Source organism: Wyeomyia smithii, chromosome 2 (assembly GCF_029784165.1).
Source record: "Wyeomyia smithii strain HCP4-BCI-WySm-NY-G18 chromosome 2, ASM2978416v1, whole genome shotgun sequence".
Taxonomy (NCBI): Eukaryota; Metazoa; Arthropoda; class Insecta; order Diptera; family Culicidae; genus Wyeomyia; species Wyeomyia smithii.
Window position 1 is genome coordinate 266,947,843 of NC_073695.1, and position 72,089 is coordinate 267,019,931.

General features: G+C 40.4%; 2 protein-coding genes across 2 annotated transcripts; one reads left to right on the forward strand and one right to left on the reverse strand.

Moving 5' to 3' along the window:
• Positions 1-2,835: 2,835 nt before the first annotated feature.
• LOC129725069 (mediator of RNA polymerase II transcription subunit 1) lies at positions 2,836-9,388 on the forward strand. Its single transcript, XM_055680470.1, has 6 exons — positions 2,836-3,004; positions 3,352-3,684; positions 3,745-3,878; positions 3,941-4,784; positions 4,860-7,218; positions 7,353-9,388. The coding sequence occupies exons 2-6, from the start codon at positions 3,388-3,390 to the stop codon at positions 8,894-8,896; spliced, it is 5,178 nt and encodes a 1,725-aa protein (XP_055536445.1). The 5' UTR covers positions 2,836-3,004; positions 3,352-3,387; the 3' UTR covers positions 8,897-9,388.
• On the reverse strand, positions 9,352-41,342 carry LOC129720583 (orcokinin peptides type B-like). The gene is made up of 5 exons (XM_055672071.1): positions 41,089-41,342; positions 20,461-20,637; positions 19,951-20,005; positions 9,940-10,169; positions 9,352-9,862 (listed from the first exon to the last, which is right to left on the reverse strand). The coding sequence occupies exons 1-5, from the start codon at positions 41,222-41,224 to the stop codon at positions 9,675-9,677; spliced, it is 786 nt and encodes a 261-aa protein (XP_055528046.1). The 5' UTR covers positions 41,225-41,342; the 3' UTR covers positions 9,352-9,674.
• Positions 41,343-72,089: the final 30,747 nt, after the last annotated feature.

Consider the following 72,089-nt stretch of genomic DNA (forward strand, 5'->3'; position numbering starts at 1 on the left):
GTCGAATTCTTATGGTTTTTCTAAATTTCACTCATTGGCAAGCAATCGATAAAATCAATTTTATGTTCAGAGACCGAATTACATAACAGCCTCGCCATTTTGATTCTTGTATTTTTGCACGAAGAGTTCATTCTGTTTGACGTTGCCAAGTTCACGTAGATATCGTTGTAAAATACCGTGTTTTTTGGAAAACATCGTTAAAAACGCGTTATTCGAAAGCCCGTAGTAAGGGCATCCTTAACGGTGCGCTTCTTTACCCCGTTTGGCAGCGCTCTATCATCACTTCACACCGTACCGGTCGCTGCTAAACGCGCTAGAGAAATAGTAGCCGAGCATCCGGGAAGCATCGCGCTCTCAAATTTAGCAGCCCGATAACAGCGCTGCTAAAGGTATATGCTGGATGAAACGTCAAACTGAAACGATAGCAACGACTCATGTGAAAACGGGCGAGTGAGCAAAATAGCCGCGCTGTACACAGCCGCTATAACAACTCAAATGGTACCGCACTGTTAAGGATGCCCTAAAAGCCGCGTTATTGAAAACCTGAAAAATCAGGAAATTTTTTTTATCAATTAGAGAAAGCTGAAAAAATGATAAGGGACAAATTTTTAACCGCGATACTTTTTTTAGTGGCTCATTGGGATTTTTGTTCGGCGTAGGAGGCCAATACGGGGCATCTTTAAGGAGAGTTGTGGGTAAAATAAACTGGGGTGGTAAAATGAACTTCTGTTTAAATCTCGACTGTTAAGCCTAGTTTACTGTTCCGAGCGAAGTGAAAAATTTTACAAGTGAAAAAGTGTGAATTTTCGCTTGCGAAATCTGTCGTGAAACCCCTTTTGTGGAACATGCAGGTATTTCACCAGCCTGCAGTTTACAGTTTAAGTGAAGCGAAATTCACGAGTTTACACTCCGAGCGAAGTGAAAATTGGCTGCAACTGACAGAATATAAACGCACGCAAGTTTTCGCTTGCTGCTGCTTTTTTCACTACCGTTTGCATGCGTAAAAAAAGTAAACCCCAGTGAAAAAGATGAGATCCACAACCTTCGATTTCGCTGGATCGAATTTGTTTACAGTTCCAAGCGAAGTGAATTTTTTGCAGATTGCATTTTTCACGAGCGTGAAAAATTAACATTTTGTATGAGATTTTCACTTCGCCTGGACCTCTACATAGGCCTTTACGTTGAAAAATGGTACAAACTTCTTTGGCACCCTATCCTAAGGCTCGAATACACACACGGCATAAAGACGCCTTCTCCATACAAATCAAAACTATAGCCTTCCAACTATAACCTTCAAGCTTCGCCTTCTAGCGAAGGAGGTGGTTGCCCGCCACCTTCTACTGCGCACTTGATTGTCTTCCATGTAGAAGCATCGTGCTTTCAACACGGCATTGTATCGCCTTCTCTTGGCGAAGGCACTGGCAACGCCGTGTTGTATCTTTTTCCGCCTGCTGGTGATTCGAGAAGTGTCTTGTTTAGTTTTTTTCTCCAACAAACATAAATTAACATAAACTGTGGACTGGTCTATATAGGCACTGATGATGACTGTATGTCGCAGTCAAAATACGTATTTGCACGGACTGAATTCAATATTTACTGCCCAAATTTCTAGTAGGGTCTAACGTTATACTTATGATTCTTTTTTCTGATTTCTCAAATCACTCTACTAAGTCGCTCAATATAGATTTTTCCAATTATTTTATAACAGTTTCTCTGCAAATATCTGTACTCAGACTACTAACCAGCAGAAATCATCAAAGATTAGTAATTGGGTTGTTTAGCTCTTCACGGATTTCTGATTTTTATATATCAGCTAAAAGAGTGTAATTGGGTTGTTTAGTTCTATCAGTTTTTTATATCATTTGAAAGATCCGCATTTTCTGAGCAAAACGTGATTTTTAAAAAGTTTTCATAATTGTCCTTTGATTTTTTTAATGAAGATTAAAAATCACTCTAAATCGCTACAATGACAGTTCGCCATTATACCAACTGTCATTGTAGCGATTTCGAGCAGTTTTAATTCGTGATTTAAAAATTGAGTGACAACGATAGAAAATTTTTGAAAATCACGTTTTGCTTAGAAAATGCAGCTCTTTCAGATGATATAAAAACTGGTATAGCTAAACAACCCAATTTTTCGATTGATTTATATGAATCGTGTTTATATCACAAAAACGCAGAAGTAAACTTGGACCGATGAACAAATAGCCGCGTGCGCGTACACGCACTGAGTATATTAGTCAGTCTGAGTATCACATATTGCTTCATGTTAATCAACTGCGAAATTTGAATTTAAAATTCACACATCAATTTCGGCACAGCTGAAGTAAGTGATTTGGTTGAGGCTAGAAATATTGGCAAGAACCCTAAAAATGAATTTCATTCTATGCATATATACCGAAAAATAGAGAAAACGCTCTTATTTCTGCGGCCTAATATGTACGAGTATTTTTAGTATTCATTCGGGTTATTCGCGTTAAAAGAGATTTTGAACGCTGTTCGCAGCTACGTGAACACTCATATGTAATTGTCAAAATGTGCGTGATGACAAAAGCAAAAATATTTCCTTCCTTCTTTTTCGCATGCAAAAACCAAACAAATATCAGCAACATCGTCAACGCGAATAGCCTTCTTTACATTCATTTAACCTGTTTAACAATAACTACAGCTTAAGCGTGTACAATTTTTCCTCCTCTGCGTTGCCAACTGTACCAACCAAATTTTTGTTCGCCAATTTTCAACCCTGAGCCTAGACGGGAAAACGAGCGAGACAAAAACTCACTCGTTTGCTCTTCGTCTGCCATATGCCGATTATATACCATCATTCATGTCATCCTTGAGTGTTGGATGGTTAAGTGCTGCACGTCAGATTAGTGCTCGGAATTAGAAGTGAAAAATTCCTCTTTCAAGTGGAAAAAATGTGCTCCTAAATGTCGCAAATCTTAACCCGAGCGTCTCTGGTTAGTGTTTTACGTATTGGATCGGCCCGTGCTGCCGTGGATCGGTAAGTAAATCGATCGAATTGATGGCCGTTGAAGGGCCGAACCTCTCAGCAGCGACGGAAATTTTTCCCAAGTTTCCGTGAGAATGAGAGAGGTTGATCGGTGGGAACGTGTGAGCAAAACGACACGCTGCTGTTGCTGCTGATGGTGGTTGTGGCTGAAACGACAGTTTCACTTTTTTCTCTATACTCAGCCTTCTCATTCGATCTCGATACGCTTTCCCAGCTTTCTCACCTCGTTCTCTTCTAGTGCATGGAATTGGTTGTCAGTTTCGAAAACTGCTCTGAAAAAAATACCTCGGGATTGATTTTTTGGAATGACGGTTTTTTTTGCTTTGCTCTTTTGCTAGGTAAGGTGAGGAGCTGTAGAAGAAGTGGTGGGCAAGATGTCCTCGACAACAGCTGGCAGCTTAAGTTCGATTCCCCCGTCGATAATTCTGTCCAACGGAGGTAAGCAACCGAAGTTCGAAGCAAAACCGGGGGGGTTGGGTAGCAAAGTTATGACGGCGAGTGCCGGACCTGCAGCTGGGCAGACAAAAAACCCAAAAAACATGCCCAGCTCCGGTGACAAGCATGAATCGTGGCAGATGGAACTGCTGATGGAGCGCCTCCGGAGTAAAGCCAAGTCGTCACAGTACAAATCCTTCCAGGAGATGTCCAAATCGGTGCGGATGTCTTTATTGGTAAGTGGGGTGTTTTTTCTTGAAATTGTGAAATATTAGCTCTGATGTGTGTTTCCATAGGAAAAACGGTATGCCTTAGATGCAGTGGAAAAATCGAATTTGCAGAAAACGCTAGATAGTATGCAGTACTGTATTAAAGTGACATCCCGGCAGGGATTAGTAGAACGTTTAGATTGTCTGACTAGGCAACTTGGGTGAGTTTACATCTCTGATATAGGCAATATGTTTTACATAATCAAAAAAAAATTAATTTTAGCCTAAAACTAAGCGAAGACACATCGGGATTGTTCATCTCTTCTGACATGTTTTATCTGGAGATAATACTCGATAGCAATGGAACAGTTCAGGACGTTAAGGTGCATCACGAGTGCAAGATGCGACAGCAAAGCTGTAGCGAACTCGTGTCCTGTCTGCAGCGCGGTGATTTCGCGGATTTTACAACGCAGCTCGAGGGTTTGGCGTCTATCTACCAGCTAAATGCGGAGAAAAAGATTAAAGTAAACGCTTTCGTTGCGCTGCAAGCGCTCGAGACCGATCTGTACTACTTGTACTCGTTGTCTATGCAACATTTTACCGATATTCATACGTTGCTGTTGAAGTCACCGCTTGGAATAGTGCAGAAACGACGTGGCGGTCATGCGATGAAGCTGATTTATTTCGTTGCGCCGTACGATTTGCTTGACCTGGAGGGACGGACGATGAAACCGCTGAACACGGAAACCATTTCCGCGGAGAAAGTCGGCCATAGTGTGGCGGTCAATTTGGAAGCTTCGACTGCCAATAAATTGCAGATTCAGCCGTTGCTCGTACAGCAGGGTAACTCGCCTGTTTATAGTCCAATAGAGAAGCACAACTCGACTTCGCTACCGGCTACCTTTGTACTGAGGCTAAACAAACCGATGGCACTGAACGCTGCAGTGTTGAAGCAGATCAGGTTAATAACCGGGGATGGGGCGACGGTTCCGACTTTGACCTGTCTGATGAGCTTGATTGTCGAGCATGCATCGAACGGCGTGGTGACGGACATTGCTAAAGGGCTGTTCGTGACACTGCCCGATCAGTATCATTGTTATTACATGACGGTCAACAGGAATCTTCAGGTGTGTATAGCTGCTTCTGGTTTTTAGGAGTGTCTCAAACAACATCTTCTAATTTTTCCTTTCAATTTTTCACAGGGATCGATTGTAAGCAGTATTCCGTTCACTGAACCGCAGCACGTGTCCAAAATTCTGGTTCTGTTGCGACAGCAAGCGCTCTTCAATCAGCTACTGACCAGCTGCATTAGAAACAACGGAGCCAGCAATACACGCATCAGCGATTACGAGAGTTTGCTGGTGTTCGAGGTGTCCGCGCTATCGTGCCAATATATAACCGTTTCTCTGGAGCATCCATATGAGGAGTCGTTAGCCATGGTCGAATTTGATTTGCGGGACATTCTTGCCATTCAAGTGCGGGTGTTTTGCAATGGATACGAAAGTGACGAGCAGATTGCCGGAAGGGTGGCGCTGATTGTACAGCGTACGATGTCGATTCCGGTCACATTACGAGCGCTGATACGTATCTGGGGAGAAGAGTACGAGTCCAAGTTCAAGGGCAAGCTGGGTTTGGTGGCTGCTATTTGTGGTGGCGGTGGTGGTAGTGGCGGTAGTGGTGGTGCAGGCAGTGCGAACGGAAATGGTAGCACTAGTATGGATGAAGGAAATTTTAGTTTATCCCTGGGTCCTGATGAAGGTGGTGGGAGTGGTCCCGGTGGAACCGGTGGGGGAAACAGCGGACCAGGCATGAATGGCAGCCTGAACGGGGGAGGAAGTGGAATGCTGATGCATCAGGAGTTCTGCGATGCCGGAAGGGTTAAACTGGAACCGGTTGATCAACCGAAACGACCACGTGGAGAGGAGGATTTTTGTAGAAGCCCAAAGAGTAACAAGGTACCTGGAGAGGAAGACCTCGATGAGCAAGACGATGATGATGATGAATATGACGAGTCCACTAATTTAAGCAGTGGCGACTCGAACAACTCTTTGGGTGGAATTCAGATAAACTTGGCACATCATCAAAAATCATCATCATCGCCAAACATTGGACACTCCGATGAGATCACAGGTGGGGTGCCCTCAATGTTGGGACGTTTGGATTTTTCCCACCTGGATCCCGATTTGATGCGATCATCGAACAGTTCCGACCTGGACGATAATGAGGAAGTGGGTGAAAATAGTATTAAGCTGATGAGTTCCACTGTTACGGATGACAAACACTCATTCTCATCGACTTCGACGGTTAGCATTACTCCAATTGCTATTGGCAAACAGCTGCAAAACAGCGCCGCAAATTCCGTCCTAAACAATATAGGTCTAGATAAACGACCGGGCATCGAGATCATTCCGTTAGCGAATGCGGGAGGAGTGGCTGGCACGTCTTCGGTTACCATTACTCCACTACCGGTGAAAAGTAGTAATAGCGAGAGGAAATTTAACGAGGCCAGCTTGCTTCGAAAGAGTAGCAGCAGCAGTGGCAGCGAATCCGATCGAGTTAAGCTAGAAAAGAAAAAAAAGCGCAAACATGAAGAGCAATATCTGGCACAGCTGCAGCAGATGGGACCGCCTCATAAAATACCCTCGAAAGGCTCAGATGCACCAGCATCCCCATCTGGCACCGGAAGCAGCCGAAAATTTTCAATTTCGCCCATCCCTTCCAAGAGCATGGGAGGCTCGGGGCAGATACTTCTGGCGGGTGGAAGTCCTAGCCAAACAGCCAAGTCTAGCCCGAAGCATTCACCAGTGCACCATAGCAGTCCGAAGCATCAGGGAAGTTTTGGTACGTCCTCACCGAAACACATCTCGGGCGGTGGCTCAGGGGGTGGCAAGCCAAGTATGTCTGCACTGAAATCCGCTGCCAGTGGGGGATCACCAAGTTCTAAGTCATCTTCCGGTTTCACCGGTGCTAAAGAAGACATTACTATCAGCGCTTCATTAGTAGCTGGCTCGAGTGGGATTAAACTGGCTGGAAGTGGAGGAGGATCATCAACCCATCGAGAGCGCGATCGTGACCGCGATAGGATTGATAAGAAAAGTGGACTATCTGCGATGTCAGCATCCAGTCCAAAGTTAAAAACACCAGCAATTAAGCTGAAACAGTTGGATTTATCCAACTGCAACGCCCCTCTGAGCGCCGGTGTCCAGTTGGAACTGATGAATAGCAATAGCAGCGGTGGAAGCAGTGCCGGAAGTGGAAGTATAGACTTTGCGGACAGTGGACTGTTTGGCGCAGGAGCAACGGATTTATCAAAAAACGCCTCATCGGCGGTTACCTCTTCGGCTGCAGGGATGTTTCTGCTGCAACAGGCGATGAAAAATCGCAAAAGCTCTCTCAGTGCTGTGATCGACAAACTTAAATCGGCCCAAGGTGGTGATGAAAGCTCTCTGCTGTTGCTGCCGGAGTTGGTTCAAGCGGCAAACTTTTCGCTTAAAGAAGCTTCCGGCAAAAGTGGTTCTCCCTCAACGTCAACGGCCAGCACCACTGGTACTTCGGTTTCAAGTGAGTTTTAAACAAACCAAATCAAAAAAAAAAATCATTTCCTTCATTTACTAGCATCGTTCATCTTTCAATTAGAAAACACACAAAAACAGATCGTTAAAAGTATAATATGCTCCCTTGTGTTACCCTCACAGGCCTCCCGAACTCTATGTCATCGGCTCCATCGTCGGCATCAGCAGCAGCAGCAGCATCGGCGGCGGCCACAGCAGCCTTGGCAGCTCATTTATCCGCCATGCAAGGCAAAAGTTCGGAATACATGGTAAAACCAAGCTCCGATGGCATGAAGTTGACGATTCAGAACAAAAAAGGCTCTAAAAGTCACAGCGGCTCGTACTCCTCTGGCTCTAGCAAAAGCAGTTCGAAATCAGGCCTCAAACCGGGTGTTACGAGTGGTCCCGTGTCCAAAAAGGTGCACAGCGCTCAATCGTTCAGCGGAAACTTTCCTTCGGCATCGTCGGGTTCAGCTAGTGGTCTTAGCAGTGGTCCTGGAAAATCGTCCAAAGCGCAATTTCAAAAGTCCAGTTCGTCCGGTTCATTGTCGAATCCTGGTGGAAGTGCAATGAAAACGTCCTATAGTAGTAAATCCAGTTCCGGCGGTGGCAGCAGCAGCGGTAGCAAAGATAAAGGTCGAGGCAGTTCCAAATCGTCTTCTTCGCTGATGGCTACGAATGCTGCAATGGCTGTTGCCGCAGCGCAAGCTGCCGCCGCTAATGCCAACGCGTTGAACGTAATGAAAATGCTCGGTTTCACGTCTTCTATCCCGAACATGGAAGGATTTGTTAAAACCTTAGATAAAAAGTTTCAAATTCCGAAACTATCAGCGCGATCAGCTAGTGGTGGTGGGAGCGACCTGGACAAACTAAAAGACTCCCGCCCGGCATCGTCATCAGCTCCGAACACGCCCCTGCCAAGTGTATCGCAATCTCCAACAGGAAGTCAAGATTTTTCCCTTCCGTTCAATAAGCTTCCCGGTGACGTCTCACCCCTCCACTCATCGATGCTTCCAAACGTGATGCAGAAAATGTTTTCCGCACATGATATGCTGCGCAGATCACCCAGTCTCGATCACCAAACTTCGAGCAACAGTCGGGATGGCTTTTCTTCTTACGGACCAAAAGGATCTGCGGGAGGGGGTCGAACAACGCCAACCGCTACAATTCCACCGCCATTTCCCTCACCGGTCGGAATCCAAAATCATGCAATGGATTTTTCCAGTAGCAATGACTCTGTGGACGCTGGAATCGGCAGTAATTTGATGCGGCCACCATCTCGGCCTAGCAGCACGATGTCCAATCACAGCTCGTCGCAAGATAGGCTGATCGATGCCACCGTTAACAGCAACTCCATGGACGGGTTGGCGGCTTCCAATGCAGGATCGTCTTCACAGGCGCAAGCTCTGGCCGCGGCTGCCGTTGCCGCGCAGTTTATGAACAAATTCGACAATACTCACCAGCTGGTGGCGGCGCTTAAAAATCACCACTTAGCTGTAGCGGCAGCTGCCGCCGCTGCGTCCGGTTCCGCCGGTCCGGGACCGGTCACCTCACCTGCCTCGGTTTCAGTACACATTGTCAAATCACCGGCGCCGAGTCCCTTGCCATTACACGGAGCCTCCAGCACTGGTAGCGTCGTCGACGATGAACTTATGGACGATGCACTGGTCGGGATTGGCGGCAAATGACCGCCATTGATTGCGGGTTTGTAAATAGTGAGATTATGAGCGATCGCGTTAGCATGAGCATATCGAAAACGGTAGAAAATGCGCACGGAAAACGTTCGCCATCAGATGAACCATTAATTCTTTTTCATCGTCAGCATATTAATCGATAAGAAACTACACGAACCGTTTTTTTAGTTCACTCTAAGGGATAGCAAAAATAAAGTTTTCTATTTTTAAATTGATTTAAACGTTACGTTAGTCTAGTTGGAGGTCTCTCCGGAATGAGGAGTGTAAGTTTCGATAACCGAAAAAGCGGAGAAAGAAATGAAGTGATTATGATAGGAATTATTTAGCGGGTTATTAACTATGGATAAACAAAACTATTGTGTCACACGTCCGAAACAATTAATTGGGTAGGTCCCTTGGCTAGACCTATCCAAAGTTTGGAGCTTTTCTCGAACTAACTTTATTATGAATAAATTCCTTAATTGAACTTTATTTGTTATGTGCAAATGTTTGAATTTTGATTTTCTGTTTTAATCACTCATTAACCATGCAAAAGACTTTTTAACATCATCGGTAGGCTTAGCCTCATATAAAGTATACATCAGTTGAGTAACAATTTTCGTCGGTCCTATCTGAGCTTCTTTCTAACTAACTTTCTAATCACCATTCCTATCGAATCATCTAACGAGAATTCCATCCACCAAACTTTAAACGATTTCTCCAGATAGGCTAGTTGGTTTTGCTACTTTCAAAAAAGTTTGCCTCTGTTTTTGTTTTGCTTACTAAAGTCTACTTATTGAGCATACTCGTTGATAACACCCATTTCGTCCGCCAGCTGGCTGGTGTCTTGATTGAAACCGTTGGAGTCCAGATTCTCTACCTCTCGGAAGGGGCGCTTGTTGAATTTGCCGTACCGATCGATTTCATCGAAATTGCGCTTCACATAGTCGGCCATGCTGCGTCCCAGGCGGTTGTTGAAGTCTGAGCACGAAAAAAAAAAACGAAATAAGACATAAAATAGTAGGCTACTATTTGGTGAAAACATATTCTACACTTACTAGCGTATCGATCAATTTCGTCAAACTGGCGCTTGCTGGGAGCGTGGAGCCGATCGCTCATATCGGCCAACTCGATGTTTCGTTTGGCGTTGAACTTGGAGAAGCGGTCGATTTCGTCAAAGTTGCGTTTGTCGTACATTGGGGCCAATCCACGTGCGTAGTACTGGTACAGCAGCGTACGCCGGTCCGAGTTGTTGAGGGATCGCTTTGTCTTCATTGTTGCTAAGTGGCTGCGGTGGAGAAGGACGAGAGAAAGAGGTAAGTGATTCTTTTTGGATTATTTTTTCTCTGATGAGCAGGTCGAAATTCCAAGTGATTAAACACTTGGCTTGATAAAAAAAAAACTTAGAACGTTTAAATTTGTTTCTAAAAATCTTAATATTCAGATGAGGAGACTATTTGTAGTAAAATGCACGATAAAAGGGTGATAATAAAACACATTTATTTTATTACCCAGGGCCTTAGCTCAATTGGCCGAAAAAGGATGTAAAAGAAGTACCGGAGTTGTTTGATCATAAATCTCTGAAGATCCCGATTCTCTGAAGCTCAGATTTCAAAAGTTCTAAAATATTTCTCAAGTGAATTATTGGAAAAAGTGTTTGATAATAGTTTGAAACTTTTTCTATATTAATGAATGTTTAACCTCCTGACATCCAGTCAACTTTTGATGCTTGGAAAAATTCACTAAATTTTGACTGAATGATGAATTTTGTTTTATTATCAGTGTAGTGTAAGTAGTAGTATGGAAGTGCTTGATAGCACCCTTAGCACTGATAGCAGAGTAAAAGTCGACTGATCAGGTTGAAGGACAAACGTAGAGTGAAGTTTTTATTTAATCTAACATTGTTCATGGCATACTAAGCACTAAGTAAGCAACGCTTACTTCTATCATCCCTCTTAAGTGAAAAGCTATACTATGCCAAGTTTCTTTCTATCTTCGTTTTGCTTTGGACCAGGTATAGACTTGGTAAGAATGTCCGCCGCTAGCCCTCCCCAGCTGGTCTCGAGGTACGATGCTGGCCTAACAAGCCAGTCGTCGTAGGTTCGAGTCTTGTCTCGGGAGAGACTGTTAGTGTCAGTAGGATCGTAGCGCTAGCCCCGCAATTGTCCTGTACACTTAACGGTTGGCTGCGAAGCCTGTGTATAGTAAACAGAAGGTCAAGTTCCGAATCGGAATGTAGCACCAAGGCTTTGCTTTGCTTTGTCCGCCGCTTGAAGATCGGATGGAACGTATTCAAGTTTAATAAATTTCCGTTCAACTTGCTCACGGATGTAATGATGCCTGATGTCAATATGCTTGCTTCGTGCCGAGTAGCCAATTTCACGCTCCGCCAGGTTGATAGCGCTTTTGTTGTCACATTTGAGCATCAGTGCTTGATTCGTTTCGTGTAGCTCAAACAAGAATCCTTTCCACCACATAGCCTCATGGGTTGCTGTTGATAAGGCCATGTACTCCGCTTCGGTGGTTGAAAGTGCAACAGTAGATTGCCTTTTGGAGTTCTAGCCTACTGCTCCGCCGTTCTGCAGGAAAACGTAACCACTGACGGACCGGCGAGTGTCTGGATCATCCCCCAATTTGCATCACTGTAGGCGTAAAAATCCGCATCTTCATTTCGTCTGTATGTGAGTTTCTCGTGCTTCGTACCTTTCAAGTATCGAAGAATTCTCTTGGCCGCAGTCCAATGAACAAATCCAGGGTTGCTACAGAAGCTGCTAACAATACTGACCGCATGACTGATGTCTAGTCTAGTACACTGCGCGACGAATTGAAGTCCTCCAACTAGCTCTCTGTACGGAATATTTTTTATTTTCTCCGCCTCTTCATTCGTAGGACACATTTCCTTGGTAAGACGCTGGTTTATATCCAGAGGAGTCGGAGCAGCATTAGAATTAATCAAATTAAATATTGCCCTTCATCTTGAAGTCTGCACATAACTGCTGCTTGATCCGGGTCACCAGCTGCTTATTGTCCGAAAGAATTAGGAAATCGTCGACGTAAATTGCAACGATGATTAGTTTCCCTTCGACAACTTGATGGTAGACGCAAGTGTCATATTTCGATCGCTCGAAGTCCATTTGTTTGGCCGTGCATCCAGCTTTTGGTTCCATACTGTGCTAGCCTGTTTTAGGCCGTACAGAGCTTTCTGCAGCCTGCACACCTTCGTTGATGCTACATCGTCACGGAATCCTTCTGGCTGTTCCATAAAGATTTCTTCTTCCTCCAGATCGCCCTGCAGGAACGCAGTAACAGCGTCCATCTGGTGCCCGACAAGGTTTAGCTTCGCCGCCAACGCCAGAAGATAACGCACGGTTGCGTATCGCACAACAGTAGAATAGGTTTCTTGAAAATCCACGCCTTTTATTTGCAAATAGCCCTTGATTACGAGCCGTGCCTTATACTGATCGGTAGTACCGTCCGTTTTTGTCTTTACCTTGAAGACCCATTTATTTTTCAATGCCTTTCGTCCAGGAGGTAGGTCGACCAAACGCCACGTCTTATTGTCGGTTAGCGCACGAAACTCGTCCTTCATTGCTTCGATCCACTCGTTGCGATCAGGTCTCTCCAATGCTTCTCGGATAGTCTCCGGTGGCTCGTTTTGACTCTGTGAAGAATACACCTGCAGCAGGTTGCTATCTATTACAGATGCTGTTTCAAACTTGCCTGTGACTGAGCGCCCCTCACTGTGCTCAGAAATCTGTTGTAGTTCAACGTCTTCTTGTTTAATTTGTGACGAGAACGCAATATTTGCTGTGACACGCTAGCCTTGTCCCGTCAGGTTGCCTGGATTATACGAAGAGACAAGTTTCTGAGGAAGGTATGGTATGGTTTCTGAGGTATGTGACCAAATAATCAGAATACTTGCCTGGGGGATGGCACTCTCTCTCGCTGCGCCTCGTTGTAGGATGTACATTTGTTCGAGCTGGATGCGGAGAGAGCGCAGACGGTTGTGGTGTCCCCAAATCGTCCTCAGGATGTTTAACAAAATGCAGTTCCGCCTCTTTCTCTCGAGTCTCATTTCCTTGAACCGGTTCAACTTCATCGTCAAGATCCTAACCGTCGTTGTAGTATGTTTCATTTTCTTCGCATACTAGTACACTGTCATTGGCCATATTCTGTATATCATTGGTTTTCGAACGATCTTGGTTGTCTTCGGTTAGTACGATGACGTCTCTAGTAACGAAAACTTCTTGTTTCGCTGCATTAAATACTCTATATCCTTTGGAGCATTCCGCATACTCAACCAAAACATAAGGAACGGATTTTGCGTCCCACTTCTTCCTTTCAGCCTTGGGAACATACGCCATCACCTTGGATCCAAACACTCGAAGATGGGGTAGGTTCGGCTTCTTTCCGTAAAACATCTCCAAGGGTGTTGCAGGTTTTCCCTTGGTTGGTGTTCGAATAATTAGATACACCGCTGTGGATGCCGCTTCCGCCCAAAAACGTTTATCGTGTCCTGCATCATACAACAAATATCGCGCCTTCTCTTCAATTGTACGATTCATTCTTTCCGAGGACCCATTTTGCCGTGGATTGTACAGTACTGTCCTTTCGTGCCGTATTCCACTCTTGTCCAGGAAAGATTGAAACTTCTCGGAAACCTACTCCGTTCCGTTGTCAGTTCTCAGGCACTTGATTCTTCTTTCTGTTTGATTTTCCACGTAGGCCTTGAATTCTTCGAACACACTGAATGCATTCGCCTTAGACTTTAAGAAATACGCAAACGTCATATTTGTCGCGTCATCGATGAAGGTGATCCAATACCTGCTGCCACCCAACGACGTCTTTTCCGTTGGGCCATTCCATTGGGCGGGCCGCACAGGTCCGAATGGATCAATTCTAGAACTTCTTCAGCTCGTACTCCGCTCGGCCTGAACGGAAGTTTTCGATGTTTGCCTTTTGCACATGGAACACAATTTGACATAAAGGATCCACGAACTTCAATACCGGTCGCCATCGTAGTCAATCGCTTGATGCTGTCGTTGTTGAGATGCCCCAATCGCCGATGCCATAATTGGATGTCACTACATGACTTCGAAACCCTCCCAGCTGGTCTCGAGGTACGATGCTGGCCTAACAAGCCAGTCGTGGTAGGTTCGAGTCTCGGCTCGGGAGAGACTGTTTGTGTCAGTAGGATCGTAGCGCTAGCCCCGCGATTGTCCTGTACACTTAACGGTTGGCTGCGAAGCCTGTGTATAGTAAACAGAAGGTCAAGTTCCGAATCGGAATGTAGCACCAAGGCTTTGCTTTTTTACATGACTTCGCCACACATGCCACGTTCCGTGAGCTGAGGTCCAATTTGTACAGTCCATCCTTCACTTGTCCTGTGACAATTATGTCCCCCGTGAAACTGTTCACCACCTGACACGATTTGTCAGTGAATGTGACTTGGTATCCTCTTCTGCATATTTAGCTCACAGGCGTCATCCATTAATTATGTCTTTTTTCAAAATTTTTGACCCCACCTCCCCCCATAATAAGGCTTAGTAAGATTTTGCATTACCCCTCTCCCCCCCACGAATCTTACGTAAGATTGTCTTTTTAGGGAAAATAATATTTTCGAGTGTTAAACCTTTTATTTTACACATGGCATATTCGTAGAGGATATAACAAAACAAGTTAATACTATGTGAAAGTAAACAAAATTCAAAATTAAGTAGAAATGAAGTAAAGCACGCAATCACCCAGCGACGGCGAATTCACTGCTTTCCCAAGGTTCAACTGTTAAGATCGCAGCGATAAATAATTCAACTAACTTTTTTTTTAGTTTTGTAAATGTTTTTTCAGTTTTTTTTTAAATTTTTCAATCTTACGTAAGATTCTCTTGATTCCCCCTCTCCCCGAAGGAGGAGTTACCTTTTAACCTGGAATTAAAACCGAGTAGTTTAATTTGGCTTCACATTCCAACAGACGAATAAACCACCCCATCAGTTGCAGGGGGAACCGAGTTGAAACCCTTTATAGCCCATACGGCTGAAATCGGAAGGCTACGGTAGACTAGGCATATCTTAAGGATGCCAGATGAAAACCCAGTATGAATGGTTATGAATAATGACTCAATAGGAACCCGGCGTCGTGGTGCGCAAAGTGCGCGATTGATGGCCCACCAGTGAACGTGCCAGTATCGAGAATGGCCTGACGCTGGCAAATTTTGCCGCAGCCAGAGGTCTGGTAGTCTGTAGCACATATTTTGGATGAAGTAGTATCTGCAAACATGCATAGCAACACCCCAATGGCAAAGCTAGCTCTCTAAGCGACCATATTCTGGACGACGGACGGCATTTCTCAGACGTATCCGACGTGCTGTCTTTCCGAGACCCAAACGTCGCAGGGAACCTAATAACCTATAATACACTGGTATCCATGCGTTAGAAACAACATTTCGAAGTTGAACGGTAAAAAAGAAAAAGTTATCCACAGAAACAGGAGAGATATTGAGGAAGAAAGCTTGTAAAGAATGAGAAATCCACAAAAAAGCTGAAAAGAACGGTGGTTGGGAGGAAGCAGCGGCTTCGTTGCCGCAAATAGAGCCTTTTACAAGAGGTTTATTGATTTGAAAATGTGGGTGCTCCGCCAAAAATTCGATCTCAAAAAAGTGGAGTGAAAGATGTGAAAAACTGACAGAAAAACAATGGCAGTTGATTTTCATTTGTATCCCCTGATCTGGGAATTCAAAATGGTGCCTTGATTTCAAATTTCTGGGTATAATCCTATTTTAAAGTACCGTAAACTGCGGTGACTTTGATCACTTTTTTGAATATATCATAAATATTTTGAGAACCTTACTTAACTTACTTTTAAGGCGACAGACCGATTATCGATCCAGTGCCGAATCCAGAATACGTCGCCATGTTCCTCGGTCTTGGGCTGCTATCCTCCAATCGCCCCTAACACCTATTTCGCGTGCATCCTCGTCGACAGCACACATCCAACGAGTGCGGGGTCTACCCCGAAGTCGACGACCTCTATCGGGATTCCTGCTAAATATAGCCTTCGCTTGACGCTCATCCGGCATTCTCGCTACATGCCCAGCCCACTGAAGCCTGCCGTGTTTTATCCGCTTGACTATATCCGCCGATTTGTATGCCTGGTACACTTCATGGTTCATGCGTCTGCGCCAAACACCATTTTCGAGTTTGCCGCCAAGGATTGAACGCAAAATCCTACGCTCAAAAACACCAAGAGCTCGCCGATCAGCCTCTTTCAGCGTCCATGATTCATGGCCGTAGAGAGCCACCGGAAGAATCAGTGTTTTATAGAGTGCAAGTTTAGTACGGATTTGCAGACTGCGGGACCTTAGCTGGTTGCGTAGTCCGTAAAAGGCCCTGTTTGCGGCTGCTATCCGCCTCTTTATCTCACGGCTAACCTCGTTGTCACATGTCACTAATGTTCCCAGGTAAATAAATTCGTCGACTACTTCAAATGTTTCCCCATCTAGCACCACTGCAGCACCAACCTCCGACGGACTACAACGCATTCTGCCAGCCACCATGTTTTTCGTTTTGGCAGAGTTTATGACAAGCCCTAATCTCGCAGTTTCCCTACTGAGAGGTCCGAAGGCCTCTTCCACAGCTCTACGGTTGAAACCAATGATGTCCGCAAAACCGAGAAGCATGTGCGACTTCGTAATGATGGTGCCGCTTCTCTGCACACCAGCCCTCCGTATAGCACCTTCCAATGCGATGTTGAACAATAAGTTCGACAGCCCGTCACCCTGCTTCAAACCATCTAACGTCACGAACGAGACCGATATCTCACCGGCTATCCTGACGCTTGATGTAGAACATTCAAGGGTGGCACGAATCAGCCTAATCAGCTTTGTTGGGTAGCCATGTTTAATCATAATCTGCCATAACTCATTTCTCTTGACTGAATCGTACGCTGCCCTGAAGTCTATGAACAGATGGTGCGTCTGCAAGTTGTATTCTCGAAATTTATCGAGGATTTGTCGCAAGGTAAACATTTGGTCCGTCGTGGAGCGTCCCCCTCGAAAACCGCATTGGTACTGGCCAACAAAGGTCTCCTGCCACGGCCTCAGTCTGTGGAACAGGATGCGGGAGAGAATTTTGTACACGGTATTGAGAAGAGTTATGCCCCGATAATTGCTACAGTCCAGGCGATGGCCTTTTTTGTAGATCGGGCATATGAGACCCTCCAACCAGTCCGAGGGCAATTCTTCATCAGACCACACTCTCAGCATGATCCGATGGATGGCACGGTACAGCTGTTCGCTCCCGACTTTGAAGAGTTCGGCGGGAATGCCGTCCTTCCCGGCTGCCTTGCAGTTTCTCAGCTCTTTCACTGCTTTCTTCACCTCGTCCATGGATGGTGGATCCACAGCTTGACCATCATTCTCAATAGTCATCCTGCTCCTTTCGACTCCACTGTGTCCCTCACCGTTCAACAGCACACTGAAGTGTTCCTTCCAACGCCTGGCCACTTCTGTTTTATCGGTTATCAGGTTCCCCTCCCTATCGTTGCACATGACAGGTGCTGACACGTTTCGATTCCTGATTCCGTTGACCTTTTGTAGAAGCTCCTCGCATCGTGCCTGGAGAAGCAACCTTCCGCCTCCGCAAGAATACGCTCCCAATGCTGTCGTTTCTTCCGGCGATGGAGTCTCTTTTCAGCGGCTCTCGCATCTCGATATCTACCCATGCTCTGACGAGTCACAGCCGTGGCCAACATGTGACCCCTGGCGCGGTTCTTCTCCTCCATTACTCGCTGGCACTCAGCGTCAAACCACTCATTGGGCGCAGCTGCCGCAGTTGTACCCAACACTTCTCGCGCTGTAGTGCTGATCGAACTGTGGATGTGCCTCCACTGTTCATTCAGGTTCCCTTCAACTCTTTCCTCAATCCGTTCATCAACTTTCTGCGAGTACTCTGCAGCCACTCCTTTAGTTGATAGCCGCTGGATGTTCAACTGCATCCTCCTCGTTGCCTTGGATTTCAGCACGTTGGACAGCCGGGCGCGGCTTTTGGCTACTACGAGATAGTGATCCGAGTCAACGTTCGGTCCTCTGAACGACCTCACGTCTGTAACGTCTGAAAAGTGCCGTCCATCAATCAGAACATGGTCAATTTGAGAGCAAAGCTCTCCATTCGGGTGCATCCAGGTGTGCTTACGTATGTTCCGGCGTGCAAAATAAGTTTAGATTTTAAGAACCTACTGAATACAATATTGTTTGATATTTTCAAAATGAGCACTGGCATGCATTGAGCCAGATCTAGTTACTACTTCAATAGTTTAGCGATAATCCTGCTGTTTTTAGATATGCTCTAAAAGTTTTCATCAACCAGCATTCCGGGGTGACTTTGATCACCTTATCGTTTTGATAAATTTGGAGTGAAACTTCGCTGCTTTCACAAATTTGAACAGTCTAAAACGATTTGAATGGGTTTATTAATATGTGAAGCAATTTGGGAGCTGTTCACATTCAACGTGAACAGTTTATGTTGACGAATGTGAATGTCCAAAATTCATACAAAGTTTTTTGAATATATATAAACGATTGTCCACAGAGAGGGAAGGGGGTCTCAAATCACCAAAAACTAGTTCACGTAGAATATGACTTATTCAATAGTCCAAAGTTTCATGTTACGTGATGGTTTGTCATTGGGTTGTCATTAAGAAGAAAAAATGTAATACGCTGTTGAGATTATCAAGACTCAATTTTGCCTTTGATGAAAAATTTGCCAGAACAGTAATAAAAATCGCTGTGATAATATTTTTTTTTTGTATTGAGAACTAATCTGGGAACAAAATTTGAAAACTTTACTTTTCGTAGCTTGTTGTTTTGTATCTGCTTGAACCGATTGATCGTAGGCAATAAAAATCGCTCAAAATTCAGTTAATTTTCAATTCATATTCTGGCATGAAAAACACTTTTTAAATAGCAGGAAATGCATGAATAAAATCAATGTACACATATCTAAACACAATCAGTGAAGATTACGTCGAATACCAAATTCAAAAAGGGGTAGAGTGATCAATATCACCCCGCTGATCAAAGCCTAGAATCATCCCGATTCCGAATTACTCATATTGGACAATACTTGACCATTTAAGACTGCTTTCCAAAACTGAAAGCCACCATCTTGGATTCTTAAATGACCACTGGAGTTTATTTCCGGCTCCGGAAACACCTGTATTTGATAGTGTTTATGGAAGTTGAAAGTCGTCATTTTAAATTTAACCCTCTAGTGTCCAAGGTAATTTCTAGGCGGACTTCGGTAAAATCACTATATATCATTATAAACACTTTTTAAGTATCTATTGAAGCTTTTTAGAGGTTTGACTGAGGCCCGCCAAAAGGCGGCATTGGGCACTAGAGGGTTAAAGTTGGAGTTGAGTATCATCCCAATTTATGAATTTCAAAATATCGTTCAGAGATTTTTGTGTTCTGGGTATCATTCCAGTTAAAAAAAAAAAAATGTTGGATGATGTTTTTGACCATACTCCAGTCGAATACACCTCAAAAACGTGGACAGATTCTTGACGATTTTGACCCCCTGAGACAACCGAGTTCAAAATTTTCCCACATCCAAAGTTTTTCTCAAATTCATCGTGCTTGTAATTGTTATAACTTCCGTTCTATTTCTACCATTTTATCAATCGAACCTCTTTTGGAAATATCTCCATTAGTAATCAGTGTATTTTGAATAATGTCATGATAAACTTTGTTTTTTTTTAACTGGTACGAAACACCCCCGCTTTGTGACGCATTGCATACTTTTCGCGTAGTTTGCTGTAGTTGCGATTACTATAGTCTTGTGCAACTAATTCATAACATTTGAACAGAACAATATTTGTGTTATAATCACCAAGAAATTTCTAATCAATAATGAGTAGGTAAAAGTTTAATGATGGATTATTCCTCGTCATGAAAGCATAAATTGCTGTATAATTTACACATATTTAGCTATATATGTTTCGGTTATTCAAAGAATCATTTAAGTTACACCAACGAAACTAAAACCTAATTGATTTTTTTAGATTAAACTTACCTTCTTTCCTTCTCCCCGGATGCTTTATTCTTGACAGCCACCGCCGCGTTGGGTGCTATAAAGGAATCAATGTGGTTAATAAATGGCTTTCTACTGAAAGTGTAATAAAACTGTAAGACGCAAAATCGCAGTATCATCATATTTATTATTATAAATAAGTTACAATTCTCATGTATATTCACGGCTGCATCAATCATTTCAGGTTGCACAGTTTTTTTTTTGTTATTTGTTCACATTTTTCTACTTGTATGCACACAGTAGTTGAAACCGCACTACAATCAAAATGCGATAGGGAATCGATCAGGAAAAAGAGGAAAATAGTTTCTACTAGAATTTGACTATCAGTAGTGTTTTGTTCCCATGTTTAATTATTGGTTTCGTCAGTTTTTTATCCAGCGGCAAACCGTTTCACAACCTTCAACATCATATGAAAATAAATTAGAAAGCTTCCCCTGCCTCCAATAGTTTTATTCTAACACGAAAAAAACCAGCTGCGAGAGGGGGGAATTTATTTCTTCAACAGATTTCCACCCCCGATCGAATCGAGCGATCGCTTGAGCAGGTTTCCACCGCCGATGGAATCCAGCGAGCGTTGATTTCGGCCGAAAACGGCCGAACGGCTAGGTGCCACAGCCATTTCCATCGGAGTTCCTCCGTTCAGCAGAATGCGGTTGAAGTACAGGTACTCTACAATGGCCGAATGGAAGAGCGAATGAGAACATCCGTGTTAGAAAAAGCCAATCACTCGAGGCGATGGAATTGAAAAATGTGCAGATACCTGTGGGTTAACGATGAATGACGGACAGGCACACCGGTGGGACGGACGAGTACACAGAAACACAGGGGAAAGCACATTGAACACACCAGTGGGACAAACGGTTGGACATAACACGAAATCCGTTGGTTCTTTAATAAAACATCACTTTTACTGCTTGATTGCTCCGAAGGAAGTTACGAATGATTGATTTTGAGGTGAAGATTTGATTAGGGATAAAGTAGGGATTTGGTGAGTGTTGAAATATTTATCGGTACAAAACAGATTGAACAGACCGTCGTCTCCATCGCATTTTGATTGCGAAGGGGGCGCATGATCTTCGGTGTGGTCCCTTCGGGAAGCAAAGTTGCCACTGCTTTAACAGACCAGCAGTTGGATTGATTTTTTTTTTCTGCCTCGGTACTTTCGAAATGCACTTAGCAATGGAAGTGCATAGGCAAATACATGGAAACAACATCAATTCACACAGCTTGATGTTCCCATTGCCATCACTATTTCAAGACAGGCTGAGAAAAAAAAAGTGCGGGGGAAATCAAATTAAAACACCAACAAAAACTAAACAAGCAGTTCATACGGTATTTTGTGACAATCAATCATAGGCGACTGGGTCAACGCTTGTTCGCTTGAAAGGCGTTCACAACAGGATTGCTTGGATTGCTTGTGATGGCATATTAAAAGTTTAAACTGTTAAGCGGAGACTAGAAAAAAAGAAAATTCTAGTTTACTTGTAATGTTACAATTTCTGTGCAATCAGAACTCCATCGCGCAAATAACGTTCGGTTCTAAACATTATTCGAAGACTCTTTTTCGTTCGGTTGGTTAATAAATTAGCATTTAAATAGAGCTGATCGAAAGCGTCTTTTTTTTGCCTTCGGACTTTTAATTAAATTAGTGAAAGGACCGCTGTGGTTTAGTCTGTCGTATTTATTGGGATGTGGATGCTATTAGCATTTCATCAAAAAGACCAAGTGCCAAGTTAGGGTGAAAAAAAAAAACAGTCGAGAAGCAAGGTTGAGCAGTGCATAACAGATGGCGACCGTTATCTTGGCACTTAGTTCAAAGCAGCAGCCATTATCCTTCGCATAGCGAAGCAACAACCGTTATACGTTGGCATCCTCTAGTTGAGGCTCATAAGCCAACAAGTTCTTGGTGCATGGAAAAACTTCGTTCGGGCAACTAAATTGAGCTCGGAGTTCATTGTACATAACCTGAAAAATGTCAGCATCGGTAAACAAAAACCATTTTAACCAGAAACAAGATATTTGAATTATTTTGTTTTTAATTTCTTTTTATCAATCATCACAATTTTTGTGTTTGTTTTCTGAACAACTTTGCTAAACTTCCTATCATGTCGGAAATTATGTGATGAGGTGGTGAATAGAAATAAGTACGTCCACACTAGCTCCACGTAATGGCAGGATTCCATACCAATATGTATAACAACCAGAAGTCTATGACCTGAACAACTTTGCTGGAGACTTTAGCTTTCTAGGAGTTCGGAATCGTGAGATAATTTGAGCTCAATATACAACGAATTTTCTGCTCACTGGTGCCACGTAGCGGTGCAATTCGGCACTGAACCCAAATACAGTTGATATGCGTTTGAATGCTCGCTGTAAGACATGACTGTGGTTTAGTTCACATCATTAGCAATCCATTCTTTTAGTAAAATAATATTGTTAAACTCGTTGTTTTAGAGTAAAATAAATAAATGTTGTAAAAAATATTTTTGGTCCGGTGAAGAGCGAAGTCCCGCAGGGAACCATTTTGAGACTAGTTACGTTCACGATCTGCCAGAGCAGTTATTATATGAATCTGTTAAGTGAGAGATTATTTAATTGAAATTAAAATTAAAGCATATTTTTTCTCATTTATTTAAAATAAATTTGGAAAAAAGAGGCTTGTCAAATAGTTATTTATAAATTGTTGTATTTAAAAATCCTACTATAACTAAAGATCCAATTGGAGAATATTATAAACAACTCAGCTACTCCTTAAAACTTAATCGAAACCCACCAAATTCCAGGTGACACAATTCGTAATCGCAGTTCGATACGCACAGCGCTATCAGCAATGAACCGATTCGGCCTACCCATAAGTTTATTTTTAGAACAGCATAACAGCTTCGAACATTATGTCGAATTTGAGAACAACAGGTTTTTGTTTATCCAACGATAAATTCATTGAGCTTCTGTCGTGCGGTTGGTTGTAATTCGCCATTTTTATCGGGCAATCGAATTACCCGAACAAATAGAGGGCCAATATACCTTATCAAATGAGGAAAACCTGCGAAAAATGGTGTCAAAGTACGCTGTATAATTGCTGCTATTGGAGATGAACCAATAAAGTGGATGAGGTAATAAATAGCTGACATGACAAAAATAGCTCTGTTTTAACATAAACATTTTACCACTGAAAATCGATTAGTTGCAGTGGCACGTTTCGTCATTTTTCATAGCTGAGAGAATTTCTTTGATTTATGCGAATTGCAGGCAGTTTAATAGCAGTCCTTTTTCATCACAATGAAAAAAACACATGGTTACAGAGAACCAAGCGGGGTTGACCGCGAAGCTAAATAATAACACGACGCAGTAGGCGGGGATATATTAAAACTGACCAAAACATGACCAAGTTACTGGCGTATCAATAATAGTAAATCTATTTTATGTGGTTAAGACTGATGACAAGGAATGGCAATTATTGAAAACATTCCATGGAAAAAACAATGATTAAAATTGTATGAATCGTACCGCTCGGCGAGGAAGGTTTTTTTCCTTTCATGCCAGAAACTCTTCAGATTGTAACCGTGGGGCTTTTTAGAATGGGCATCATCTTCAAGGATTACCCACTTAGAAATTCTCTTCTGGGAGGGGGTGTTCTACCCACCTGTCAGAGCACCAATATCACTAATTAGATCTACATAAATTATTCATATTCTACATGAATAAGAAAAGTATGTTTTTTTCGCTACCGCCATTAGTAACAGTTTCAAGTGACTTTTTCGTTACGGTTTATTTGCCATGTGGGTGTCCACTTACTATTACTGACTTCACTGCGATGGCCCGCTGTCCTCGCCGAAATCAACATATGAACGAAAAAAAAATCAGGTAATTGAGAAAGTGCCCTCTGGAAATAGAGCTAGACACGGAACATACTGTTGGCTCTTCTACGTTGTAGATAATTGGTAAACATGCCGTGTCACCGGTAAGTTCTATTCTGAGACTCTACATGTGTTGTGGAAAGTTGCGCCGTCGACAGCAGACAAGCATACATGCAACAGGACGATCAGACAGGTTAATTTGTCAAGTTTGTTTTTGTTTTTGTTTGTAAGGGATAAAACACACCAACAACCAAGTAACCAACCGAACAAGTCTCTTGATACGATTTTGAGAACATTTTTTTTATATTTTACCTTGGTGAAAATATAGGCATATCTCCTAAAATTTGTTTGCAACAGCAATAAGCTCACTTTACAAAGACCATCATGAAACGAATTCGAGTTTAATCTTTTTATCATCCCTCCTAACTCTCCACTAAATTAGAAAGTCGAAACGAATGGACTGCAGGCGTACGCGTGAAAGTATAGAAAACACTCCTGTAGTCGCAAGACTTTAACAAGGTCGGGTTCACTTAAGAAAGAAAACAACTGCTTTACTTGTGATGGAACAGAAACACTTAAAATTGTGACGTGAACGCTCAATAGCTCAATACTTGTAAACAAAACACAATTCACCAATTTCGAATAACACTGCTGGTCAAAATAATATCAGAATGAATATTGAGATAGAAGTAAAACTATTTGACTCACTAAAATCACGTTGCATGCTGCTCTTGTTTAAAAAAGTATTAGTTACTTTCTACTACTTTTATAGAAATGTGTAAAGCTAGTTTAAAACTTGAACCCGTTCCTCAAACATGGTGAAAAGTCCGACTGGAATTCTTCCCGAAACCTTACTGCACCTAAATCATTCCTCCACAATGTTGAAAATTATGGAGAAAATCAATGTTAAAAAAATCGTTCCACAAAAATCAGTTGTACCTATGAATCAGAAAAAATCTACCGTTGCACTTGTATCAAAAATTAAAAAAATATTTTGATGCAAAAGAAATTTTGCTACAAACTTGCAAGGTGTGGAAGGTGCTTTCAATAATGCATCTCCCAGTTCTATGGCGAAGGCAATGTTGAAACGTGGTTTGGATATTTGCAGGTCGATACGTGATTAAATAAATTTTTTTAAAGCGTGAAATTTTAGGTGAGCCTGGTGGCTCACGTACGTAAGTTAAAAGGTGTAAGTAAGAGAATGCCAACAAGATGCTTCTCTTCTGGGTTCATTAGTTGCAAATAACTTATTATCATAACTAGATTTAGAAGGTTTTGAAGTAATTTGATTCGCAGATCATATTGATATTATTATTCGTATAAAACTTGATGATGATGCTGAACCAGCGAGCAACAAGCCGGTGATTCTATTGTTCCATACCGTGTTGTTTTGTACCTTTTTCGGCTTGTGGCAAATCTATGTAAAATTGTGCTGTTTAATTTGCAGTTGTTTCAATTGTGTCGAGTCCCTCAGTGATATTTGCAGATAGTTCAACTATCGAGAAAATCACCAGTTAAACAAAGCTGTGCTCAAAACGGTGATTCTACGAAACGGTTTTGGCATGATTTTAGTATATTTCACAAAGCGAAATAATATCGAGTATGTATAAGCATTAATGGTGATGCGCTAATTTCTAAAAGTGGTAGTCAAATTATGTCTTATATTGAGTAAAAAAGTCTCAGAAATCGCAATACTGAAATAAGTTTATCTCGACGTTATATTAGCTTAGGCCGTTACAAATTTTATTTTCATTTTATGTCACCCCCCCCCCCCCCCGCTTCAAAAACTTTCCCTTCTTTCTTGAACATTGGAAGGGGAAGAAAAAAAAGCTCAAACCGTTCCAGATCGGCTTGTACTGTCCTACAGTATGGTCGCATTTTACCAACAGCTCGAGGCTAAGTCTTAGACTAGCGAGAGATATTAAAAATTTGCTTTTCGCTTTCAACAGGCAATCTTTTTAAAAGACTACCTGTTGAAACGCAAAGTAATAAATTTGTTTTTTAACGTTAACGAGTGTTTAGTGAGTAAATTTGGTTTGAGATATTTCTACTTAAAGTGTAGTGAAGTTTTCCAGTTATGCCTGGAAAAAATAAAAAAGCTCGCTTTGATGCGGCTTCAAGGAAACGTGAGGCATCTCCTCCAAGTGACACTGAAATTTCGACTAACAGGTATGATATTCTTTCTTCCGTTGGGGATCAAGAAATCCAAACTTCTCATACTGAGCTTAAAGCCGTTAGGAAGAAGGTTGAAGTTCCACCTATTGTGGTATTTGTAGCAAATTTAAAAGCGTTTCGATCAGAACTTTCATCATTTCTGTCGGATGTGAAAGTTAATTTTCAATTTGGCCGCAAAGGCGAAATTCGTATTTTGGCCGAATCTCTTGATGGCCATAAACATCTTTTACAGTATTTGACTGAAAAGATGTATAAATTTTATTCTTTTGATGCCAAAAACGAGAGACCGTTTAAGGCTGTGTTGAAAGGTCTCTCAAATGACCAAACTATTGAGGAAATCAAAGATTGTTTGTCAGAATCACTTGGTTTTGCCCCCAACCAAGTAATTTTGATGAAACGAAAGGCAAATGCCAAAATTTTTCAAACTGGAATACACCAGGAAAATTACTTAGTACATTTTGATCGTACCAAAGTAAATAATTTAAAATGTTTAGAAAAAGCACGTGTTTTATTCAACGTGCGAAAAAAGTGGGAAAATTTCAAGAGACATGGAGGAATCCATAATCTTACGCAATGTCGGAATTGTCAAGCCTATGGTCATGGAACTCGAAACTGCCATATGGCAGCAAAGTGTATGATTTGTGGTGACACTGGTCACACGAAAGATATCTGCCCCGTGAAAGAGACCACTAATAGGTTCAAATGTGTAAATTGTGGGGGAAATCACAAATCTAATTTCTTTAATTGTCCTGTAAGGTCAAAAATTATTGCTTCCAGACAACGTAGGAATTCTAAGCAACCTGTTGTCAATGTGGGTATACAAAAGACATTCAATACTGTTCAGGCATCACCAGCACTTTCATTAGCAGGTGTGTCTGTAGGTAATAATTTAAATTCAGCTAACAAATTTCAGACAAAAAATCCTGTTCAGGCAACACCAGGCTGTTCATATGCCAGTGTCCTTACAGGTAATATTTCAAATTCAAACAGTAACAAACCATTCGTGTTTGGTGCTGAAAAGTCAGCCAGTATTGATTTAGGTAGTCCAACTCCAGAAAAGATTGAATACCTACAACAATCCATGCTGCAGCTAATGTCCGTTTTGTTGAACTGTAACTCGATGTACGAGGCTGTTCAAGAAGGTATAAAATTTACAACTAATATTGTTATGAAATTGAAATTCAGCAATGATTTCAAATAATGCTGTAAATTTTCTAAATTGGAATGCTCGCTCTTTAAAAGCGAAAGAGGATCAATTTTTCAATTTTTTAACAGTCCACGATGTGCATATTGCAGTTGTGACTGAAACGCTTTAAAAGCCAAATATTAAACTAAAAAAGAACCCAAATTACATGGTTCATAGGTTTGATAGAATTGATGTTGCCGGTGGTGGAGTTGCAATAGTTATCCACCGTCGAATAAAACGTCGTGTTTTACCCCATCTTGAAACCAAAGTTATCGAGAGTTTGGGGATTAGAATTGAAACAAGTATTGGCACTTTATTTATAGCCGCAGAGTATTTGCTTTTTCAATGCACTGGTGAGCGAAAAATTTATTTTAAGGGAGATTTGCAAAACTCACAAGAAATAAATCTAAATTTTTAATCATCGGTGATTTTAATGCGAAAATGCTCAAAGCAATTCCAATGGAAAAATATTGTTTAATGATTGCTCGGCTGGATTTTATTCAGTTTTAATTCCAAATGGTCCTACATGTTATTCTTCTATTAGGAATCCATCTACAATTGATCTGGTACTAACAAATCAAAGTCATTCATGCAGTGATTTATTAACTCATGCTGACTTTGATTCTGATCATTTTCCCATAACATTTTCTATTTCCCATGAAACTATTTTAAATCCCACTAGATCTGTGTTAAATTATCACAAGACTAATTGGGATAGATATCGTTCTACGATCGAAGAAAATTTGAATGATGATATTATTTTACAAAATAGTGCTGACATTGACAGAGCATTAGATAATTTTAGCAGCCTAATACTCAATGCCCGGAATTTATCAGTTCCTAAAGCTCAAGTGAAATTTAATGCACCAATTATTGACAGTGAACTTCAAATTTTTATACGTTTGAAGAACATACGGAGACGTCAATACCAAAGGTCTCGTGATCCTGCTTTGAAAATTATTTTTCAAGAATTACAAAAGGAAATTAAACGTAGATTCACTCTCTTGCGAAATGAGAGTTTCATGAGAGAAGTTGAACAACTAAAACCTTATTCAAAACCTTACTGGAAGCTTTCGAAGGTTCTTAAGAAACCTTCGAAGCCCATTCCAGTCCTTAAAGATGGTGATTGCATTTTTCTAACGAATGAACAAAAATCTCAAAAACTTGCTCAGCAGTTTGAGAGTGTTCAAAACTCCAATTTGAACGTAGTAAGTCCTATTGAAAATGAAGTAAACCAAAAGTATGTTCAGATCACCACCCAAGAATTTCTTTCTGAAGAGGTATTGGAAACAAACTTGAATGAGATGCGAACTATTCTCAAAAAATTCAAAAAACATGAAAGCACCAGGAGATGATGGGATTTTCTATATCCTCATCAAAAGACTTCCCGAAAACTCTTTAAATTTCTTGGTAAAAATTTTTAACAGATGCTTTGCATTAGCACATTTTCCTACGAAATGGAAAAATGCCAAAGTCACTCCAATTTTAAAAGCCGAAAAGAATCCAGCTGAGGCATCAAGTTATCGACCAATTAGTTTACTTTCCTCTATTAGCAAACTTTTTGAAAGAATAATTCTTAATAGAATGATAACACATATTAATGAGAACTCAATTTTTGCAAATGAGCAGTTTGGGTTTCGCCATGGGCATTCCAATACTCATCAGTTACTTAGAGTAACAAATATGATTCGAACTAATAAATCTGAAGGCTATTCGACTGGATTTGCTCTTCTAGACATAGAAAAGGCATTCGACAGTGTTTGGCATAAAGGTTTAATAGCTAAAATGTCAAATTTCAGTTTTCCGCTTTACCTTACAAAAATGATACAAAGTTATTTAACTGACCGCACTCTTCAGGTTAACTATCTAAATGGTAAATCTAATAGATTACCTGTTAGAGCTGGTGTGCCTCAGGGGAGTATTTTGGGTCCAATCTTATATAACATTTTTACTTCTGATCTTCCTGATTTACCACCAGGTTGTGAGAAATCTCTGTTTTGTGACGATACAAGCATTTCCGCAAAAGGAAAAAGCCTTCGTGTTATATGCAGTCGGCTACAAAAAAGTTTAGATATATTTTCTTCATACTTGCAGAAATGGAGGATTTCCCCTAATGCTTCAAAAACACAGTTAATTATTTTTCCTCATAAGCCAAGAGTTTCATTTCTCAAACCCACCCATAAGCACGTTATTAAGATGAACGGTGTGGTCTTAAATTGGTCTGATCAAGTTAAATACTTAGGGCTAATTTATGATTAGAATCTTACTTTCAAGGAGCACATTGAAAATATCCAGTCAAAGTGCAATAAGTTTATCAAATGTTTATATCCTCTTATTAACAGGAATTCTAGACTTTGTCTCAAGAATAAACTGTTAATTTACAAACAAGTTTTTAGGCCAGCAATGTTATATGCAGTACCCATCTGGACAAGTTGTTGTACAACCAGGAAGAAGACACTTCAAAGGATTCAGAATAAACCTTTGAAAATGATTTTGAAGCGTCCTCCCTGGTTACGCATGAACGAGCTACATAGGCTCACTAATGTAGAAACATTAGAAAATATGTCAAGCCAAATTATCAACAAATTCCGACAAAAATCGTTGCAATCCTCAATTGCAACGATTAGCTCACTTTATAGTCAGTTAGATAGTTTTAAGTTTATTTTAAGTTTCGTTTTATTCCTTTTTTTCTCTTGACAAGTTGGTTTAATAATTTTCCTACAATTACATTAACTTAACTGCGAAAGCTAATAACATTCAATAATATAAAAAAGCGTACAAATATATATATATATATATATATATATATATATATATATATATATATATATATATATATATATATATATATATATATATATATATATATATATATATATATATATATATATAATATAATAGTGTTGAAATGTCACCATTTGTGGCAGAACACACAATATTAATTCTGAATAGATATTAGTACATAAATAAATCATTACAAACATTCCCCCCCTATAAAAAAAAGCTCAAACCGTTTTGTTCATTTCATTGGTTGTCCGACAGCATAAATGCTTAATTTAGCAACAAACAAGTCAGGTGACAGCGAGAGTGTCGTCGAAAGGCAAGCGAAATGAATACCGTAAACTGGGGTGACTTTGATCACCGGGGTGACTTTCATCACTGCACCTCTTTTTTGAAAATGTGGTAAAAAAGCACTCGTAGTGTTTGGGACTTGTCGTAATCTTCACTGATTACGTGGATATATATATTCGCATTGCTACTATTCATGCATTTCCTGCTATTTAAAGAGTGTTTTTCATGCTAAAATATAAATTGAAAATAAAGTGTATTTTTGGCGATTTTTGTTGCATACAAACAATCGGTTCAAGCAGATTCAAAACAACAAGTTGCAATACGTAAAGTTTTTTTTATTTTGTTCCCAGATTAGTTCTTAAGATGAACAAATATTATAACAATACATTTTATTGTTATTTTTGCATGTTTTTCCTCAAAGGCAATGTTGAGTCCCAATATTCTCCACAGCGTATTACATATTTCTTCTTAACAAAAACCCAAGACGTGAAGTAACATGCAAATTTGGCCAATTTCATAAGTCATATTCCTCGTGGACTAGTTTTTGATGATTTTAGACCACCTTCTCTCTCAGTGGATAATCATTCATATATATTCTAAAAATTTTGTATGAATCTTGTACATTCGCCATTATTAACTGTTCACGTAGAATGTGAATGGCCCCCAAATTGCTTTCCATATTTAAAAACTCGTTTGAGTCGTTTAAGGCTGTTAAATTTAGTGGAAGTAGCAAAGTGTTACACCAAATTCATCAAAACAATGAAGTGATCAAAGTCACCCCGGAATGATGATTGGTGAAAAATTTTCAGAGCATATTTAAAAACAGCAAAATTGTTGCTAAACTTTTGAAGTAGTGACTAAATCTTTTTCAATGCATGCCAGTACTTATTTTGAAAATATCGAATAATATTGTTTTCAGTATATTCTGAAAATATTTGAGATACAATCAAAAAAATGATCAAAGTCACCCCAGTTTACGGTACTAATAATAATAAAGTGTTATTTTTCAACATTTATATGAGTGCAAGTTACAAACGTCATAACTTGCACACAAACTTTGATCAAAGATATATTTTTTTTTTCGTCTCGGTGTTATTTATTTTTTGCCACCCCCTCTGCTAACTTTGATAACCTTGGACATAAAAAGAATTCGAAATTTGTATCAGCCTTATTTGAAATCTGTTTAATGTAATATCAATAGTTCAAGCGAAACTCAAGGATACAAGGCGTCGTACACAAATTACGTAACGCTAAAAATCTAGATTTCAGACTCACTCCCGCCCCCCTATGTTCGACATGACTCCCCCCCCCTGAAATTACGCAACGCTGATCAGCCTGACCCCCCTCCGAAATTTTCAATTTCGAGCAATCATCACAGTTACGTAACTGTCTCTACTACCACCCCTCCTCCCCCCTACGTAACAATAAGTAACGCTGACTCAACCCCCTCCCCCCCTTCATGCGTTACGTAATTTGTGTACGACCCCCATTAACAATTCGTTGTTAATATGATCCTCCCCAGAATTTTGATATTTGGCTTTAAAACAAAATGGCGTTGAAAAAACATAGAAAATTTCCGATTTCTCAAAAATTCAAAATGGCGTCACTGTTGACCCTCAATGTGAAATGTGTTTAAACTCGGGGGAATTTGTTCTTGCGTCGAGAAACATCATAAAATCTAATATAGAAGCCAAGGCAGAAGTAAAGTAAATTTTTGTTGCACTGTGTAATTCGTCTTCCTATTTGTGTCCTTTTATCACTCTACTCGTGCGACCGTAGTTTCGTGAACCATATCATAGTATCCTTTCACATGTCACAAAATGTAGAAAAGTTGGTCGCAGTGACGAAAATACTCAACACGGATCCTTTCACATGATCGTCTGATCTCGCTGCGCCTGCTATAGTTTCTCGACACGCCGTAGTCTCAGTTGACGGCGTTAAAAAAAATGCAGAAAAGCGATAGGTGATTAAAAGAAGGCGCTTCATTCCGCGTCGAACACTCGACAGAAACGGACGTGCAAAGTGGTCGTTCTATTACAATCCGGTCCGTGTGTACGAATAGCCAAACAAAAGAGTGTATTATTCGCGCTAAAGGCCAACTAGATTGTGAGTTGTGTCGCTACGTTCTGTACCCGGCTGCAGTTTTGATCTGTGCACAGTGAATAGATCTTTCTAATTCAAGGCCATCATTTGACAGTCGAGTCGTGTCGCTGTGCTGAGTGATCTCACACCCGGCTCACTGCTGGTGGCTGTATTGGTGCTGCTGTACTGGTGCTGCTGGCTGCTTTGGGTGCAGCTTCGAACGATCGGACAACCACTGCTGGAAGGAAGAAGTAAATAGGTACGTGTTCTTGTCGGCGCTAGTTCGCTAGTGCGCTACATTTAGCGCGATGGATATAGATCCCTCGCCTCCCGTGCCACCATCCCCGAGCCCCCCTGACCCTGACCCTTCTGTTACCCCCTCCCCTGTTCATTCTCCAGTCCCCCCTCGCCCCAGGCTTTACCCGGAAGGATCTCAACAGGGCAGCTATACTGTTTATTTTCGTCCAAAGGCAGGAGTGAATTCAAAGCGATTAAACATACTGCAAATTTCTAAAGACCTGACGAAGGGGTACAAGGCCGTGTCGTGGTCAGTGATCTGGCACAGGCCAATGCTATCGCTTGCTCTGAGCTCTTCACACGCGAGTATCGCGTTTACATACCCGCACGAGACGTGGAGATCGACGGTGTCATAACCGATTCGAGTCTGTCTGTCGAGTGTATCCTAAAAAGCGCAACCGGTTGCTTCAAAAATACCGGAACACAGGCGAAGATTTTGGATTGTAAGCAATTGCGGTCCATGTCTCTCGTCGGCGGTAAAAAAGTTTACACTCCGTCAGACTGGTTTCGCGTTACGTTTGCCGGATCTGCACTCCCTAGCCACGTCTCGATCGACCGGGTTCGTCTGCCTGTGCGATTGTATGTACCCCGTGTTATGAATTGCACCAATTGCAAGCAGTTAGGCCACACAGCCGCCTACTGCTGCAATAAGACACGATGTAGCAAGTGTGGGGAGACTCATGCGGAAGATTCTTGCAGTGTTAATGCTGAAAAATGTATTCACTGTGGGGAAAACCAGCATGAGCTCTCCACATGCCCGGTGTACATGCAGCGCAGAGATAAAATCAAGCGGTCACTTAAGGAGCGTTCAAAGCGTTCTTATGCTGAGATGCTGAAGAAGACAGTGACCACTTCTCCCATTACATCAAACCCTTATGATCTGTTGTCCTCTGATGAAACCGATTCTGACGATTCATCTGCGGGAACATCTAATGCCAATCCTGGGGAGTCTAGGAAGAGGAAAAATGTTTCTTCTCCTAAACTTCCCCGTAAAGGTCCTAAGATTTCCCAAAGTGTAATGAAAAGTACGAACAAACCAAACAGTGCTGCGGAAAAACCGAAGCAAACTTCTCCTGGGCTTGCAAATTTAAAGTCCCAGAAGGAGTTCCCAGCACTGTCAGGAACATCTAAAACCCCAGTTGTTCCTTTTGCACATCCAGTTGATGAAACAAACTCTGGATTAGTGGATTTTTCTGACATTGTGGACTGGATTTTTGAAAATTTCAATGTACCCGATCCAATTAAAATTTTTCTTACAGCATTCCTCCCAACAGTTAGATCATTTTTGAAGCAGTTGACTGCCCAATGGCCCCTCCTTGCAGCGATTGTATTCTTCGATGCCTAATTCAACTGCGTATATGAAGGATTCTATCTCTGTCTTACAGTGGAATTGTAGAAGTATTTCACCAAAAATTGATTCGTTTAAAGTTTTGATAAATAAAAACAAATGCGATGCATTTTCCCTTTGTGAAACTTGGCTTACTTCAAATATTGATCTCAACTTCCATGATTTTAATATTATTCGCCTTGATCGAGACACCCCATATGGAGGAGTACTTTTAGGGATTAAAAAGTGCTATTCTTTCTATCGTATTAACCTCCCCTCGATTCCAGGCATCGAAGTTGTCGTATGTCAAATGACAATACAAGGTAAAAAGCTTTGTATTGCCTCAATATATATTCCTCCCAGAGCACAGGTTGGGCAACGGCTGCTCTTTGATTTAATAGAACTTCTTCCCTCGCCACGTTTGATTTTGGGAGACTTCAACTCTCATGGTGTGGCTTGGGGTTCCCCTTACAATGATAACCGCTCCTCTTTAATCTATAACCTTCGCGATGACTTCGACATGACTATTTTAAACAACGGTGAAATGACACGTATCCCGAAACCTCCAGCGCGCCCAAGCGCTTTGGATCTATCCTTATGTTCGACGTCGCTACGGTTGGATTGCACATGGAAGGTAATCCTCGATCCTCACGGTAGCGACCATCTGCCTATTCTTATTTCAATTACAAACGGGTCAACTCGCATGCGACCAATTGACATTCCGTATGACCTCACACGGAATGTCGATTGGAAGTTATACGAGGAAACGATTTCGAAAGCGGTCGAGTCGATTCAACATCATCCACCACTTGAAGAATACAACCTTCTCGCGGGCTTGATTCTCGACGCCGCGTTGCAAGCCCAAACGAAGAAATATCCCGGCGTAACGATCAAAGAACGGCCTCCCACTCCGTGGTGGGACCAAGAGTGCTCCGATGTCTACACGCAAAGATCCGACGCGTTTTTGGCCTTCCAGAAGGGAGGTATACCTGGCGACTATATACGGTATTCGGAGCTTGATACCAAGCTTAAAAGCTTGGCTAAAGCAAAGAAACGCGGATATTGGCGTCGGCTCGTAAACGAGACGTCGAGGGAGACATCGAAGAGCACTCTTTGGAACACAGGCCGAAGAATGCGGAATCGCGTAACGGTCAACGAAAGCGAGGAGTCTTCAAGTCGGTAGATATTTGATTTTGCCAGGAAAGTATGTCCGGACTCTGTTCCTGAGCAAAACATTGTTCGCGATGCGTCTCCGGGCCACGACGCGATAGAATCACCTTTTACGATGGCAGAATTTTCAGTTGCCCTTCTGTCCTGTAACAATAACGCGCCTGGGTTAGATAGAATCAAATTCAACTTGTTGAAGAATCCACCCGGCAATGCCAAGAGGCGCTTGTTGAGCTTGTTCAATAAGTTCCTGGAGCAAAATATTGTACCGCAGGATTGGAGACAAGTGAAGGTGATCGCCATCCAAAAACCAGGGAAACCAGCTTCTGATCACAACTCTTATAGGCCGGTTGCAATGCTATCCTGTATCCGGAAGTTGATGGAAAAAATGATACTCCGTCGTTTAGACCATTGGGTCGAATTAAAGATACTCAATTTGGCTTCCGCCGTGCCAAAGGGACGAATGATTGTCTTGCGTTGCTTTCAACAGATATTCAGCTGGCGTATGCTCGCAAAGAACAAATGGCGTCTGCGTTCTTGGACATTAAGGGGGCTTTTGATTTCGTTTCTATTGACATTCTTTCGGGTAAACTTCACCGACAAGGATTTTCTCCAATTTTGAACAATTTTTTGCACAATTTGTTGTCCGAAAAGCACGTGCATTTTACGCACGGCGATTTGGCAACTTTTCGCATTAGCTACATGGGTCTTCCCCAGGGCTCATGTTTAAGCCCCCTTCTTTACAACTTTTATGTAAATGACATCGACGAATGTCTGGCAAATTCATGCACGATAAGACAACTTGCAGACGACAGTGTAATCTCTGTTACAGGAGACAAAGCTGCCGATTTGCAAGGACCATTGCAAGATACCATGGACAATTTGTCTGCTTGGGCTTTACAGCTAGGTATCGAATTCTCTCCGGAGAAGACTGAGATAGTAGTTTTTTCTAGGAAGCATGAACCTGCTCAGCTTCAAACACAATTAATGGGTAAAACGATTTCTCAGGTTTTGGTACACAAATATCTTGGTATCTGGTTCGACTCTAAAGGCACCTGGGGTTGCCACGTGAGGTATCTGATGAAAAAATGTCAACAAAGAGTGAATTTTCTTCGTACAATAACCGGACAATGGTGGGGAGCCCACCCAGGAGACCTTATAAGGCTTTACCAAACAACGATATTGTCTGTTATTGAGTACGGGTGTTTCTGCTTTCGCTCCGCAGCAAACACACATTTGATCAAACTGGAGCGAATACAATATCGTTGTTTGCGTATCGCCTTAGGTTGCATGCAAACGACCCATACGATGAGTTTTGAGGTCTTAGCTGGAGTTCTACCTTTGAAAACCCGTTTTTGGAGCCTGTCTTTCGTATTCTTATCAAATGTGAGGTCTTGAACCGTCCTGTGATTGAAAATTTTGAAAGGTTAATCGAACTTAATTCTCAAACCCGTTTTTTGACATTGTATTTCAATCACATGTCCCAAAATATCAATCCTTCTTCGAATATTCCAAATCGTGTCAACTTATTGAATACTTCTAATTCTACTGTGTTTTTGGATACATCCATGATAGACGAAACCCGTGGAATCCCGGATCATTTACGCGTGCAGCAGATCCCCAAAATTTTTTCTAATAAATATCGAAACATCAACTGCGACAATATGTTCTACACTGACGGATCACTTCTTGATGGGTCCACTGGCTTCGGTATCTTCAATAACAATTTAACCGTCTACCATAAGCTCGATAATCCTGCTTCTGTTTACGTCGCAGAATTAGCTGCAATTCAGTACACCCTAGGGATTATCGAAAAAATGCCCACGGACCATTATTTCATCTTTACGGACAGTCCCAGTTCCATTGAGGCTCTCCGATCGATGAAAGATGTTAAGCACTCTCCGTATTTCCTGGGGAAAATACGGGAACATCTGAGTGCTTTATCCGAAAAATCTTCTCAGATTACCTTAGTGTGGGTCCCTCCTCACTGCTCGATACCGGGCAATGAGAAAGCGGACTCTTTGGCTAAGGTGGGCACAACAAACGGTGAAATTTATGAAAGACCAATTGCTTTTAATGAATTTTTTGCATTTGTATGTCAGAATACGATCATCAGTTGGCAAAATTCTTGGACCAGAGGGGAACTGGGAAGGTGGTTACATCCCATTATACCCAAGGTATCGACGAATCCGTGGTTCAAGGGGTTGGATGTAGGTCGGGATTTCATTTGCGTGATGTCTCGGCTTATGTCCAATCACTATAGATTTGATGCGCATCTCCGTCGTATTGGGCTCGGGGAAAGTGGTATCTGTGCCTGTGGTGAAGGTTATCACGACATAGAGCACGTTGTTTGGTCATGCCCTGTCCACCGTGACGCCAGGTCTAAATTAGTAGCTTCCCTTGAGGCCGGAGGTAGACGGCCAGCTGTACCTGTTCGTGATGTATTGGCGAGCCGTGACATACCCTACATGACTCTTATATACGTTTTCCTAAAATCCATCCATGCCCCAGTCTAGTCCCGTTCCCCTCCGTCTACACCCAACAAAACGACAAGAACACGTTTGAACCTTAAGCACAGATCTTGGAATCAGCAACTGCACCCCACTCGAATTCGCCACGACCTGAGAACCCGAGGCCTTCAGTGATATTTTGGCTCAGCGGCACATACCAAACGGCCACTTGAAAACTAGCGAACAACAACAACGAACCATAACCAGCAACTAGACCCCGCACAATACCTCCAGGACCCGAGAATACAAACCTCTGCCCCAGCTCATGACATCGGCCATTCGAAGAGCATCAGACGACCATTCAACAACAAAACAATGATTGAAAAATTCATGCTAGTTTTAAGTTAGACTTAATTTCAGCTCGTAGTCGGCAGCGAGGATAAAAAATTTGCGTTTAGTTTTTAAGTCACCAGATATAATTGGCGCCGTTAAACATTATATTGTATTTGTGCGTGTCAAATAAATGATATATGAGGAAAAAAAAATCGCTAACTAACAATCCTAAGAAATGACAATATGTTTTCCAAGTTAGTTTGAAGATATAAGATGATAGTGAACTATTATGGTTTGAGTAGGTGGCATAAATTAAGCATAATTGGTTGGTCTAAATGGTTAAACATGTTGGTAGTTTCATTGTTTTGGCCATAGAGTTCTTTTTCAAAAGTTTCAAACATGTCTTACATATGTTTAATTTTTTACATGATTAAAACAGTCATTTGGCTTGGAAAAATCGTGATCAATGTGGGCTCAATTGTGTGAACATTTTCACTGTTCTAGTTGCTTGAGATTTTTGAAAACTTCGATCTTATAAACCGATTGGTTCGATGATTTATAATCCAACAATTCATTTTTAAGATGAAACATTCCGAAAAGGAATTTATTTTTGATTTTTCGAAGCATGAATCATTATCCTATAATGTGATTTGAACAATAAACATCATAATAATGAATGATTTCTATGACAAGTTGGTAGTTGGCAAGTTGGTAGCACTGATGTATAATGGCACCCAAGTGTCATCCGTCAAAACCAAGTAGTTCAGTATACTAGCCGTTGTATCATGGAAAGACACACAAACGAACAACAAACCGTGAACATTTGTTATGAAAACTCGTATTTCGTTATAAATATGCTTCGCCTGTTACAAAATTCTGGTCGTCATAATCGACTTAGGGAAACCAGAATTACCAAGTTACTTGTGATGAAATTAGTGTAAAAATTTGTATGAAGACAAAATTTCGATTCTAATAAGGATATTGTTTACAGTCCCTCTACAATTATGGGTCAGTCAACGTGTTGTCTGAATGTTCAAAAATGGATATAAAATCGGAAGTTATCAGCTACGAATGTTTTACTATCTATCTCTGTGTTTTGATGTGTACCTTCAATCAACGATTAGTTTCACTGCAGTTGATGTGTGTAAATTGGTTGGGAAGAAAAATATCACTTACATAGCAAAAGACACAATTATGGGTCATTTTTGGCATTCAAAATCATTTAATCTATAAAATCGTCAAAATACAAAACGCAAGTTATTTTATTGTTATGAAAGCTTGATAATAAGTTATTTTGTTCAGTCTTGATGCATCATCATGTAAAAGTAATAAAAATAGCCAAAATATGGACTGACACACAATTGTGTACCGCAAAATGTAACATTACTAAAATTATGGGTCGCTTCACTTATTGCACCGAGCAGAATTATAGTTTTTAGTGACATTTTCAACTTTACATCATATAAATCGTATAAATGAGGTTACAAGTGAGTTATAAAAAATACCACTGCTAATGAAAATTGTTCAGTTTCGTGAGAATAGACGTATTTGCGTAAAAGTGACCCATAATTGTAGCTGACCCATAACTATGGAGGCACTGTACATACGAAATCTTTAGATGTTTTTTTTTATTGAAAAGAAAAGCTTTTCAAAATTCACTTTTCGTAACCCAATTTCCAAAAGAGAACAAGAATCATTATATTTGACCGGGAAAAACTAAAAGATTATAGCTAACCAACCATTCCTGTGAATTTTAATGTCCCTAGCCATTACCAAATCGCGTCAATTATAACCACAACCTTATGTAATTGTGTTGATATTTCACCGTTTGTGGCAGAACACACAATATAAATTTTGAACTAATATCAGTAAATAAATAAATTAATCACAAAACATCCCCCTCCCTATTGAAAAAAAAAAAACCACAACCTTCACGGTGTAGGAAAAAACATTCCATGTTTCGAAAACTCAAACTCTGCTCTTCAAAATATCAAGATCATCATTGTTCATATTTTCTGAAAACCTTAATTGTCGGCAGCGTATAAAAAAACTTTGAGATAATATAGAATAACAGCTACCCTAAATGAGAATCTTGGGGTTTACCCGGTGTGAATCAAATAAGCTCTGATTTTTTCGAATTATCGTCAATTTTTGACCAGATTTGAAGATCGGTAAAAATTTTTCCTTCATTTCTCTAGAACGAGCAGACAGCCAGGTTAAAAAGGTCTATGGGTTTAATTGGCAAATTATTAATGAAGATTGGTGGAAATAAATATGGCCCAAAATCTTTAGCGCCGCTTAAGTCCTTCCTTCCTTCTAATTATGTATTCAACTCAATTGTCAATTTATTTTGAATTCAATTTTTTCGATTTCTGGCTATCAACCGTCACTAGTTACATGACTAATCCTGAATGTTCAGTTGCACACAGATTGAATAGAATTGCATTTTCATAAGTTTAAAAAAAAATCATTCAAACGGTAATGATAACTAAGCTAGCAGGTAAAACGGAAAGAATAAAAATGTACCAGGTGGTTTATTTTCTTCTCCAATGACTTGAGAATGAAAAATTGAATTGTTGAAAGCGTTGGCTAACATGTCTTTCTGATACAATATCAAACATTGTACCAAATATTTTGCTTTCTATTTTCACTCCCTCCTAGGTGGGAATTGGAAATTTGCTCGGAGTGTGCCAACTGATTTAGTTCGTAGTTTCACAAGTAGAATTATACAAAGTCGTATAATTTGTTACATTCGCTAATTCCATATATACAAAACCGGTGTCAGTACTTAGATTATTTCCATTCCATCCGAGGTCAAGTTAGCAACTGTTGGTAAAAAACGATCCACTGGAATCGGAGACGTTAGTTTAATTACACTTCCCTTCCCCTGTAGTTCTTGGGAGATTGTTGCTTTACCATGTTTCCCCGATCGGTAGAAGCAATCAAACGGAAATTGAAAAGGCTGACCTCTTCACGGAGACAGGGAGCGCGCGCGTTGGATAACAGTTTATCGACAAAAACACAGTTTAACAATAGGATGAGAGGACATGAGAACCGTTTGTACGTTTCAATTTGACAAGAGACACACTTATTTTTTGTTGATTTTTAGACAATTCACTAAACTCAGCACAAGTGGTACAGAAAGAGCCACACAACTGTGGCCGGACAATTTACCATCGTTTAGTTGTTTCAGTTGCTGCAGCCTGTCGATTAAATCCTCAACTCCCTGTTCCTTGACGGGTAACGCCTCGGTCCAGGCTAGGCAGGCCACCACCAGCAGAACGACACAAACCACGTGGAACTTGAACATTTCGTAACACGAGCTAACAACTGTTGCTTTTCCTGCTTCTGGGGGGCACAGCACAAATGTCACTCGGGGCGTTCTAGAGCACTGGCAGGATAAGGAGATGCTTATCGGTCAGCGGATGTTGCGTGATTGTTGGTTCACCGGTGCGACGGAATCCTTTTTATAGTGCTCTCTCCTAGTGCGTGTAGCCGCTTGGCAAGCGGCACTCTCTGATGTTCGCTCGTCGTCCGTTGATGACGGTTCGTCACTTGGTAGCGATGATGATAAAAAAAAAGCTCACCCAACGGAGGCGGGGGGTTACGGGTTTCCGTTGCCTTACTGCACTAGCGGCACTCTCTGATGTTCGCTCGTCGTCCGTTGATGACGGTTCGTCACTTGGTAGCGATGATGATAAAAAAAAGCTCACCCAACGGAGGCGGGGGGTTACGGGTTTCCGTTGCCTTACTGCACTGGAGAATGAAGACAACCACGATGGCTGCGATTAGTCAATCAACATCACGGGCGATAAATACCTTTTGGCACCCCGTATCAATTGATGATGAGACTCTATTATCTGTTCGGAAGTGGATCGTGGTTGATGGCAAGGTTCTTATCAGCAAGAGGAAGCTGACCGAGGATAATGATTTTATGAATAATAGACTAATTTAAAGTGCACGTCGCGGATTTATTCTGGTGGTAATAAAGAGTAATTTTCCTCCATCAAAATGCTCCCCTCTCGTGGGCCGATATTAGAAGTGGCTAAAATAATTGCCGTGGGCTTAGAAAATCAAACACTTTAGTGAAAGTAGTAGAAATCACTAACGTCACAGACTGCCATTAAATTATCAATTAGCGGGGATTGCATCGTTACGGTGCCATTGAGATCGAGAAGCGTCAAGCGACAACATATTGGGCCCAATAACACATGTTCCCTTTGTTAATGTGCAGTACTTTTGGTTTATGGCTTTGGTCGCATGGTGAGGTAATAATAAATAAATCGCGTGCTGTGGAAAGGGAAGCATGGTTTATTCCAGCGATATGATATTGAGGATTGAGTCCTTGGTTCAATTTTGATTACCTGTTGCGTCGCTGCAGTTGCCGGCGCAATAGTTTCAAGGACACATTAAAAACCCACACACATTCTGGCAATATTCCGAACGTCGTTGAAGGGCGGCTTTTCTTAGCTGATAAACTGACTGTTTCGACAAGTTATAAATAAAAACCTAATGAGTTTTAGAAGGTGTTGTGGGAGCCAATATTATATGCAAACAAAACTTCACATTTCACCTTTTGTGGAAGACAGCAGACTTGTAGTAGAAGACAGGCTGATGAACATTCTTCCAAATTTAGGCTTTCGAAGATCTAATGCTGCAAAAGTTTGACAAATACCGGAGGCGAAAAAAAGTTACTTCAATCAGATGCATGAAGCGTGCAGTAAGCTAGATTATATACAAAAATAAGACATTCATAGCTTTTAGCTATATTCATATACGGGTTTCCAAAACCATGTTTGACATAACCTGCTTTCGACATGGCAACTCGCGGGTTTAAAATCAACCTACTTGAATGAACGAGTTTATTTCAATGTTGTATCAACTCACAAGCCGTGCTAGAAATTTCGTGCAAAATATATCAAACAAACAATATAAAAATCAAACAACATTGAATTGGGTCCTGAAGCCATACCAATTTTTATATATCATTTGAAAAAGCTGCGTTTTCTGAGCAAAACGTGTTTTAAAAAAATTTTAGAAAAATTATCCTTCGATTTCTTGATGAACAATCAAAAACTGTTCGAAATGTTTTAAATGACAGTTCGCTCATGTATATACACCCAACGCAAACGGGGAATATTTTATTACTTTTGGGCAATTTCTTATTACTTTTTGTGTCTTATGACTGCGCATTATACACAAAAAGTAACAAACAAAAAGTAATAAAAATTATGACGGCCACACGCTTGTATGTGTTTCTGCAGGAGAACATACAGCCAAGCACCGAAATGCATGTGTTGGCAAGACTTCACTCGCTGCATTTGTATTGATGCAACGATCTGGTTCATTTTTGTCTCCCTTCATCCACACACAATCAGAATCTCAACCGTCAACCTCAAATGTCCAATTAGAAACACTTTCGTTTCGTCCCCCAGTGTTTACTTGAAATGGAAATATGTAATACTGTCTGACCAGAGTTGCCGAAGTTGCGAATATTGTTCTGGATGGGCACGAGTTTTGTATATTCAAACAGGTCCAAATGAGTTTTCATGAACCAATGATTATGTGCTGTAAATAGCTTGCAAGAAAGCGAATGTTTTTATTTTTCTCTAACGCAGTTTACAGATCGTGAAGTCATTTTAAGGCGCATTTCAAGTCTTTGAAATCATCAACGTTTGCATACTCTATGACGGGGAAAATGTTGCTTGGCAGCTCTTGTCATATTTTTTCGCTGCTCCGTATGCATACAACGAGCGAACTAATACACGCCCACCGGATGAATTGGAGATTGAAAAAACTTGTAACATGTGCAACTTATGCGACGGTGTGTGAATTTTTTTGACTTGAGGTGGAGAGGGAGCATTTTTCGACAGAAAAAACGTTGCATGTGGTTGAAACGACCATTATTAGATAGCCGTACTCTCATAACACGTGCTAAATATATGACAGTATGTGTTGTTACTTGAATGGGGAAGAATTTTATTGCTTTTTAAGTAATGGATCTGTTACCTAAAAGGTAATTTTGCGTGATTGCTTCTAAAGTAATAAGGAAAAGTTTTGCGTGTACGGTATATGGGCGAACTGTCCTTTTAGGCATTTCGAACAGTTTTTTATTGTTCATTTAAAAATTGAAGGATAATCATAAACATTTTTTTTAAAATCACACTCTGCTCTGCAAATTACACTCTTTAACCTGATGCATGAAAATCAGAAAACCGTGCAAAGCTTTAAGACCCAATTAAGTTTTACAAATTATTATAAAATAAATTATTATAAAATAACAACAAATTATTATAAAATATTATTATAAATTATTATAAAATAATAATTATTATAAAATAATAATTTATAAATTATTATAAATACACTTACGATCAACCGTCATTCCAAATAACGTGCAGTATTCAACCAAACGTTGGCTGCGTCCTGTTGTTTACATCCAAAAGAAACAGATGCTGTCATTTTTTCTAACATTTAGTGCGAAATTTTGAAAATGCGTGGCCTTTCTCCCGAGCAAAGAAAGCGAATTGTGCACAAATGGGGCACCGTGAGTGGTCTTTCTATAAGAAAATTAGCCAGAGGAGAAGGTATAAGTGTCGGAGCAGTTCAAACCGCATTGCGGAAGTATTGTGAAGAGTGCACATTTACTGATGCCCCAAGACGTGGTAGAAAACCCGGGCCTGTTGATCCCACAATGGACAAGGTTAAGAAATACTACAAGCGGCATCCTTCAGTATCAGTACGAGATGTGGCGAGAAAGCTTGGAACCTCGGCGAGTAACGTTATGCGTGCCAAGGGAAGAATGGGTCTGCAGACCCGTCGGAAGCAGCAGCAGCCAAAACGAAATCCAAAACAAGCTGAATCTGTCCATTGTGGGATCAACAGGCCCGGGTTTTCTACCACGTCTTGGGGCATCAGTAAATGTGCACTCTTCACAATACTTCCGCAATGCGGTTTGAACTGCTCCGACACTTATATCTTCTTCTCTGGCTAATTTTCTCACGGTGCCCCATTTGTGCACAATTCGCTTTCTTTGCTCGGGAGAAAGGCCACGCATTTTCAAAATTTCGCACTAAATGTTAGAAAAAATGACAGCATCTGTTTCTTTTGGATGTAAACAACAGGACGCAGCCAACGTTTGGTTGAATACTGTACGTTATTTGAAATGACGGTTGATCGTAAGTGTATTTATAATTATCGGAACGGTCTATATAGTTGTTTTTTTTTTTTGTAAAACTTAATTGGGTCTTAAAGCTTTGCACGGTTTCCTGATTTTCATGCATCAGGTTAAAGAGTGTAATTTGCAGAGCAGAGTGTGATTAAAAAAAAAATGTTTATGATTATCCTTCAATTTTTAAATGAAGAATAAAAAACTATTCGAAATGCCTAAAAGGACAGTTCGCCCATATACCGTATATACATGAGCGAACTGTCATTTAAAACATTTCGAACAGTTTTTGATTGTTCATCAAGAAATCGGAGGATAATTTTTTTTAAATTTTTTTAAAACACGTTTTGCTCAGAAAACGCAGCTTTTTCAAATGATATATAAAAATTGGTATGGCTTCAAGACCCAATTCTATGTTGTTTGATTTTTATATTGTTTGTTTGATATATTTGTCACGAAATTTCTAGCACGGCTTGTGAGTTGATACAACATTGAAATAAATTCGTTCATTCAAGTAGGTTGATTTTAAAGCCGCGAGTTGCCATGTCGAAAGCAGGTTATGTCAAACATGGTTTTGGAAACCCGTATAGGAATATAGCTAAAGGCTATGAATGTCTTATTTTTGTATATAATCTAGCTTACTGCACGCTTCATGCATCTGATTGAAATAACTTTTTTTCGCCTCCGGTATTTGTCAAACTTTTGCAGCATTAGATCTTCGAAAGCCTAAATTTGGAAGAATGTTCATCAGCCTGTCTTCTACTACAAGTCTGCTGTCTTCCACAAAAGGTGAAATGTGAAGTTTTGTTTGCGTATAATATTGGCTCCCACAACACCTTCTAAAACTCATTAGGTTTTTATTTATAACTTGTCGAAACAGTCGGTTTATCAGCTAAGAAAATTCGCCCTTCAAAGACGTTCGGAATATTGCCAGGATGTGTGTGGGTTTTTAATGTGTCCTTGAAACTATTGCGCCGGCAACTGCAACGACGCAACAGGTAATCAAAATCGAACCAAGGACTCAATCCTCAATATCATATCGCTGGAATAAACCATGCTTCCCTTCCCACAACACGCGATTTATTTATCATTTCCTCACCATGCGACCAAAGCCATAAACCAAAAGTACTGCACATTAACAAAGGGAACAGGTGTTATTGGGCCCAATATGTTGTCGCTTGACGCTTCTCGATCTCAATGGCACCGTAACGATGCAATCCCCGCTAATTGATAATTTAATGGCAGTCTGTGACGTTAGTAATTTCTACTACTTTCACTAAAGTGTTTGATTTTCTAAGCTCACGGCAATTATTTTAGCCACTTCTAATATCGGCCCACGAGAGGGGAGCATTTTGATGGAGGAAAATTACTCTTTATTACCACCAGAATAAATCCGCGACGTGCACTTTAAATTAGTCTATTATTCATAAAATCATTATCCTCGGTCAGCTTCCTCTTGCTGATAAGAACCTTGCCATCAACCACGATCCACTTCCGAACAGATAATAGAGTCTCATCATCAATTGATACGGGGTGCCAAACGGTATTTATCGTCCGTGATGTTGATTGACTAATCGCAGCCATCGTGGAACCAGCTTGGAACCTCGGCGAGTAACGTTATGCGTGCCAAGGGAAGAATGGGTCTGCAGACCCGTCGGAAGCAGAAGCAGCCAAAACGAAATCCAAAACAAGCTGAATCTGTGAAACCGAGAGCTCGGAAGCTTTATGACAAACTTCTGACCAAAAAAATGGGGTGTGTTATATGACCAAGGCAAAGCTGAGGAAATATGTCAAACCAGCGGACAATGTTGAAAAATTTAAAAAAGATTGGCTTAAAGTGGTGAAAATGGGCGGAGAACACACTGTGCAAAAGCTTATGAGTAGTGTTAAGAGAAAAGTTAGAGAACTCGCGTATCCTACGAAAAATAATCCCAACTTGAATTGAAACTGGAAAGAAAATACTTATTATCTATATTTCAAAATAAAATGACCCGAAAAATCCTGTATTTTTTGTTTTATTCAAGAAAGAAGATGTATTTATAATTTTCGGAACAGTCTATATAACGCGTCTCAGAATTTAGAATTCAATCGAAAATTGCAATCGAAAAGTCGACGTTAAGGCCGTACAAGAGCGATGTACGGCCTTCACGTCGGCTTATTGAATGCATCGGCGTTCTCCAGTTATTTTTCTAAACACAAACCTTCCATGTGCTTTTTTTCGAAAAAAATTGAATACAAATTTTCTTCAAACATTCGTTCTGATACACATCTTGATTGATAGCCAAACCATGATTTAGACAAGAAAAACGAAGTCTTTTTTCGTTCATTCCTTTGGCCACCTACCTTGCGTTTTACCGTTGAGGTTTGCAGGATCTTTTACACAATCGAAAATAAAACGAAAAAAAAGAAAACATATATAACGAGGATAGAGAGAGAGAGAGAGAAAGAGAGAGCTTTAATATACATACTCTCTGAGCGTGTTTTTTGTTGAATAAGTGAATCCTAAATTTTAACAAAATGAAGAAAATATATAAATTAAACAAGCAGAAATATTTGAAAAAATTGAGAATTATTAAAAAAAACCTGGAACAGGCAATGAAAGGAAAAAAACTCAAATCTAAACAATTTTGGTAAAATGTGTTTAACCAATAGATACAAATATCATAAAGAATAGCAGAAATAATTAACTCTCTAGTGCCCATTGGCGCCTTTAGACGGTCTTCAGGTACACTTCTAAAAAGCTTTAATCTATACTTAAAAAATGTTTATAAAGGTTCATGGTGTTTTTTTCGAAGTCCGCCTGAAAATTAACTTGGGCACTAGAGGGTTAAAATCATACCAATTTATCAAATACAAGTCAGACTCGATTATTCGGAATTTTGAAAAAATATTTCACTCCGGCTAATCGAATTCCCTGGATATTTGAACCGATTTCTTAGGTATTTTTTTCTCATCGAAAACAATCAGTTTGATAATGTACTATTTTTTTATGGTGATAAAAAAACTAAGGCAGATAATTGAGTTTGATAAATTTCCTATGGAAGGTAATAATATTCGCTTACTCGCAAAAAATCTACGTCCCTGCAAGCGGCCTTCCAGCAGTTAATCGGAACATACGCACGGTGTCTCTGGTAGAAGAAACTTATCCTAAAAAAATTAGTGTCGCTCTTATACTCATCATTCGAAAGCTCAAGGTTTCCCCTTTAATATGCTACTAAAATTGTTCTATCGGCGGGTCCAGAACAATTTTTTTTCAGATATTTTTTGTATTTGATAAGCTGGTGGAATGGGAACTATGATTTAGGTGCTGGGGGGCCCGATCAGATAGTGTTGAAACCTTCAAGTTTTGTTTTTTCATATAATGAAACTATTTTTTTCTTCATCTATAGTTTATTTGACACGGCACAAATACAATTCAATGTTTAACGGCGCCAATTATATCTGGTAGCTTACTTTCTAAAGTATCTTAATAACTAAAAGCAAATTTTTGATCCTCGCTGCCGACTACGAGCTGAAACTAAATCTAACTTAAAGCTAGAGTATTTTGCATTAAAAGCACAGGTTTGCTGTTTGATGGTTTTCATTGCCATAGGTAAGCAGCATATTAAATTTGTTCCGCTGCTGGGCCAAGATATTACGGACTTGCATATTGGGCCTTGAGAGTATCATGCGGGTCTGATTGCTGTTTCCGGATCCGGGGTCTTAACGTGTTCTTGTCGTTTGGTTGGATGTAGGCGGAAGGGAATAGGATTAAACTGGGGCGTGAATGGATTTCAGGAAAACGTATATAAGGGACATGTAGGATAGGTCACGGCTCGCCAAGACATCACGAACAGGAACAGCCGGCTGCGGCCTGCAGGGAAGCTATTATTTTGACCTGGCGTCACGGTGTACAGGGCATGACCAAACAACGTGCTCTATGTCGTGATAACCTTCACCACAGGCACAGATACCACTTTCCCCGAGCCCAATACGACGGAGATGCGCATCAAATCTATAGTGATTGGACATAAGCCGAGACAGCACGCAAATGAAGTCTCGACCTACATCCAACCCCTTGAACCACGGATTCGTCGATACCTTGGGTATAATGGAATGTAACCACCTTCCCAGTTCCCCTCTGGTCCAAGAATTTTGCCAACTGATGATCGTATTCTGACGTACAAATGCGAAAAATTCATTAAAGGCAATTGGTCTTTCATAAATTTCACCGTTTGTTGCGCCCACCTTAGCCAAAGAGTCCGCTTTCTCATTACCCGGTATCGAGCAGTGAGAAGGGACCCACGATAAGGTAATCTGAGTAGATTTTTCGGATAAAGCACTCAGATGTTCCCGTATTTTCCCCAGAAAATACGGAGAGTGCTTAACATCTTTCATCGATCGGAGAGCCTCAATGGAACTGAGACTGTCCGTAAAGATGAAATAATGGTCCGTGGGCATTTTTTCGATAATCCTTAGGGTGTACTGAATTGCAGCTAATTCTGCGACGTAAACAGAAGCAGGATTATCGAGCTTATGGGAGACGGTTAAATTGTTATTGAAGATACCGGAGCCAGTGGACCCATCAAGAAGTGATCCGTCAGTGTAGAACATATTGTCGCAGTTGATGTTTCGATATTTATTAGAAAAAATTTTGGGGATCTGCTGCACGCGTAAATGATCCGGGATTCCACGAGTTTTTTCTATCATGGATGTATCGAAAAACACAGTAGAATCAGAAGTATTTGATAAGTCGACACGATTTGGAATATTCGAAGTAGGGTTAATATTTTGGGACATGTGATTGAAATACAATGTCATAAAACGGGTTTGAGAATTAAGTTCGATTAACCTTTCGAAATTTTCAATCACGGGACGGTTCAAGACCTCACATTTGATTAGAATACGAGAAGACAGGCTCCAGAAGCGGTTTTTCAATGGTAGTACTCCAGCTAAGATCTCCAAACTCATCGTATGGGTCGATTGCATGCAACCCAAGGCGATACGCAAACAACGATATTGTATTCGCTCCAGTTTGATCAAATGTGTGTTTGCTGCGGAGCGGAAGCAAAAACACCCGTACTCAATAACAGACAGTATCGTTGTTTGGTAAAGCCTTATAAGGTCTCCTGGGTGGGCTCCCCACCATTGTCCGGTTATTGTACGAAGAAAATTCACTCTTTGTTGACATTTTTTCATCAGATACCTCACGTGACAACTCCAGGTGCCTTTAGAGTCGAACCAGACACCAAGATATTTGTGTACCAAAACCTGAGAAATCGTTTTACCCATTAATTGTGTTTTAAGCTGAGAAGGTTCATGCTTCCTAGAAAAAACTACTATCTCAGTCTTCTCCGGAGAGAATTCGATACCTAGCTGTAAAGCCCAAGCAGACAAATTGTCCAAGGTATCTTGCAATGGTCCTTGCAAATCGGCAGCTTTGGCTCCTGTAACAGAGATTACACTGTCGTCTGCAAGTTGTCTTATCGTGCATGAATTTGCCAGACATTCGTCAATGTCATTTACATAAAAGTTGTAAAGAAGGGGGCTTAAACATGAGCCCTGGGGAAGACCCATGTAGCTAATGCGAAAAGTTGCCAAATCGCCGTGCGTAAAATGCATGTGCTTTTCGGACAACAAATTGTGCAAAAAAATGTTCAAAATTGGAGAAAATCCTTGTCGGGGAAGTTTACCCGAAAAAATGTCAATATAAACGGAATCAAAAGCCCCCTTAATGTCCAAGAACGCAGACGCCATTTGTTCTTTGCGGGCATACGCCAGCTGAATATCTGTTGAAAGCAACGCAAGACAATCATTCGTTCCTTTGGCACGGCGGAAGCCAAACTGAGTACCTGATAGCAGATCATTTGATTCGACCCAGTGGTCTAAGCGACGGAGTATCATTTTTTCCATCAATTTCCGGATACAGGATAGCATTGCAATCGGCCTATAAGAGTTGTGATCAGAAGCTAGTTTCCCTGGTTTTTGGATGGCGATCACCTTCACTCGCCTCCAATCCTACGGTACAATGTTTTGCTCCAAGAACTTATTGAACAAGTTCAACAAGCGCCTCTTGGCATTGCCGGGTAGATTCTTCAACAAGTTGAATTTGATTCTATCTAACCCAGGCGCGTTATTGTTACAGGACAGGAGGGCAACTGACAATTCTGCCATCGTAAAAGGTGATTCTACGCGTCGTGGCCCGGAGACGCATCGCGAACAATGTTTTGCTCAGGAACAGAGTCCGGACATACTTTCCTGGCAAAATCAAATATCCACCGACTTGAAGACTCCTCGCTTTCGTTGACCGTTACGCGATTCCGCATTCTTCGGGCTGTGTTCCAAAGAGTGCTCATCCCTCGACGTCTCGTTCACGAACCGACGCCAATATCCGCGTTTCTTTGCTTTAGCCAAACTTTTAAGCTTGGTATCAAGCTCCGAATACCGTAAATAGTCGCCAGGTATACCTTCCTTCTGGAAGGCCAGAAACGCGTCGGATCTTTGCGTGTAGACATCGGAGCACTCTTGGTCCCACCACGGAGTGGGAGGCCGTTCTTTGATCGTTACGCCGGGATATTTCTTCGTTTGGGCTTGCAACGCGGCGTCGAGAATCAAGCCCGCGAGGAGGTTGTATTCTTCAAGTGGTGGATGATGTTGAATCGACTCGACCGCTTTTGAAATCATTTCCTCGTATAACTTCCAATCGACATTCCGTGTGAGGTCATACGGAATGTCAATTGGTCGCATGCGAGTTGACCCGTTTGTAATTGAAATAAGAATAGGCAGATGGTCGCTACCGTGATGATCGAGGATTACCTTCCATGTGCAATGCAACCGTAGCGACGTCGAACATAAGGATAGATCGAAAGCGCTTGGGCGCGCTGGAGGTTTCGGGATACGTGTCATTTCACCGTTGTTTAAAATAGTCATGTCGAAGTCATCGCGAAGGTTATAGATTAAAGAGGAGCGGTTATCATTGTAGGGGGAACCCCAAGCCACACCATGAGAGTTGAAGTCTCCCAAAATCAAACGTGGCGAGGGAAGAAGTGCTATTAAATCAAAGAGCAGCCGTTGCCCAACCTGTGCTCTGGGAGGAATATATATTGAGGCAATACAAAGCTCTTTACCTTGTATTGTCATTTGACATGCGACAACTTCGGTGCCTTGAATCGAGGGGAGGTTAATACGATAGAAAGAATAGCACTTTTTAATCCCTAAAAGTACTCCTCCATATGGGGTGTCTCGATCAAGGCGAATAATATTAAAATCATGGAAGTTGAGATCAATATTTGAAGTAAGCCAAGTTTCACAAAGGAAAAATGCATCGCAGTTGTTTTTATTTATCATAACTTTAAACGAATCAATTTTTGGTAAAATACTTCTACAATTCCACTGTAAGACAGAGATAGAATCCTTCATATACGCAGTTGAATTAGGCATCGAAGGATACAATCGCTGCAAGGAGGGGCCATTGGGCAGTCAACTGCTTCTAAAATGATCTAACTGTTGGGAGGAATGCTGTAAAAAAATTTTAATTGGATCGGGTACATTGAAATTTTCAAAAATCCAGTCCACAATGTCAGAAAATTTCACTAATCAAGAGTTTGTTTCATCAACTGGATGTGCAAAAGGAACAACTGGGGTTTTAGATGTTCCTGGCAGTGCTGGGAACTCCTTCTGGGACTTTAAATTTGCAAGCCCAGGAGGAGTTTGCTTCGGTTTTTCCGCAGCACTGTTTGGTTTGTTCGTACTTTTCATTACACTTCGGGAAATCTTAGGACCTTTACGGGGAAGTTTAAGAGAAGAAACATTTTTCCTCTTCCTAGACTTCCCAGGATTGGCATAAGATGTTCCCGCTTATGAATCGTCAGAATCGGTTTCATCAGAGGACAACAGATCAAAGGTGTTCGATGTTATGGTAGAAGTGGTCACGGTCTTCTTCAGCATCTCAGCATAAGAACGCTTTGAACGCTCCTTAAGTGACCGCTTGATTTTATCTCTGCGCTGCATGTACACCGGGCATGTGGAGAGCTCATGCTGGTTTTCCCCACAGTGAATACATTTTTCAGTATTAACACTGCAAGAATCTTCCGCATGAGTCTCCCCACACTTGCTACATCGTGCCTTATTGCAGCAGTAGGCGGCTGTGTGGTCTAACTGCTTGCAATTGGTGCAATTCATAACACGGGGTACATACAATCGCACAGGCAGACGAACCCGGTCGATCGAGACGTGGCTAGGGAGTGCAGATCCGGCAAACGTAACGCGAAACGAGTCTGACGGAGTGTAAACTTTTTTACCGCCGACGAGAGACATGGACCGCAATTGCTTACAATCCAAAATCTTCGCCTGTGTTTCGGTATTTTTGAAGCAACCGGTTGCGCTTTTTAGGATACACTCGACAGACAGACTCGAATCGGTTATGACACCGTCGATCTCCACGTCTCGTGCGGGTATGTAAACGCGATACTCGCGTGTGAAGAGCTCAGAGCAAGCGATAGCATTGGCCTGTGCCAGATCACTGACCACGACACGGAGCTTGTTAGGTCGGACCTTGGAAATTTCGGTCACGGCCTTGTACCCCTTCGTCAGGTCTTTAGAAATTTGCAGTATGTTTAATCGCTTTGAATTCACTCCTGCCTTTGGACGAAAATAAACAGTATAGCTGCCCTGTTGAGATCCTTCCGGGTAAAGCCTGGGGCGAGGGGGGACTGGAGAATGAACAGGGGAGGGGGTAACAGAAGGGTCAAGGTCAGGGGGATTCGGGGATGGTGGCACGGAAGGCGAGGGATCTATATCCATCGCGCTAAATGTAGCGCACTAGCGCACTAGCGCCGACAAGAACACGTACCTATTTACTTCTTCCTTCCAGCAGTGGTTGTCCGATCGTTCGAAGCTGCACCCAAAGCAGCCAGCAGCACCAGTACAGCAGCACCAATACAGCCACCAGCAGTGAGCCGGGTGTGAGATCACTCAGCACAGCGACACGACTCGACTGTCAACAGATGGCCTTGAACTCGAAAGATCTATTCACTGTGCACAGATCAAAACTGCAGCTGGTATTTTGCACCAATACAGCCAAAGTTGCGAGCCGAGTACAGAACGTAGCGACACAACTCAAGATCTAGTTGGCCTTTAGCGCGAATAACACACTCTTTTGTTTGGCTATTCGTACACATGGACCGGATTGTAATAGAATGACCACTTTGCACGTCCGTTTCTGTCGAGTGTTCGACGCGGAATGATAATAAAACTATATTTAGCATGATCTTAGATTTTTCGAAAAGTGTAAAGTGTAAAGTGGGGTAAAAAAGACTCGAAAATGTTGAGTCCAAAAACTGCTGAAAAGACAAAAAAAAAAGCTAAAACTAATTGTACGTTTTATCGATTTCTCTGAAAATTGATATGGTAATTCTATCCTACAAAAATATACAATGTCGGTTATTGAAAGTTGCTGTCGAGGTTACATAATTAGATATTTACATTTTTCTTCAAAAACATGGAGATTTTTGGTTTTTTTTTCTTTTGTCAATCAGAACTAAATTTTAAATTTAAACAATACGTTTTATAAATCAACGTTTATAAATCAACTCAAGAGCTTTTATTGGACGTATTCAAAAAGTGCACCGTTTAAAAAAAGCGATTTTTTCATAACAAGGTTTAGGCCAACTCCATAACAAGGAGCGCAACTCTATTTTGTACCTACATTTAAAATGCTGGCTATAGCAGGCTATAGCTCTGTAACATCCCAGCTGGTTTCGAGGTACGCTGCTTGTCTTACAAGCCAGTCCCCGTATGTTCCAATTTCGGTTGGGAAATTTTCGGGTTTAATCGGAAAAAAAGTTTCAGGTTTGGGTTTCAACCGAAAAAAATTCGGGTACGGGTTTGAAAAAAGCCAAACCCGACCATCTCTAGTAGCCAGTACTTCAAACATTCCTATAGTACAATAAGCATACCGAATTGCAGAGAAATCGATGCCTTTTACTCAAAGTTACAGTAACATTATGATTTTAGCAGCACCTGGACATTAGAGTTTGGAATGCCATTGCACCAGGCCCGGATTGAAGGGGGGCAAATGCCCCTGGCCTTTCGACACGAGGGGCCTCCCTGGTCCTTTTGCTTTTGCTTTGCTTTTTGGGGGACATCGATACAAAACGGAGTTGCGCTTCTGGCATAATGGGTTTAAATAATGATTTAAAACATGTATGAATAATGAAATTTCCTCGGTCGTTACTACAACGGCGCATTTTCTAATAACATCAAATGAAAGCTCTTGAGTTGCTCTATAAAATGTATAGCTTAGATACAGGGTCCAGTTTTGTTGACAAGCAAAAATGAGCTGTAATAATCACCATTTTTTGAAGAAAAATGCATATATCCTATAACAAAACCACGACAACAACTCTTAACAACCGGCAATTTATATTTTTTATAGGATGGAATTACCATGTCAATTTTTGAAGAAATCAGTCAAATCAATCATCAATCAAAATCAATGCAACCAAAGTCACAACATTTTATTCGTTTTCAGTTGATTTTCGACTCCAAATTTTCGAGGGTCTTTTTTACCCCACTTATCCCTTTCCAAAAAATCTGATATTATGTAAAGCTTTAAGAGAGCTTCGTAGCCGCAAGGTTACAGAGTCCGCTTTGATAAGCGAGTGGTCGTGGGTTCGAATCTTAGTAGAATCAGGCCATTTTGTTGTCTAAGGACTTTAACATGGGTTCATTCTCAGGCTCTCTACTACATACCCTTCCTTCAAGCTGAATTCTATAGTACCCTTGCTGACTTTCATCCTAACGAAATTCCCTTTTATAATAAAACTGTTCTGAGTAACGTTTAATAGTTCTCTTCAGGGAATTGTGATTATGACGCGGTCTTGGCTGGAAGAACGAGGTTTCGATACGACTCCTTCCTCTTGACATAATAAGTCCCTCTTAGAATAAACCTGGCCAGAGAGGAACGTTAGGTGTAGCCTCAGTTCAGGCAATTGTAGTTTGGCGATATTGGTAGGATAGAAAAGAGGCTCGGTATAGTAGAGCAGTAAGCTTAAAATGAAAGGGTAAACTCTCACACACAAGCACGGATATAAATAAAAAAAAGCGTATCATTTACTTCAATAGTGATACTGCCAATAATATGAAGTGCGGAGTACAGAAAACACCTGGGCAATATCACAATAGATCAAAATGTCTCTGGTCGCAGTGATGAGTCCACACAGAGAAAAAATAGTTTTATTTTGTTATATAAATATAAAAACAACCCTAAATATTTCAGTACGATCAGAGAACCCTGATAACTTTTTATATTTCTGAAACATATTATTTATTTCCATTTCACTAGCTTTGCAATTACAAATATATGTTCGAAAACAAATTGTTCTAGACCCCCTGATAGAACATTTCAATTTTGGTAGGATATTAAAGGGGACAGCTCAAGCTTTAAAATGACGAGTATTAGAGCGATACTATTTTTTTTGGATAAGTTCTTCAACCAGAAACACCGTGATACGCAATGGCGGGTGAAAATATACGTGCAGGCATGTCTTTTAGTTTTTTCCTTGTTTTATTTATTATTTCCTCCTCAGTTTTCGCGACAAAACTGTTGAAATAGATCTTACGCCTCAGGTTTGCCCAGGAATTCTCGATAGGTCGTAGCTGGGAGACGTTGGCCGGGTTCGCCAACTTGGGTATCACGTCGATATTCAGCCGCTCCATCTTCTCCAACCATCGCTTCGAGTAGTGGGCCGATGCCAAATCTGGCCAGAACACCGTGTCTTCGCCCATATGGTATTTCTTGATAAACGACGTAACTTCTGGCAGGCACTTCGTACTATAAGTTTCCCCGTTCACGGCCAGCCCGGAGCGAAAGAAGAGCGGCTTTGACATGCCCTCCCAAACCGCACGAGAGTCACAAATAAAAAAGGACTTTGTCCCCCGAACGTTTTAAAAATAATATGGAAATAGTTTTTGTAATCGAGTAACCATTACTTTTTATAGAAAAACTTGTGTTTATTTTCTTCAAAAAGACACTAAAGCTATGATAAAAAAACAAATATTTCCTTTATTTTGTTTCCGTGATCATTGAACTACAATTTATTTATTTTTCTTTGAAGAGTCACAGACAAAATCATTTCACTTGTGAAAGGAAAGTTTTTTTTCCATTATGTATTCACGGTGATAATTTGAAGTATAAATGGCTTTTTGTCTTAGAATAGTCACCAAGAAATTAAGAGGTACATTGAAATTATTCTGACTAATTCACAGTGACTTTTTATAGAAATAGTTTTCCCAGTTAGTCACTGTGACTTTTGTAAGAGAATATTTGACAAAAGTTTTGTTTAATAGAGTTCGTGACCTTTTGAAAAAACTTATAAGTTATTAACATTGTCACAGTGATTTTGGTAATCATCTCTTTTGGTTTTAATAAAAATCAGAAAAAGTAAACATCGGGTTTTGACCAACAAATGTTACTATTTAGTCACCGTGACTTTTGTAAGGAAACATATGCCAAATGTTGTCCTTGAAGAATATGTGATCTTTCTGAAAGTTCCGCGGGATTTTAGTAACTATCCTTTTTTAACCAAGTAACAAAAAATGGTTCAATTTATTATTTCCTGAAACTAACGTTCGATTGGTATTGTCTCAAATGAGTCCCCGTATCAGTTGATCTTTATTGAAGAATCAAGAAATGATCTATAACCGGAGGAATGCATCTTGTTTACAAAAGTCACCGAGAATAATTGGTGACGAACACCTGAAGTTTTAAGTTGAAATTGGGGAAATACTTGCTAAAAGCGGCGAAAGTAGTCCATTATAAAATAAAACCATAATTAGATTGAGACGTTTTCCTTGAAAATTTTCATGTAATTTGTAGCAAGATTACAACAGGAGTCACTTATAAACAGACATTTGCCTTAAAAGATCAACAAAATTATTTTTTCGTGTTTCTAAAATATTAAAAAATTTACGAACACTATCTAAAACCTAATTTTTTGAAGGCGCATCAAAATTTTAAGGGGTGGGCAATATACTTTTTCCATGAAAATGGGACTGCATTTGTAAATAGCTTTTGGCATTTATCGAAATTTACACTTGTTCTATGTTATTACTTATATACACACACTCAATCATTTCTAAATTTCATCGGCAAAAAAAAAATTTAAAATAGCAATGTTCGTGAGTTGGTCACGAATAGTATGTTTTATTTTAGATCTTTGTCACGAAAAATATTCATGAATGTGTTGATAGAAATATGTCTCGCGGTGACAATTTAAAAAATAGAAATAGTTCTGGTTTTTCCTATAAATATCACCAAGTTAAAAATATGTATATGAAGGAAATTACTAACAAACCACTTTGTGACAATTACTAAAAGTTTGTATAAGGCTCTAAGCCCCGCCTTCTCGACGCTTTTTCAGCATTCCTGACCATTTACGGAACATATTCTTCATACGAATATGAATCTTCTCTTAAAGGTCACCAACATGTCATTTGTGCGGACTGGGCTTCTCGCTGATTGTCAGCCACAGCAGCACCTTCTAGGGAACTTGGTTTATGAGCTCACTTCCTTCGTGGGGGAACGAAGTGCCCTGCCAGTCGTTGCCATCCAGGGTGAGATAGAAGATAGTCTCGTCGTCCATCATCACTGCTAAGTCACGATTCGCCGGGAAAATTGACTTGAGTCGAAAAAAAAAAAATTGAAGTTCAGTCGCTGCCGCTGCATCATTATCGACAGCTCCGAGACCAGTGGACGGGCACGGGATTAGAGCTTCCTGACATGTATGTTTATGTTCGCCAGCGTATTTCATTTTAATTTGAAACCCATTTTGTTCAAATCGGTTGTGTAGTTTGCGAGATAGTGATGTTTCATGATTTTTACATTTTGATACATAACCTCTAAACTAAAAATCCGATTACAATAAAATTGCATAGAGTCTTATGGGACAACAAGACCTTTCATTTGCAATTAATTTTATGAAAATCGGTCCAGCCATCTCTGTTAAAAGTGAGTGAGAATAAAAATCTGCACATACACACACACATACAGAAAATGCTCAGCTCGTCGAGCTGAGTCGAGTGATATATGCCATTCGGCCCTTTGGAGCACTTTTATACTTTCGGTTTTGCAAGTGATTGCTATACCTTTCGCGGAGAAAGGCAAAAATGTAACAAAAACGATCAAAAGATAAAAACGCAAAATAAAAACAATCAAAAATTTGTTGTACCAATTCACGCGTAATTTTTCAAAGCGACCTATCTAACATTGAGAGACTCTCTTTGTTTACTTTCTCTTTGTTCAATAATTGTGTTATTTTTTCCATATTTCATAACACTCAATGCATAGTAAGCAAGACAGTACTACTATCTCTCGATTAAGGGGAAGAAAGCTTATAAAATATATATAATGACGACGTAATTAACGAAACAAAGTGAGAGAGGAGAGAATCTGTCATTGTTACTTAGGTCCCTTGGAAAAATTACGCGAGAATTATTAAAACTAAATCCTACAATTAAAAAGTTATAAGTTAAAAACAAATTAAAGCAAAAAGGAAAAACAATTAAATAAAAAAAATCAAAAAGACGAAAAGAATGTCAATATACAAAGGCAATATACAGGATTTTTCACCAGCTCGTTCGAGGGATTGACAGTACCCTCTTCTTTTTCTCTGTGCGGATTCATCACTGCCACCAGAGACATTTGATCTATTGCAATATAGCCCAGGTGTTTTCTGTACTGCGCACCTCATATTATTGGCAGTATTACTATTAAAGTAAATGATACGCTTTTCATTCATATCCGTGCTTGCGTCCATGCGAACCGGTTATGGTATAAATTGGCCGATCCTAGACGCCATTTTGAGTTCAAACATGGGGTCTTCCGGTTTTCGGAAAACAGCCAATACAGGCTAAAACTAGATCGATTACTAGAGTCCGGAAGTCGACTCCAGACAGCCATTTTGAAATTAAAGATGAGACGTCCAGTTTCTAAAAAGCAGCCTAAATTCCATCTCATCGTAATCGTAATCGAGATCATGTCCAAAAACCGAAATTCGATTAAAGACGTCCCCTTCAAATCCAAGATGGGGTCTTTTGATGTCCGGAAAACAACTAAAAATGACCAATTTGGTCTTATTTTCGTAATCGTGATGAAGCACAGAGACTAAAATCAACTTCAGAGGTCATTTTGAAATCCAAAATGGTAACTTTCGGTTTCTGGCAAACAGTGAAAAAAGGCAGGGCTGATCAAAATCATTTCACCACCGGAATTCTTCGGAAAATACAACCATTTTTTTTTAATTTCCACTCTCAACGAACGCAGCAATTCATTTTCATTTTTTGTAACGATCTGTCATACACTGATGAAATACTTCATGCACATCGTGACGGTCACGTAATAAAATTTTGCGTGCGCTTTTCGAACGAAGTTTCCCGACATTCACTGCTATGTACGCGTTATAACAGTCTTCGGGGTCTTTGCACTTAATTAATCTGCTTTACAAGCTTGTTTAAATGTTTAAATTCGCCCAAACTGAATGTTTCAACGGGTTGAGGTCCGGATTACTATAGGAGCGATGCATATAAAAGTTTACGAAAAACAATACCGAATGTTTAAATTAGTTTTTGTATGCGGAAACAAACAACAACAAACAAGAAATACATAAATTCGAAAAATTATTTTAAAATACTACACGCAAAAGTTCAAGCTTACATTATCAGATGTTTCCTCTCAAAACGCATATTAAATGCTCTGGCTATGCACAACAAATGTGTCAAAAGGATAACGCAACAGTTGCGCGATGAATACATTGACAGAGATCGAAATCAGAATATGTATAATACACACAAAATCGTATTGTTTTGGTAGACTTCGGTTTTGGGCAAACGATCAGTATTGAGGCGCTCAAAAATCAGTTGGTTACTTTCGCGAGTCGGTACTTGCTCGTGCATCCCTTATCACCGTCAGCAACCGAAACAGCTAATAGCAAGCCTTGTTGCAACAGAATTTACTGACGCTGGTGCCAATAAAACAAAAGTCGTCGAAGAATGCAAAATGTTTTAAACAATTCCAATGTCTTTTTAATTGTTATTGATTCGACGATGTTTTTGAATGACCGGATTCATGCTAGTGAATCGATCAGTTCATATTTGCATTTACCTAGTCAGTACCAATATCATTAGTATAGATTACTGCTTGCACTTATTTAACGATAGCAGCATTTTGAAAAATATTACCAATACCAGTACGAATCTTCATGGCAATACTAGCACCGGTTAATACTTCAAAAGTGTTTTGATTTTGAGCCGGCCAATACATTGAACATTCGCTAGAGCACCAAATGCTTCATGAACAACACACATCCGTTGTACTGGTTCCGAAACAGTACAAAGGATACTCTAGAAAGACGCAATATTGATGTGGTTACGCACAGTCTAATAGGAAAACAACTGAAGGCTAGGAGATAAAAAGAGCAGTAAATTGTAATCAGAGCTTTAAACCAATTTTGCCATTCGAGATAATGAAACACATACCAAGCTAACAAAACTTTGAACGCGATAATAAAGTCCTAAAGTTTGTAATATTCGAAATCTTATCGGCAAAAATCATTAAAATGGACCAACAGAACATGAGTAAATGAAAATGGACCAACACACTGAAAAAGAAATCGAAAAAACGATCGAGTATTGAAAAAAACCACAGGAGGGTTGTGTGCAAAGCCACGACCGCAAGGTTGAAGTAGAATCCTTTTACAAGAGAGTTAACCCGGCTGCTTGCGTGTCAGTAATTTTTTCTAGTAAATAAATGTTGACCGCTCATTGGCAGTATAGAAAATTCTGTGCAAATGAAGTTGAAGTACTACTCAATTTCAGTTTGCACATATAAATACGACCTCACTGAACAGGAAAAGTACAAACCCTTTGCGGCGCAAACAAGTTTCAACAGTCAGAGTATATGTACATGTGAATTCAAATTAAGATAATTAACTTTTGGTTAAAGCTCAGAACGAGAAAATTTTAAATATTCAATTCATTTGTTTGGTTGTCCTAAAAAGGACAGTTTGTTGCTGAAAAAAAATCGGATATGACGCTGATTGCATCTTTGTGTTACGCCGATAGCGGGAGTGGTGAACTTGCGTATGACGAAGGCATCGTATTACCTGTTTTATTGAATGGGATAAAGAGGAATTTTGTCAAATTTTGTAAACATTTAATTCAAACAATATTACCAAATCGTAATCAGGCACTCTGATAACAAAGTTAAAGGCTGTTTTCACACTGAAAATCAGACAGCCAGCAGAAGTTTTGATTGCCAATATCCAGAATGCTTGTGTAGTTGCCGAAATAAGGTAGAGCTTCACCGGAGGAAGGCCGAAACCCTCAACCGGCAAGAATGCTCCGATAGCAGGAAAATAGTGGTTTCGCATTCAGGAACGGCATCGTAGTTAGGAATTCTATTCTATTCACCCGGCCGTAGGTTAATGTACAGCTCTACTTACGGCTGTACATTAACGTACGGCCGGGCGAATCGGTTCGCGCCGCTTTTCGCGTTTAGCCTGGCAGAGGCCTAATGCGCACGGCCAGCACAATAGTAAAGTGTTTTCACATTGAAAATTAGACACGGCTTTACTGGAGTAAGTGTTGGCAAATGCATCCACCGCTGATACCGCCGCTATCGTACGAAAGCGCGTCGTTTCATGTGGGGAATAATATCAACAACGAAAAATGACGCGCGTCTAAGCACACCCGAACTGTTTCGCCGTGCCGCTTCCATTTACTTCCTTATAACGTCGGCCTAATGGAAGTACCGGCTGCACCTACCGCTGAGGCTGTTACCATACTGCTACTGGCACCCAAAGTTATTAACTCTTCAAATTAAGTGTTTTATCTGTCCTCAAAAGAACAATTGTTCAATTCCATATCGGATGTAATGCAATCGCATCTCTGTAATATTACCGACAGTAAAATTCTTCTGAACAAAATGATTCAACTTTTCCATTAGAGGAAGTGCCGGCTGATGTACGGCAAAATCTCGACCGATCGCTCGCGTTGGTGTTTAGCCTGGCAGAGGCCTGAGACGTGGTGACCAACCACAGGGCAAGTGATTTGTTTGATTTGAAGGCAGCCACCGCTATACTCTGTTACTGCTGAGTGCTGATAGCTGCTGCGGTTCAAAATCGGTTGCTGGTCGCAACCTTTGAGCTGCTCTAACAGTGGGGGAATTAAGATACACGGACAACATGCACTGTGGAAGCTATTTTACATTCAGTAAATTAGACGGGCGCGACAGATTTAAAATGCTAGGATCCAACACAGAACGCTTGCTTGTGTTGTCAAAAATTATTAACTTTCAATGACTTGTTTATTTGCCTTGAAAAAGGCATTTTGATGTTCAAAATTTGATTTCCTAATGGCAATCTTCATGCTGCCCCAACACGGGGGGAATAATGGCAGTCTGGCGGCACACGCTGAGAAAAACCGCGCTGCTCCTGAGACGTGGTGACCAACCACAGGGCTAGTGCTGCTGCCAAGAAAGGACGACTGCTGTTGTCGCTGTCTAGAACTATTATGAGCGGCTTCGGCTGAAACAGGCTCTTATATAAGCCAAATAGCATGTCTTCAATTGCAAGGTATATGATTCTGTCGACCGTGCTTGGGAAGCAATTATATAACGACCAATCAAAGGTCGAATTTTCGTTTTGACAAGGCTTGACTATTTTCAATCGTACAATAGTGTGAGTAATAAAATTAGAATTATCTTCTTTTGGGAAGAATCTTAGAAGATTTTCCAATCTATTGCTGCAAAAACAAAGGAAATCCATCGAATACTAACCGATTTATTAGCATTTGAAATTGGACATATTTTTCACTTTTTTCGGTTTTAGATTTTTATTTCACATCCCTATGTAGTCGAACTTCCTGAGAGAAGTATTCTACTTCAAAAGCCTTCTCGGTGCTTGAACATTTAAAAGAGAAACCTTCTCGGAAAACGGCAAACAAATTTGGTACCTTTATAAACAACCCGTTAAGAAATAATGTTGAGATACGAGATAATCAAAAAAAAAGGTAAACACATCAAAATAAAATATGCACGGTCGATATTACTTCAGACAGTACACCGTTTTTTTCGTTCTGCTGGTTGGCCGACTGACTTCCTAATCCCACACAAGGTCAGTGTAAGTAAGGAACGTGTTCCATTGTGATACCGGGAGATATGCTGTGTAAAGTTAAAAATTTTCCTTTGACCGGTGCTGCTGCAGGGAAGCTGTAGGGGAGGATTGTACAAAACGCACCAGTTAAGCATTTGCGCGATTTACAGCGCTTCAAATCATTTCAAAGAGACATTGAACGTGTAGGATGATTGTAGGATCTATTTATCATATGTTTATGACGAAGTTTATTATAAAATACTCGATTTCAATGCCTTTTTTGGTAAAAATTATCATTGCCGCCAAACAAGCCCGTGAACAAAACGCACCACAACAAAGGTCAGTATGCTCCGAAGCAGTAGGCTAATATGCCACTAGCAGAAATCAGCACGCGAAGTGAGAAGCGCTTGAAGTCTCGAAAGTAAAATAAAAAATAATGGAACATGCTCTAAATTGCCAAGCAATCTCCAGCAAGCTCTTCATAGTGCATTCTGCCCCAATTTTAATTTTGATTGTTTTTAGGTAAAAGCTGACGAATGTTAGTGAAATAATTTAAAACACTCATAGTATTATAAACTCCAAAAGTGTAAAGGTTAGGGGAACCATAGTTTTTCGTATTATTTACAAGTCAGTTAATCATAAAAGCTTAAACAAAATTCATGAATAATTACATGCTGGACAAAGCCACAGCCAATTGCACAGTTTTTTGAGTATTTTGGTCATTATGGCACACTTTTTTATATGAGAACTGTAGAGAAGCTGGGTTTTTATGAGAAAAGCGAAGAATATCGTCATAAAAAACCACATGTGCAACTATCTTGGGGAATTAATAGCATGGGCCATCTTACCCAACTGGTGCGTCTTGTACGGTTCTCCCCTACTTCTTAGCCGTTGTAAAAAGTCAGCCAACCAGACAGCGGAATCAGCTGAGGCACGTGCCAAGTGTGCAGTGTAATGGCTTAAATGGAGCGTTGTAAAATTGTTCAAAATCTTCCGAGCCCATTTTAGATTTAATTTGTTTTTTCATGGTAAATTATTCATGTTTCACTACTGCCTTTTTGACAACCGATGACCGGTTGGTAGTTTTTTTTCACATAGAGGGCAAAAGTAACAGCAAGGAATAGAAATGACATGGATTTTGCTACCTTATCCCAAAAAGGTAATTGAAGCACCTTCTCATGTCATCAATTATTTATCATTAAATGCTACCGGCAGTAAAAGGCAGGAAGGATCAAAGTTAAAGTTAAACAAACATTTAAGCTACTAATTCAATTTTTCCATATATGCCTATTTGAAACAATCTACAATTCCAATATCATGTTTTGGTATTAGAGAAGAGCAGTGTCGTTTTATTTTTACAAGTCAACTTGACAGTTGGAAACGAAGCTACTGGATATCTTAGACAATTAATTAGGTTTTCGCACCGTGACTTCTCGAATAACGCTGCGGGTTCATATTTCCATTTTCATTTTAATTTTGCTTGCAAGATGAGATTGCTGCTCGTATACTAGGCAGCGAAGTGTTACTTAGATTATTGTGTACGTGCGGTGTATCCAATCAAGTAGGCCGTAAAATTATGGATTCGGTTATGGCTAAACTATCGACAACACATACCGAGTTCGTGATTACGTTCGAATATCCCACCCAAGAGAGTGGGAGGACTCTTTGTGGCGGAAGGCTATTGAAATAAGCAAATTTGTCTGTTTGTTTAATCGCTTTTGTAGGAGATTTATTCTTGGAACTGAATCAATATTTTCAATTATTGCGGTTTATTAAAAAGTTTCCAATAAATGTTACTACGTGCACAACTAAATTCTCGCTGTTTTTTAATTAAAAATGTAACTTTACAATAAAGAGGCATGGAAAATAGGTAAAAAAAATTTTTTTTTGGCATGTCATTTTGGATTTTGCTGAAACGTTTTACTGTTGTTCTTTTTTGATAAAACGGTCATTTTAGAATATCAGTTCTTCGAATAGACTCGCGACTGCTGCTTTAAAAGGGCCTATTTATTCATTTATTTATTTAACTTCAATTGACATAGTCTCAATGAAGTAACAATGGGAAAAGCCGACTCAAGATGACAACCTCATAACCATTCTCAAACCGGCATAAAAACCCATTTTAAGTACGGTATTACAAAGTTTATACATATAAAATTACAATAGTATGAACATATAAATTTACAATAAATCAGTCAAGGATGTTATAAACTACATATCTAAACATTAACGATTCAGTCAGGAATATCATAAACGATTTACAACAATGACACAAAGTAAAACTAATCTAAGACATAGCTTCTAAGAATTTTTTTCTTAAATTGTTCCAATGAAACGGGAAAGTCGAATAAATGGTATACACTATTAAAAATATAGCACATCGCTTGAACCGGTTCATTCTTTCCATAGTGAGTACGATGAAACACGGGTCGAAGAAAGTCCCGAGATCTAAGAGGTCTGGATCCGACGTTCAGATTTAACATCGATAAGAGTTCGGAAGCGTCGATTTCACACATTAATAGTTTAGCAACAAACATAGCTCTAGATGCGTTCCTCCTTTTGCTTAAAGCATCAATATTCATCAGCTTGCATCTGTCTTCATATGGTGGTATGTTGACTGGGTTTGACCAAGGGAGTTGTCGTAGAGCAAATCTAATGAATCTACGTTGTACAGCTTCAATTCTGGATTTCCATATGTGTAAGTTCGAACTCCATACCACAGAGGCAGTATCAAGAATGGAACGCACCAACGAGAAGTAGTCAGAGGGCTCGCAAGCAGTACGGGTCACAAAAGTCCTTGGCCATGTGCATAATAAATCCTAAGTTGCGGTTGGCTTTCGAATTAATGCTTGAGTAATGATTCTGGAAGGAAAGCTTGGAATCCAGTATCACACCCAGATCTTTAATGACATAAACTCTTTTGAGAGGAGTACCATCGATTTCATAGCTATACATGATTGGAGTTTAACACCGAGTGAAGCTTATAATTGAGCATTTGGAAACACTTATGGTCAGGTTATTCAGACGGCACCATTTGGCAAACCGGTTGAGGGTTTGTAGTTGCTTGCAGTCTTCTTGACACCGTACAGTAAGGAATATTTTAGATCGTCCGCATATAGTTTATATCCAGGATTTTGGGAATTTATTCTGTGCGAGTGACAAATTGCAATTTTGGTGTAATGGCTTGCATAACGCTTCGGTACATTTTTCAAGTACCACTGATGGTATCCCGTCTGGGCCTGGCTTATTAGAGGTTTTAAGCTTTAAAAAACCTGCTTTGATGTCGTCTTCGCTGAAGTGAACTGAGTTTAGCTTAAACACATTTTCGGGAACATTACGCATGGCATCATTAATTTGCGAATCAGAAGCTACAGCAGCTGCTGAAACAATAGGCTGCAGATAAGCAGCAAAAGGATCATCCTTGCAGAGCGGCTTTTGGAGGTAGTTGTTTTGAAGTAGAATACTTCTCTCAGGAAGTTCGGCTACATAGGGATGTGAAATGAAAATCTAAAATCGAAAAAAGTGAAAAATATGTCCAATTTCAAATGCCAATAAATCGGTTAGCACTCATTGGATTTACTTCGTTTTTGCAACAATAGATTGGAAAATCTTCTAAGATTCTTCCCAAATGAAGATAATTGTAATTTTATTATTCAAACTATTTTACTATTGAAAATAGTCAAGCCATGTCAAAACGAAAAATTCGACCTCCGATTGGTCGTTGTATGATTGCTTCCCAAGCACGGTCGACAGAATCATATACCTTGCAATTTAAAATATGCTATTTGACCTATATAAGAGCTTGTTTTAGCCGAAGCCGCCCATAATAGTTCTAGATAGCGACAACAGCAGTCCTCCCTTAGCAGCAGCAGTAGCAGTGCAGTGGATACCAGCGATAGCGGGTAGCGGCCACAGCTGTGGCATAGTAATGGATAGCGCACTAGGTGCAGCGGATCTCAGCATCGATAGCAGCTGGGCCAGCTGATGCAGGGACAGCGGATACTAATGATAGCGTATAGCGGCCACAACCAGTGATACCAACCATTTTTTATAAAAAGCAGGAAGAATTCAAAATAAAAAACTGGAGAAAACTTGATACATAAATTTGAAGGTTTTGCAGACATTTATTTGATTTTCGGTTCGAAAATGCTGCACCGTATGTAACCAAAAAGGCTGAAAGAAAAATTTTTACTGATGGAGATTATAGTCATTGGCGTACTTGAAATTGAGTGGATTTCGATTAAAATCTCACAACTGAGAGGCATGAATGCACAAAATACTGAAAATACCATACATGTAATGGGAATGGGTTAGAAAAATGTGGTGATAAACAGAAACCTGGATAAAACTGGAACAATTTTCAAAAAACTGGAAATATTCAACCCTCAGCTGTTTCGCTAGCGATCTTCAGAACAAACTGGAGATATCCAGGAAAAACTGGAGGGTTGGCAACGCTGGCCACAACTGTAGCATGGCTACGGATAGCGTAGCAGTTGCAGCGGGTATCAGCATCGATAGCAGCTGATGCAGTGAGGCACTTTAGTGAAATACAGTCTCTGTGCGAAAGCGGACACTAGTAAATGCATTCTATGGAGATTTGACTCATTTTGACAATACGTGAGCCGTCTAATTTTGAGTGTCAAATCTGCTTTTCACTGTTTATTTCATCACAAGAAATACTGAATTCGCACTGTCAGGGATAACGCCAAGATGTGATCGGTATCTTACCCGATAGTGAATTGAACAACAAATTGCCCTTTTCAGGATGAGAAAAAGCGCATGAAGAGTTAATATTTTCTCTTGAGTTAATTTACATTTTCAAATTTGTAATAGCTATAAATTTTACTTTATCTTCGTGTCACAGGCAGTGCTGATAAAAGTCATTTTCCCCAGCAAAATTCTTCGAAAATAATAGCCAATCATTTTCGATTTTCACTTCCAATGATCGCAGCACTCTTTCAGATACACTAGATTTTCGTCCTAGTAACGTGCTGTTATACTCAGATGAAATAGATCGCGCGCATCGTCCAGGGTTACGGAATAAAATTTGACGACAAATCCAACCAAATGATCTTCACTTCAAAGCGAAAAAGAAAAACAAACAGTCCACTCAACCAAAATGAACCTTACCGAAACACTTTTTCACTGACACTGACCGATGCCTTGACAATCTTCGTTAACTGATAAACTGATTTTGTTGTCTTGCTTTCATCGCATGAAATATAATGAGGTGTTTTGACAGTTCACTTCCATGCAAAAAGCGGGAACGGAGAACTCTGAAAGGATTGTAAAAAAATAACGTTTATGGATGCTTTTTTTTCTCTTTCACTCAAGAGTGTCAACAAATATCAACTCTGATCACAGGACGTACTGAATTATCTTTTCCTTCAGTCATGAGCACAGCATCCAAAAAATTTTCATTATCTGCATAAAAATTATTTTTTCGCGCAACCAAAATTTAAAAAATGTCAAGCCCCAATCATGACAAGCAACTTACTATTATATTGAAAATGGTCAATCCTTGTTGAAGCGCAAAATTCGATTGATTTGATTAGTCAACATTTATTCACTAGAAAAAAAAATGACTGACACGCAAGCTGCCGGGTTATCTTTCTTGTAAAAGTATTCTACTTCAACCTTGCGGTCGTGGCTTTGCACACAACCCTCTTGTGATTTTTTTCTTGTTGATTTTGATTTTTGATTTTGGTTTGGGGTTTTGATACTCCCGTCCAAAATGGACGAGGAAGAGACTGACTCCTGTGATTCCGTAGATGGAGTCACTTTACTTCCCCTGCCAAATCCGGACGGGTACAAGGTTCCGCAGAAGCCCAACAAGAGCTGATCCATCGAGTGAAGCTATACCCATAAGGATATCCAGGACTCTGGGTTGTATATCTTCGGCCGAAAGTTAAAACATTGAATACAATGCAAATTTGTAAGGATTTGGCACGATTTTTAGTCGTGGTAAAAATTAGCTAGAAAGTCCGCTCCAACAACTTGCGTATGTTGGTGTCAAGCCTCGAGCAAGCAGACCAGATATCTGTTTGTTAGCTTTTCACGTTGGAGTACCACGTGTACATTCCAGCTTGCGCAGTGTAGATCGATGCACAGTGGTCGGAAAACGAACTTATATCATTTGTGCTTAGACGGTTGATGTTAGCCAAAGACAATGTTCAAAGGAATTGTTCACACAAATATAACGGAAGTTTTGATAAGGAAATTTTTTGATCATGGCATACTATCATAAAAATAAAAAAAATTAAATTTTGATACAGCGAAGATACATGAATAGTTTCTTCAGCAAAGTTGTAGAACTTTTCAATATATAAAACTTTGCCGAAGACATTAAATTTCTATGACGTCTATTTATTGAAATACAAAGCATTGTCGCTGTCAACCCCCTCGAATTGTCCAACCACTACGGGCTAGACGCTCATCTACTGCGTATTTGGCTCACGGACAACAATCATTGTGTTTGTGGATTGAGGTATCATGACATTGAGCACGTAGTTTGGATGTGTGCTGAACTCCGTAACACCAGATCCCTACTTTTGGATTCCCTTAGGGCCCGAAGTATACAACCCTATGTGATATCCTGGCTCAGCGAAACATGACATACATGATGCTGATTTATGGATACTTGGGAAGCATCAGAGTGTCCATATAACAACAAACTTAACCACTGATTTAAAAATAACATGCTACCCTTACTAACACGCAGAGAATCCATCCCCAGGATACCTATAACTCGGTGACGGAATCGTGAAAGGAATCGCAAACACGATCCGGAGGATTTCCACTCACGATTCTTATTTCAAGAATCCTAGAGCCATATACAGGCCATTCGTAAGGATTCTTTTTCAGGAATCCTTTTCAAGGACGCACAGGAATCCAATGTGAGGAATCCTGGAGAATCTATGCGAATCGTATGTGTTCGTCCGGGTAGTTTTAGTTCTAGTTTTAGGTTTAGCTCGTAGTCGGTAGTGAGGATAAAAAAATTACCTTCAGCTTATAACAGCGGTTCTCAAGCTGAGGAACGCGTACCCTTAAGGGTATGCGAAAACCTTCAGGGGGTACGCGAAATAAAAATCAGTAATGGCGGACAAATCAATTTTTCTTTATAATAGGTTTGCGCACGGCTTTGACAGTGGTTTTCTTCGGCATTATTCTGCACAAGATTGCTGCAGAAAACCTGTCAAAGAAAACCACTACCAAAGCCGTTCGCTCCCCTCCTTCCGTTGTTGTTTAAACTTGCTCCTGAAACATGACTGTAGCAATCAGACAAACCAAGTTCAAAATTGAACCCTGAACTAGACTACCACCACCTACCACAACATCTGTCACTACTCTCTCATACTCTCCGAGAACATTTCAAGCCAGGGGGTACAATTCAATTGGAAAATATCGCCAAGGGGTACGCGGACAAAAAAGGGTTGAGAACTGCTGGCTTATAAGATACCCTAGAAATAATATTATCTGGCTCCGTTAAACATTTTGTGTATTGTGCCGTGTCAAACAAACGTTTTGTATAAAAAGCTACCTTGAAGCAGAGATGCCAGATGTTTTTGAAAAATGTCTGCAACTGCTCGAAAAACCGGAAAAATCAGCTCGAAATATGAAAAAAAATTATTCGTGATTCGAAAAAATTTCGCTCGCGCAAAGTCTGCAAGAATCTGCACACATTTTGAGAAAGTCTGCGCAAATATAAGGAGACTCTGACAAAAAACTGCAGAAACTATTAAAAATCTGCAAATATCTGCGAATTAATAAAAATCTACACGCGGACTCAAAAAATCTGCGTTTTGCAGACAAATCTGCACATCTGGAATCCCTGCCTTGAAGGACCACCGATTTGTTCCATAACGGCACAGAACGGAAGG

Bases quoted from the DNA above. Each gene is read 5' to 3' on its own strand.
- LOC129725069 (XM_055680470.1), top strand. From the start codon at position 3,388: ATGTCCTCGACAACAGCTGGCAGCTTAAGTTCGATTCCCCCGTCGATA. The intron at 4,785-4,859 runs GTGTGTATAGCT...AATTTTTCACAG, and splicing joins CGGTCAACAGGAATCTTCAG to GGATCGATTGTAAGCAGTAT. The intron at 7,219-7,352 runs GTGAGTTTTAAA...TTACCCTCACAG, and splicing joins CACTGGTACTTCGGTTTCAA to GCCTCCCGAACTCTATGTCA.
- LOC129720583 (XM_055672071.1), bottom strand. From the start codon at position 41,224: ATGTTCAAGTTCCACGTGGTTTGTGTCGTTCTGCTGGTGGTGGCCTGC. The intron at 20,006-20,460 runs AAATTCCCCCCT...ATTCCTTTATAG, and splicing joins TGGAAATCTGTTGAAGAAAT to CACCCAACGCGGCGGTGGCT. The intron at 9,863-9,939 runs GTAAGTGTAGAA...TTTCGTGCTCAG, and splicing joins CGAAATTGATCGATACGCTA to ACTTCAACAACCGCCTGGGA.